Source organism: Lactuca sativa, chromosome 8, assembly GCF_002870075.4.
Source record: "Lactuca sativa cultivar Salinas chromosome 8, Lsat_Salinas_v11, whole genome shotgun sequence".
NCBI classification, from domain to species: domain Eukaryota; kingdom Viridiplantae; phylum Streptophyta; class Magnoliopsida; order Asterales; family Asteraceae; genus Lactuca; species Lactuca sativa.
Window position 1 is genome coordinate 25,459,344 of NC_056630.2, and position 72,089 is coordinate 25,531,432.

At 35.1% G+C, this 72,089-nt stretch overlaps 5 protein-coding genes and 1 non-coding gene across 14 annotated transcripts in view; 1 reads left to right on the forward strand and 5 right to left on the reverse strand.

Annotated features, from left to right (window-relative positions):
• Positions 1–3,572: 3,572 nt before the first annotated feature.
• LOC111877250 (elongator complex protein 6) lies at positions 3,573–5,574 on the reverse strand. Its single transcript, XM_023873777.2, has 5 exons — positions 5,262–5,574; positions 4,578–4,650; positions 4,273–4,463; positions 4,043–4,189; positions 3,573–3,956 (listed from the first exon to the last, which is right to left on the reverse strand). Exons 1-5 carry the CDS (start codon positions 5,505–5,507, stop codon positions 3,834–3,836), a joined length of 780 nt encoding a protein of 259 aa, XP_023729545.1. The 5' UTR covers positions 5,508–5,574; the 3' UTR covers positions 3,573–3,833.
• Positions 5,575–41,296: 35,722 nt separating this feature from the next.
• LOC111877249 (CDP-diacylglycerol--glycerol-3-phosphate 3-phosphatidyltransferase 2) lies at positions 41,297–44,800 on the forward strand. Its single transcript, XM_052766096.1, has 7 exons — positions 41,297–41,957; positions 42,776–42,873; positions 42,962–43,012; positions 43,167–43,280; positions 43,748–43,804; positions 43,888–43,973; positions 44,409–44,800. Exons 1-7 carry the CDS (start codon positions 41,468–41,470, stop codon positions 44,527–44,529), a joined length of 1,017 nt encoding a protein of 338 aa, XP_052622056.1. The 5' UTR covers positions 41,297–41,467; the 3' UTR covers positions 44,530–44,800.
• A 1,352-nt stretch (positions 44,801–46,152) lies between these two features.
• LOC111877247 (protein RDM1) lies at positions 46,153–47,694 on the reverse strand. 2 transcript variants are annotated; one of them, XM_023873774.2, is made up of 3 exons: positions 47,536–47,694; positions 46,697–46,879; positions 46,153–46,614 (listed from the first exon to the last, which is right to left on the reverse strand). In XM_023873774.2, the coding sequence occupies exons 2-3, from the start codon at positions 46,860–46,862 to the stop codon at positions 46,259–46,261; spliced, it is 522 nt and encodes a 173-aa protein (XP_023729542.1). In that variant the 5' UTR covers positions 46,863–46,879; positions 47,536–47,694; the 3' UTR covers positions 46,153–46,258. The 2 variants fall into 2 exon arrangements, with proteins under 2 accessions (XP_023729542.1, XP_023729543.1); XM_023873775.2 differs by having other exon boundaries at positions 47,523–47,680.
• Positions 47,695–50,627: 2,933 nt separating this feature from the next.
• Positions 50,628–51,559, reverse strand: LOC111877210 (pre-mRNA-splicing factor cwc22-like). The gene is made up of 3 exons (XM_023873732.3): positions 51,222–51,559; positions 50,942–51,131; positions 50,628–50,827 (listed from the first exon to the last, which is right to left on the reverse strand). Exons 1-3 carry the CDS (start codon positions 51,504–51,506, stop codon positions 50,628–50,630), a joined length of 675 nt encoding a protein of 224 aa, XP_023729500.1. The 5' UTR covers positions 51,507–51,559.
• An 816-nt stretch (positions 51,560–52,375) lies between these two features.
• LOC111877246 (uncharacterized) lies at positions 52,376–57,017 on the reverse strand. 8 transcript variants are annotated; one of them, XM_052767044.1, is made up of 9 exons: positions 56,566–56,779; positions 56,330–56,480; positions 54,503–55,805; positions 54,207–54,396; positions 53,988–54,091; positions 53,743–53,845; positions 53,350–53,657; positions 52,943–53,248; positions 52,376–52,870 (listed from the first exon to the last, which is right to left on the reverse strand). In XM_052767044.1, the coding sequence occupies exons 3-9, from the start codon at positions 55,790–55,792 to the stop codon at positions 52,508–52,510; spliced, it is 2,664 nt and encodes an 887-aa protein (XP_052623004.1). In that variant the 5' UTR covers positions 55,793–55,805; positions 56,330–56,480; positions 56,566–56,779; the 3' UTR covers positions 52,376–52,507. The 8 variants fall into 8 exon arrangements, with proteins under 8 accessions (XP_052623004.1, XP_052623006.1, XP_052623001.1 ...); XM_052767046.1 differs by having other exon boundaries at positions 54,503–55,811; XM_052767041.1 differs by lacking the exons at positions 56,330–56,480; positions 56,566–56,779 and adding an exon at positions 56,873–57,017.
• Positions 57,018–71,415: 14,398 nt separating this feature from the next.
• Positions 71,416–72,089, reverse strand: part of LOC111877209 (uncharacterized) — a 5,683-nt gene continuing 5,009 nt past the window's right edge. The window contains exons 6-7 of the transcript XR_006185742.2: positions 72,012–72,089; positions 71,416–71,953 (exon numbers count right to left, since the gene is read on the reverse strand). The exon at positions 72,012–72,089 is cut by the window's right edge and continues 205 nt beyond it. This is a non-coding gene — a transcript (uncharacterized LOC111877209). The remainder of the gene's footprint in view (positions 71,954–72,011) is intronic.

Sequence of the window (72,089 nt, forward strand, 5' to 3'; positions counted from 1 at the left end):
TACTCTAAAGGTGGACCAATTTCATACTCAAATCTCATCCAATTAGCAGGTTTGGTGTTTTCCTTCATTAATATAAATAAATCTAATCCATTCTTTATTATTATTTTATTCAAATAATATATATTTTTAAATTTTATAGTAGGGATATACTGTTAGGTCGATCATTTAACCCTAGGATTATTGTTTGAAATTGCCATGGAAAGAAGATTAAGCAATATCAATGAGTGGTTGTATATCTTATTTGCAGGTATACATTAAATCAAGAACAAGAATGTTCTTGTTTTCTTGGCTGGGAATGAAACGAGAGATATCAAAGCAAAACATGATACATATGAAACTTATAACATTCTACTAGAATGGAATCTTGAATTCCGATTCTGTCAGAATAAAATCTTGAAGATGAACATTGTATGAGATGAAGATGAACAATGACCACCAATCTTCCAAAAAAAATGGTTTATTCTAGCAAAATAATGTACAAAATAATGAAAAAAAATATATGTAATAGTATAATCTGGTAGAATAATTTATATATTGTATTTCTTTGTTATTAATAAATGTAACATTTTCATAGAATAATATATAATTTTTTTTCTTTTCTAAGAATATAATGATTTTTTTTGAACTTATATTCAAAGTTTTGTTATTCTTCAAGAAGTTCATTAAATCAAAATATATATTATGTCAGAATGTGTATTCTTGTATGGTTATATCATATTTGTTATTTTTCAATATATTGATAAACATATTTCGTCAGAATGTTACGAATTATGTGAATTATCATCCATATAATCAGATTTTTAAAATTAATAGAATCTATTTTCCCTTAAAATATGCAATTTTCCTTAAAATATGCAAATTTCCGTTATTAAATTTATATTAATTGACTAAAATACCCTTCTAGTTAGAATAGATGGTATTTTTTATTTATATTTAATTCAATAATATGTAATAATCACTTACTTAAAATGAGTAAAATTGATTGGCCCACATTTATGCATACAACAACACAATAATTACTTTTAATAGATATATATATATATATATATATATATATATATATATATATATATATATATATATATATATATATATATATATATATATATATATATATAGGGAAATGTTATATGGAAAATAAAGAATTAGGGCAACACATGTTAGAACCAATAAAAGCATGACAACACATCACTTTGGAATAACTACATAAATAACTTCCATAGTACATTGCTTATGAATAAAGAAATGGACACGTGTCACTTGATCATTGGTTCCAGCATATGTTGCCCTAATTAATCATTTTCCATTGAACCTATCCCTATATATATATATATATATATATATATATATATATATATATATATATATATATATATATATATATATATATATATATATATATATATATATATATTACATAAATGTACAATTGGGGCCTCCGTGGGAGTATGGGACGGAAAATACCGACTCCCGATCCTGGTCCCGAAAATAAACGGGGTTTAAATCTGCCCCCGCTACCGTTCCCACTCCCGGTTTTTTTTTTTAAAATTTAGTCTCGTACGGTATCGGGGTCCCGCGGGAGTGGGGTTTCACGGGGGTTTTTGTCATTCCTTTTCGCTTTGCTGTTACGCCTCAAGCCGGTTGTAAATACCGTTGAATTTGTTGCACCGCTTAGTTATTTGACTCCATTTGCCGCTTAACATGTCATTATACATTTTTTTTCTTCAACATAGCGTGGAATTTTTCGCGCACTGCCCCCCAAATAAACACCTTTCTTCATTCTATTTCCACGGAGTTCGTCTTTTGAAGTAGTACATCATGCCGCCGTCAAAGCATATTCCTCCTCCGGTGTCCACCATTGTGGAACGTCTACATTTTCCGTTTCAACTACTATCGATTTCTCTTTCGTTTTTCATTTCCTTTTCCCTCTCGTATTACCTCTCGCTTCCACTTCAACCGATGGTTGTGTTGGAGGTGGTGGTTGGGTGGTTGTTTGTTGTATCGAAGCAAAAGTAGGGAGAAGATTTTGTTATAAATTTGGGTTTTGACCAAATAGATTTTGTTGATGGCAAGGTGAGTTAGAAAATTATACTGGTAGTGAAGCGGGATTAAAAGCGGCTTCTTGGTATGTGATTTGTGGTGATGCTTGAGACGATAAAAAATTGAAATAATTTTCGTAACCCGCAAATCCAAGAGGTGAGGTTGTGTGTTTGGGTTTGATGATGGAGGGGAGTGTTTGGGCTTTGCTCAATTTTTTTGATTGGGAAGAAAGTACGAAAAAATTTATAAAAAATAAAGAGAAAGAGAGAAAGATGTAAAAAAAAAAAAAAAAGACTATTGATGTTGTATTTATATTAGGGGTGACAATTTATGACACGACACGACAAAAATACATGACACGGAACAAAATTGAGACGAAACTGAAATTTGAATTCGTGTTCGTATCATATTCGTGTTAACTGTAAAAAACATGATGTCGTTTCGTATTCAAATTTTGACACGAAATTAACACAATTTAGCAGTTCTTTATCGTGTTTTTCGTGTTTGTTATGTTATATTTGATAAATTATTCATTAAATAAACTAGTTTTTAGTATATATGATATATTTTTTTTGTTGTGTCGTGTTTGTCGTTTTTTAATTCGTTCGTTTTCGTGTTAATTAAAAAAACACGACATCGTGTCGTTTTCGTGTTCATGTTGCATAAAATCATGTTGTGTCGTGACATACAGAAACACAAAACAATAGCACGATTTGCCACCCCTAATTTATATAAAGGTTAAAAGGTAATATATATATATATATATATATATATATATATATATATATATATATATATATATATATATATATATATATATATATATATATTCAAACATTTTGAACGCTTAACAATGGTCAATTGCAAACAACAGTTGGATTTTTGTGAGTTTCACCCGGTGGTAACGACGACGAGTACCACCATAACGAGAAGCAACGAGCTGGGGGGCGATGTTCCCTTCATTACAACGTCATTGTGGCCTTGCCACGTCGACAATAACGAGCAAATTTGTGTTCATACCGTGTACTCTTATACCTATACTAAAGATTGTGCTAGGAGTTAGACATGCGAACGCCCAGAACTGAAGTAATTAAGATAGTGATGAAATCAGGAGCTCTTTTTATATTCTCCTTTCATTCTTGAAGAAAATCGCATTATATGTTTTCGGGATCATCCAAAGCAAAGTATAAAGTGATGTTTGTTTTTTAAGAGATAAAATGTCTACAATCTGCGGACCATATTAGTTTATTAAAATAAACTAAAATACAATTCATACAACCACAATAAAGAAAATATTACAATAATTTAATCCATATAATTCATACAACCACAATAAAGAAAATATTACAATAATTTAATCCATATAATCCAAAACGACACATTAGGTTGCTTGTATCAAATAAACTCATCGTTCAAACTTTTTTTCCTTATAAAATTATGAAGCGCAAAACATATAATGGTAATATTCCTTTGTGTAATCAACATAAATAATGTCATCCTCTTTAATATAGGGATATGGTTGAATTTCAGAGGACAAAAAAAACACACAACATTTTATAATTAAAAAAAACATGACATTAAAATGTTTCTATTACAATCTTCACTTAATTTTTTACAATCTAATATAGAAAATAGCTACAGTTTTTACAACCACAAAACAAACAAAAGCTAATCCAAAAAACTAAATTCTCCTTTTCTCTGATGCAAAAATCATTGGGAGATATAATATATAGCTATTTAAACAACAAAAAAAAATATGTAAACATAGTGAGAAGATTAATAGTGCACCTTTTTCAAGATCGACTTCCTGGATAGAAATAATCAACACTGTTTTCCTTAACCCTGTAATGAAAATTACGGATCTTGCCCTTCATCCTCCCTAATCCCTCACAGCCTCCCTTGTTCAATACTGTCAACTGCACAATGCCAACACATTTTCTTTTTGGCTTAACCCATTAAGTCAAAAAAAAAAAAAAAAGACTTTATGTATACAAGACTTTACCTGACCATGAATATCTGCTGCCAAACCAGTCACCAAAGGCTCTGCCTTTAGAGTGATGTCAGCAAGGTACTCCATTTGTATAGGAAGGGTAAATTCGTCTCCATTTGAATATATGTCTTCATGAATAACTGTGATTATTGTACAACCCTATTGAAACAAAAACAAATTATTACACAATTCAGATTCAAAAAAGAACATTAGAAGGAAGAAATGTTGAGATAGTGTCTTACAAACTGTGTTGTTAATGTATTGCAGTAATGCATAAAATTTAGAACATCTTTTGTAGAACCATTTGCAGCTACTTCTAGAAGGGAAATGTCATCGATTATAATTGTAATGTTTTTGTTTATTGAATTGGCTTCCACAGCTTTATGAATATTTCCATACAAAGCAATTAATCCACCTTCAACCCCATCATCATCTGCACATTCAAAATGATAAATAAAGTTGAGAAAAAGGTTACACATAAAATTAAATCACGAAAATTTTTAACAGAATAGCATACAAAAAAGGGAATTTTAAGTGATATTCTGACCTGGACACTCCAGCATAAGCATGTCAAAGAATATCAATCTTTTATTCTCCCTTTGCACAGCAAAATTGCAACCCTGTTAAAATATTTAATGATTTGTAGATTAAGATTTTCATAACTTCTAACAGATAACAGATATACAATAAAGTATTGCAAATTTGTTTCAGAAGGATGTAGTCAAATTGATATATACATAATACAATTCTCTAGGTGATAGCAAAATTATACTCTCTTTTCTTAAATTGAAGAAGCTGTTAACTTTGGGTATCAAAACTACTACTGTTTGTTTTCTCACATCCAAATATGATAAAGCTACAAAATGAAACAAGTAACAACAAAGTTATGTTTGTAAGATCTTATCATATATTTCACTGCTGTATCCAATTTTTCATTCAAAATTTTCAATTCATATCCCCATTTCCATTTGACCAGAAAGGTTCAAAATTGATTCAGCATATGGGGAAGAAGGGAGTGATAACTCGAACGACACGTATAGAAAGCCAAATATCAAACTTGTGGTGATTCAAACGTAAATGCATTAGCACCACCCATTAATCACGACAAATGATTGATTGCGTTTTGACGTTTTATCTATCTGTAGAAAGTAGAAACTACAGAACAAAATAGTCACACACCAGGACACCACTTTTTGAGAAAGAGATAGATATAGCGATAGAGGGGATGTACCATCTTACGAAGGATACGGTCGTAGTGAGAAAAAGGTTGAGCGAATGCTACAAAAATGACGACACTGTCGGAGGATGAATGATTAGGAGAGAGAAACCGTTTTATTAGGTGGTGTAGCACGAACGCGCCGCTAGTTTCGACGCAATCCTCCACTAGAACCACGCGTCCGACCCGTCGCTGCCGGCTATTCGATTCTCCGTCGTCGAAACCTAGAGCTTCGTCCAGCAAACTCGCCGGCCGATTCATTTTTTATTTCGATCAGACTTACCGCGACGGGGTTTAATTAGGGTTTGTAAAAGATGACCGGAATCCAATAGGGAAATAGTGATTATAGCTCCATATTAAATGCACGTGCTTTTCATGTGATCTTTCAAATATTTCTAGTTTACCCCCTCAACTATGAAAAAAGGCACTTAATGTGGGGATGGACTTTTAACCGAAAAAAACGAACCAGAACCGATACTAGTATTTGGTCTGATTTCCGGTTCTCCCACTCCATCATTTTGGTTTTTGCTTCATTCGGTTTCAATCCACGATTTGTGTCGGACACCTTATATAACGCACTTCCTAGTAGAACAAAATTTGAACGGATTGGAATTGACTGATGCTTTGATGGTCATGGGTGTTAACACTCCAAATATTACTTGCCCTTTATGTAACAAGGAGAATGAATCAAATGATCTGCTCATTACTTGTGAATATACTCGGGGGATACAAGACTAGATCCTTAAATGGTGTGGAATTCAAAAGAGAAGATTCTTAAATGTTAAGGAATCAATTGATTATGCAACTATTTGGGGAAATTGTCTTACAAAAAAAAAAAATTCTAAACTTGGTGTTTTATTGTCTCATGTGGAATATTTGGTTGGTAAGGAATGACAATTTTTTTAAGAAAATTGTTGCACCACCCACAAAAACCGCAAACAACATTATTTCTTCATCCTATGGGGCTGTTTGGTAGTATCTGGATTATTCATATCTGAATGATGCAGAGGCCTGGATGATACAGAGGATCTATATAAATCTGTATCTGAATGATAAATTGATGTTTGGTCAATGGTTGCCTCTTAATGATGAAAATGACCATTTTAACCCTATAAAGTATTTGTTCCTATTTGTTTAGACATCTAAATATACTGAATTTGTAAATAATTATAACTAAAATACAAAATGTCATAAAAAATCCAAATTAAACATAATGCAAAATCCAAATGATGAAATAAACATTTTAACCCTATGAACTTCGATCTTTCAGCTACATTTTTCCACGAGTTCGGTTTCAAACTATTCCCTTCACGTCCTTAAATTATAATTTGATTTTATTCCTTTAACAACCTTTCTTGTAGATCCAACATCATGTTGATTTCATGCCTCTAGAAAACGAAAATTTGATTTCATTCCTTTATCAGCCTTTCTGTAGATTCAACATCATGTTGATTTCATGACTTTAGAACCCTTTTGACCACCCAGCCTCTCAGATTCTCACGACAGGTGCAACCCAAATAAGAATGTCTACATACTCAAAAAAAATTGTGATCTCCATCAGAACAAGAACATAGCAGAATTTAGAAACAAACTTAACACATATTTTCGAAGTTTAAATCACAGATAGAGCAGCAAAAACACAACTCGGTAAGAACACAATGCAAACAAAAAGATAACATGTTTTAGGGCTTGACAAATTCTGTTTCACACAAATCTAGCAGCAATAACACTGATCAAACTGAATCGGCGCCTCAGAAGGGGCTTGAAAAATCGATCAAAGATGCTTAAAAATCGACTAAAAAGATGCTTAAAAGTCGAAAATAAAGAAACATAGTAGAAAACTTACCGGTGAAGGGGGAGGTGGCGAGAAAGGAGTCGGCGAAGGTGGAAGCGAAGCGATGCTACCGAAGGTCCGATGGGAAGTTGAGATTGGCGCTTGAGAAAGGTTGATTTAAGGAAGATTGATCGATGGGAGAAGATGGGGAAGAAAAAAAGTGGCGGGCGCTCCTTTGTTTTATTTACACCTGCTCCCGAGTTCAACTTAAAAAAGAGAAAAAAAGGAAATGGGAGGAAATGAGAGGAAAGCAAGAGAGAATGGTGCTTCTGAGTTTCATTAAAGGAAGGAAGTGGAATGAAAACTTTCCCTCCTACCTTTCCTTCCGATTTGGGAGGATTTGAAAAGAAAGAACAAAATGTTTAACTTTCCTTCCATTTCTCTCCAACTCGGGAGCACAAATGACAATTTCTTTTCCTTTCTTTTCTCTTCTTTTCTCTCCTTACTTTCTTTTCTCTTCTCTTCTTTTCTTTGCTACAACTCGGGAGCGGGGTGTTAGGGCAAGGGTATCAAACGGGAAACTTTTCATCCAGACTCCTCTGACCGATCCAGACCATTTTCCTTTCATATCTGACCAATTAAGAGGTTAAAAATATCTCAACCAAACGCTCTAAATCTGAGCGATCCAGAGCCAACCTCTTTATGAGATCATTAAGAGTCCAGACAAACAGCCCCTATGTCTTTTCATAGATGCTCTTATCATCCATAATAAAAGCTTTTGGAAAGTCTTTTCAAGAATTATTTTTCATCTTAGAGAACTCATAAAAATTTGAAAAACTATAACATTAGATTTTTCAAATCTAAGTTATTTCAAAGTGTTTTTTAATTAACACACTCTTGCTTTGGTAGGTCACGTGAACTTTTCAAATGCTCCGATGGATCATATAAGTTTTCCATCGGTCATATAAATTGAAGAATCTCTTTTATTGGAGATAAAAAAAAAAAGTTTTTTCGGTAATTACATAATCGTTCCTATTGTTCGAGTAATTTGCATGTTTCGATCATATTTTTTCTTAATTCGGACAATCCCTGAAAGATTAGTTTGTTGCTTATTTGGGTCCTCTTACTGTCATCTTTTGATTTGCAATCTTAACCCTTATGAAAATGACCATTTTGTCATTTGTATATACTTTTTATTTTTTTCTTGTTACAATTTAATGGGGCCATTAATAAACATTATCATTATTACTAACAAATAAACTATATCATAATCCAACCACACATAATCGGGAACATTAACCCTTCTCTTTTTACCATCGGTCATCTGAGATGAATATCCTATCCGTCTCAACTCATCAGCCACTAGAGACACTCTTAGTCACTGTGACTCTCTCTTTCCATTCTTTTTCTAAATTAATCACATTATAACCACGTGCCCCATTAACCAAAAACCTATATGCTAATAGGAGAAAAGAAAGAATACACTAACAAGATGAAATGGATATGATGTAATAATTATGTATGCTATTGGTAACTTGGATTCATCTTAATATGAGTTCAATTAAAGCAAATGAGAAAAAGGTTGTAGGTATGTTCATGAAACACGGATTCATGTGTGCTTTAATAGTCAAATATGGGTTAGTATGCTTCGATATTCATATATACGTCAGTCTGCGATTGGGTTTTTTTTTTTATAAAACGCATGAGATTTATAGATCCTTAAAGGAATCAACTTCTTTTGTTTTATGTTTGATTTTGTTCCAAGTTAGCAAGTGAAGAGAAAACAACTTACAAGTGAAAAATAATAAAGAGATCAAACGTGAGTATTACTCCAAACCATAAGTTATGTAATAAGTTTTTTTGTTAAAATAAAATATATCAAAAAAGTCTCATATTATTGATGCTCTAGTACATTGAAAAAAAAAATCTTATACGGATAATCAGACTAATGATCACATGATTATGAGAAAAATAGGGAGGTGATCAATTTTTTGGGCATTTATCGAAATAACAATCATCTTTTAAATGGTCATTTTCACATTTTAATGATGTATAATTTGTATTTTTTTTTTTGTTTTAACCAAACACATCAAAATTCTTTTTAGGTCTCAAATCTAAAACATCTAATATCACAAGTTTTCAACTAAATAACACATATTATGTCATTGTAGGGCTGCCAAAAATATACCACGGAGAACCAACCAACATGTTACCAATCGAACCAATAAAATCGGTAGCCAATATGTTTGGCCGGTAATACCATGCCAATTAAGTAGTCTTGGTACGGTAACGGTATAAAATTTTGAATACCACGGTTGTACCATACCAACCAATATATATATATATATATATATATATATATATATATATATATATATATATATATATATATATATATATATATATATATATATATATATAGGGAGTCGTTCAAATGAGAACCAAAAAAGGTTAAGAACTGTAAGAACCTCTAACTTTAGATGTTTATAAAGGGTAACCCTAAACCCTAACCCCTAAACCTTAAACCCTTTATAAACACCCTAAACCCTAAACCCCCTAAACTCTTTATAAACATCTAAAATTAGAGGTTCTTACGGTTATTAACCTTTTTTTGTTCTCATTTGAACCTTTATCTCTCTCTCTCTCTCTCTCTCTCTCTCTCTCTCTCTATATATATATATATATATATATATATATATATATATATATATATATATATATATATATGAATCATTACATTTTCAAGTTTTAGTTAGGAGTAACAACTAAAAAGTAATAGTCGGAGTTACTAATATAATTCAGTTGATATTGATTCTTTTTTTGAACAAAACATTATAGTAAAAGAAATTACTAACACAAGGTTAAGGAAGGTACATGACACTAAAAGGATTTACTAAAACAAGCGACGACCACATCTTCAACTCACGTTCATATTTGGAAAACTTTCTAACCATTCAGCGATGATTATAATGTGAAGTCTTATATAGATTATAGTCTTAAACTCTTCAAGTATAGATATTATTTAAATATTTTGGTATATACCAATACCAATATGTACCAACCAAATTTGTTGGTAACCAACTAAGTTGGTACCAAGTGTCATTGGTACGGTATTGGTAGGTAAATTTTATGCCAATTATAATTAGTACGGTACACGGTTTGGAGGAAAAAACTTGGTACCTTACCAATTCCACCCATATGTCATTGTATCATAGTCTACTTCAAATTTTCCATGTTTCTTTTTTTTTCTTTTAGTATAAAATGAAACATTTTCTTGATATTTCTGATTTGTTCATCAAATTTCGGCCATAATCTTGAAAATTCAAAATATATTTTTTAAAAATTTTGCCTGTAATATTTAATCCGAAATCCAAAATGTATTTTTTGTTTTAAAATATATATATTTTTTGATGTTTCATAAAATTGTCTAAATTGATCAATTTCAGACATGATGATCACTTTTGTAAATTCAAAAAAGTTGGGATATTTTCACATACTTTGAAATTTAGTTGCTTTTTTTATTATCTTATCCTTTGTTTAATAGTTGTTGATTAAGTTAGATATGACTGAGATAAAAGTTGATTGAGTCGGAAGCTCTGACTAAGTTTGTCTCTGTCTTTGAATGAGACTTGATTGTTTGATCATGCATCTGTAATCACCAATTTATATTTATGAATTTATAACATTCAACTTATATTTAGATTACTCATGATTTTATACTATTTATTTAGGAATTTATAACATCCAGTTTATATTTAAATGTTTGTTATATTGTAGACAATTAAATCTTGTTTTGATATTAAGTTGGATAATTTTATGAAATAGGGTATAGGGGTGTAACAACCAAGAATCGTGAGCTTGTGGTATATAAAATGTGTGTCGAAACCGATAGATGATAGTGTAAATAGTTGAGAAGTGAATGGGTATTCATACAAATTTGATGCAATAAAAGCTAATGATATTTTATTTCGTATGAAAAATGAGGTGTGTCATACAAAGTATGTATGCTACCTTAAAAGATGATGCTCTTCATTGGTGTCAAATCACTTACGACTCGTGTCTCTTTTTAAAAGTAAATCATTTTCAAATATCACTTTAAGTTTAAATTTATAAAGGATTTATATTTGTTAAGTGCAATAGGTCAAATCAAATAATAATTCTTAAATCTAAATAAAGTGATGGTCATGACATATATATATATATATATATATATATATATATATATATATATATATATATATATATATATATATATATATATATATATATATATGTAAATGATCAAATAAGAACATCTAAAAGGTTGAGAACGCGAAAATAATTGTGAACCAATCATCATATAAGGGCATAAAAGATATTTTACAATATAATTAATTATGGATAATTTATGAGTAGTTAATTAATTCCTAAAATCATGGGATTTAATATGATTAACATATTTTTTTACCAAAATATTAGTAACTTATATAATCTATTTTTAATTAACAAAATCAATAAAATGATTTTAAAAAACGTTTTTAGCATAATTTAAAAATAAAACGTTATTTTTTTTTGCTTTAAGTTTTTTTTACCAACCACATCAAAAATACTGACGCATTAATCATTTTATCCGAATACTAGTAATCATGCATTAATAAATATATATTTGTAGTCATATATGAAGCTGATAATAATCTCCAATGAATAGATGAATTAATTTATATTCATAAATAAATAAAACACAATTAAAGAAACATCACCATAAATGAAAACATCTAAATATGAAGTGCTTCAATCATTAATGAATATACATGGAATCTTATGAATACATTTAAATACACATTTAATCATTGCGTAATACACATTTAGTCATAAATGAATACAAAACATTGTTAAGAGACAAAGAATTTATACTATGGTATCTGTAACACCTGTTTATTTATTAAATAAATAAATGAAATAATGAACGAATAGTAGCCCTAAAATAAATAATTATATATCAAAGGATGGAGCTAATTGTCACAATTTTAGAAGTCTGGGGTTAAAAGTGTAAGTTTTGGACGGGTTCCGTAAAGAATTATGAGGGCGGGGGCTGTTTGGTAATTTATGGGACTTGATTTGAAAAGGATTTTCGAGGTCAAGGTTTAAATGGTAAATTCTGGGATGGCTTTGAAATAATTATGGTGGGGAGGGGCCGATATGGTTAAAATGGGCTGAAGTTTGATGAACGCGGGTTATACCCGCTACCCCCCCCCCCCCCCCCTCATGCAGCCTTAATATATATGGTTAGGTATATTAGAAACCCTAACCCTAAATGATAAACCCAGCCGCCACCTTATAACTTCTAGTCGTCGGCCGCCACCCTCATCTCTAGCCGCCGCTTCCTCCACTGTCGAAACCCTAAACCATCGTCGTGCCCCTGCTGTCGGTGACAACGAAGAGCACTGGTGAAGCCGTGAGGCCGTCGTTGTTGTCTCACTTCCGACGGAGAGTGTTGTGTCGCCGTTGCTGCTGCTTGCCTGTTGCCACACCGTCGCTCGCGTCGCCGCCCCTTCCTCCGTCTTTCTCTTGGTGTGTATCAGGCCACTGCCACCGTGTTTGAGCCATAAAACCATCGAGACCGCCGCCACAAATCGGTGCTTAGGCTATTGCTACGAGTTGTTGCTGCCTCCGTTATACACCACCAAGTGGTGGTTGCATCCGGGAGTCCGAGGAAGGGTGGCTGGCGTCCCAAAGCTGTTGTTGTCGCCGTGAATGTTTCCTTGCCGCCGTCAAGACCGCCGCTGCCACCTCTCCATGGTTCTGTCGTCGCCCAATGCCACCAGGTGGGTGGTTGTGTTGTTGTTCCGGGCATAGGGTGTTGGTGTGTGTTATTTGTGATGTAAGGTCGAGTTTTGTGTGGATGGAAAACCAAGGAAACCACCACCACCGTGAGGTGGTGGCTGGCACCATCTACCACCACCGGCCACCACAAGGGTGGCTATGGGTGTGTTTAATTAGTGTGTGTGTGTGGGTTTAACTGGAATTCAATGTTGTATGTTGTATTTGTTAAAAGAATAATGGAAAGAAATTAGAAACCACCACCCTAGGGTGGTGGCTGCCGCCTCCTGCCGCCACCGGCCGCCGTGTCGGGTGGCGGTGTGCTTGTCTTGTGAGTTGACTCGTTTGGGAATGCTTGAAACCCTAATGGGCCCAAAGAAGCTCAAATGGGCCTAATGAAGCTTAATGGACTCCAATGGACCCTAATAAAACCCTAATGGGCTTAATGGTATTCTAGTGGGCTTAATAGGCCCAATAAAGCCCTAATTGACCTAAAAACCCAACAAATTAATTAATGGACTAGTATTGGGTTGGAAACTTTAATTAGGGTTTGGAAAACCCTAATGCCATGAAACCCTAATTTGGGGGAATTAATCGAGACACACAAGAATTATTTAATAACCTGAGATATTAAATAATAAACTTTGGCAAAGATTAATCTAAGCGATAATGGACTTAATGGATTAAGTCCTTAAAGGACTTAACCCTAATCATCATTTTATGTGAAACCCTAATTTCACTTGGGTTTACTGTTGGGCCTTTCTATTGGGCCTTGATGATTTGGGTTATTAAATGGACTATCCAAGATCAAGCAAAGGGTATAGAGTAATTTAATGGGCCTAGGGTAAGGCCCATGTAAGGGGCTTGGGCCCAATTTGGAAAATTGGGCCATGTGTTGGGATTTGATTCCTAATTGACTTTGGGCCTATGGATTGGGCCTTGGGCTTGAATAAGCCAAGCTATGGGTAATGTAGTAATTACCCAAAGAATGTACTTATGGTTATATATTGGGACCCAATTATTAATTGGGTGTTATTTTGGTGTTGACAGTTCGGGAATCTGTCAGCCGGCAGCTGAGGTCGAGTCTGCGGGACTTCAGCAAGTGTGGGATTGTGTCTTCGGGACTTTAGCAGTGTGAGGTGAGTTACCTTCCAGTAGCGGTGGGTCTACGGCCACAATGTCGGCCCACCATTAGGAGTTGTATGTTAGATGATTGTCTTTGTGATATCATCTAGGTTTGCTACTACCTGATATGTTATATGCTGGCATGATATGTTATATGTGATAGTAGTAGAGTTCGGTTGTTAGGACCGAATGGTAAGTCAGACACCCCAGATATGTCTGACAGTATGTGATGATATGTTTATATGCTGGCATGATATGTTATATGTGATAGTGGTAGTAGGAGGGGAATAGTCCCCAAGTTCGGTTGTTAGGACCGAAGGGTAGTGCGGACACCCCAGGTATGTATGATAGTATGTTTGTGTTATGATATATGTGATAGTAGCTGAGTGTGGGCGAGTCCCGTATCTTAGAGATAGTGGAGTGTGGGCGAGGCCCGTATCTCCCAGCTAGCGGAGTCTGGGCGAGGCCTGTATCTCCATGAGTGTGGGCGAGGCCCGTATCTCCTAGCTGTTCAGTATATGATTGTATATACTTGTATGTTATGGTTTAGTAGTTGAGTGTGGGCGAGGCCCGTATCTCAGAGATAGTGGAGTGTGGGCGAGGCCCGTATCTCCCAGCTAGCGGGGTGTGGGCGAGGCCCGTATCTCCATGAGTGTGGGCGAGGCTCGTATCTCCTAGCTGTTCATTATATGATTGTATGGTATGTGGTATGATGGGGGAACTCACTAAACTTTGTGCTTACGGTTTACAATTTTGGTTTCAAGTACTCGTTTTCAAAGGAAGGAGTCGGCTTGATCACAGCGCATCACACTATGTTTTCCGCACAAGAGATCTTTGGGATTACACTCTGATACGGTTTTACGATAAAATGCTTTGATTATTGACACTTTGGTTTTGACATGAGATATAAATATGAATGTTTTATTACTTATGGTTTTATATTATAACTTAATCAAAACGAAATTTTTGGCCTTGAATTTTGGGATGTTACAGTATCGGCTTTGACTTCCTCGGTTAAAGAGATTGATTCGTTATGGATCTCTGATGGGTCACTAAGGCGTGGTAGTCCGGCGATGATTTTTCTCAGACTGTCTTAATCTTTTGTGTCACCTGACTTCCCTTTTCCATAACATTCTTTCTATGTGTATATTTTTGTGTGATCAAGCAATTGTATCTATATCAACATAAAAATCCAATATTTATAAATGAATAAGACATAAGTGAAAAAAATAATGTAATATAATAAGCCAGACTATGATATTCAGTGTTCATAAATGAATGAGGTGTTAGTTAAAAAAAGAGCTTAATGTCTTAAACCAATTTTACTTATTCATTGATGAATAGATCAATAAACAAATTCATATGTCTTGCCTTTTGACCCAATAAACAAACCTGGTGTTCCTAATCTGGTTGAATAGCAGCAAATGGTGTTCATAATCTGATTGCAGGAAATTATATAAAAAAATTGAACTTTAATGTAGGTGGAGTTATACGGGTCTGTTCTTCATTCGGATCTCGCTTCTGGACTAGCATTCCTCCTGGTCGAGACCTCCCATTCATTATCACCACCGGCAGCAGCGGCGGCCATTGTGATTGTTGTTCATATCTTGAATGAATATACTTTAATCTTGCTTTAGAAGTTTTGCCTAAAGACACATAGTGCACCTGTAACATTCAACAAGTGAAACAACAAACTACTTCAGATGTGATATATATATATATATATATATATATATATATATATATATATATATATATATATATATACTTATATAGGACTTGCCACAAAACTACCCTTCAAATTTCCTCAGAGGAAAAGAAAACAAGATACCATCATTCCAATCCTAAAATGAGTTCATTGTGGCATTTTATCAAACACCAAATGGGCAAAAAAAACTCCTAAAAATAGATTTAAATTAATCAATTATATCCAAGTAAACTGAAATTGATGTATAATGGATGTAAGAACAAAAACATATGAGAGAATACTATGTATGTATATGTACCAGATAGAAGACGGGTTGGCAAAAGCATTTAGAGCTACTCAGGGATGGTATACCAGGGAGTGTTGTGGCGTGACATGATGAGCAGGAGGATGCGATTTTATTGATACAACCCTAGGTAGAAGATGATGCTCAAAGATGGTGGTTGTGTGATGGTCGAAGATGTAGGATGGCGGAATAAGATGAACGCAAACAGTGGTGAAGAAGATGGGGGTGTGCGGCCGGTTTTTCAAAATAATTAGACTAGGGTTTTCTAGTTAAGTAGAGAGAGAGAGAGAGAGAGAGAGAGAGAGATAGATTATAGGAATTTCTATTTAATTAAATTATATGGATTTTCTATTGTACCCTTTTTGCCATTTCAAAGTTACATATTTAGCACATCAGTTTTATAAATGTTCATAAATGGTCCAGTTAATAATAGTCATAGATCTCATTATTTACAAGGTTGTTCTCGCGTTCTCAACCTTTTAGGTGTTCTCATTTGATCCTACTCCTATATATATATATATATATATATATATATATATATATATATATATATATATTAAGCTCGTTATCTTACATCAATTGGTATTCATGGTAAGTGGACCAAATAAAAATCAAGTTTTTATGGATTAATCAGATAGATCAACTTCGGTCTTTTTTTTTAACTGGAACCTAAACCATAAATCATGTTATTCGTTCTTGTGAAATTATTACACTTTTTGATCGATTTAATAAAGTTGTGTTCTACATCTTTTTCTCTCTTTTTCCTATATCACATCAACTTCATTTCATTTCCCCTCAATCTTTCACTCATTTCGTTTAACCTATGAAAGGAAGCTCAACTAACTTCATTTCATTTTCACTCGATCTTTCACTCATTTCTTTTAACATATGAAAGGAAGCTCAACTATCAGCATCGTATTAAACAAGAGACGAGGAACCCACAAAAGATACGTCAAAAAAACCAAATGAATAGAAACAAAACTATCAACCAAGATATTTAAAACTCAGTCACATATTTTTAATGCAAATCTATTTTTTAAGCTAAAAAATAATGTAAAATCTAAATTTGAGGGTAAAATTAGGTCTTTTATTTAATTTAGTAATCGAAAAACGATATATATATATATATATATATATATATATATATATATATATATATATATATATATATTGTAGAATACATTTTTTTGTATATGGAGGTTTGATATAGTTGTCATTAGAGAGCTTATCTTAGTTGTTTTTCATTGATTATCTTTCATTCTTTAGTGTTTAGCTTGTATATAAGTATGGTTGTTGTTTATCAATAAACTACATAACAATAATTTCTTATTATTATACGGTATTAGAGACTAAGATCCACACAGATTTTGCTCTTTCATTTTTCTAGCTTATTCAAGATTTGCATTCTTATCATGTTAAAATAATGATCTGAACTAATTATTGATGGAAAACGTAGGTTATAAAAATTCTATGCACTAAGCGGAAAAACATTTAACAATCAAATGATTAGGGCACATGCAACCTATGAATGATCTATGTCTTTCACGTAAAGGCAACATATTATGAACTATCAAAACTACAAAACTTCTTATCTAAATATGAATTCATAAGATGAAATACATACCTTATTGATCGTGTAAGCAAACAATCAAGAAACCATTTTGTTGATTTTTTGGAAGCAAGCACCACAAGCGGCGTGCCTCTAGTGGTTCACACCCAACACAAGCAAGAAGGATATTAAGGAGAGAAGGGGGAAGAAGATCAGAATTTCGGACTATACTCTCTAAGGTATGAGTGGCCGAAAATCACAGCCATATGGGCTTTTATATAGTGTAGTTAGGAAATCCTAGATAAGCTCAAACTCAATATAATAATATTATCTTGAACCGGATAATTATCCAGCTTCCTAATAATTCACCAAGGATAATTCTAGAAACCCTAATGGCTCCTTAAAACCATACATAGCCTCAAAGTGGGTTCTAGAATGCCTATTGTTCAACTAGTAAACAATTGCACTTCAATCCTTGCACTTTCAATTAATTCTTTTAATCACCAAATTAATTCCAATTAACTTCTGATTAAATATTAATTAAATATTTCTATTTATAATTAATATATAATTTCCATAATATATCAACGAATTATTTACTTCAATTTATTAATCAAATAATAAATCAATATCTCTCTCCAAAAATATCTTGTCCATTGCTAGGTTTGAAGGTAACCCAAAAGGATTGTGCTACTATCAATTCAAGTTTATACCAATTACAGTTATGGGCTTAGACACCTAATCCAACAGTCTTCCACTTTGATAAATCAATAACTATAATTGCCAGTATAACTTCTAAACTGATCAACAAATTGTAGCTTCCAAAAGTCATTATCAAACTCTAACCCAGTCAGTTACATGTCCTAAGATAAGTGATCATATAATCCTACGTTCTGCAAGATATCATTCGTACATGAGACATGGAATATAATCAATCTCATTGTCCAATACTTTCTTTCCTGATTTCTGATTTGTAATGACATAGAACTTCTAATTGAACACATCAATTAAGTCATGGTCGGGCCCGTCACTATAAGTCAACACCAAATCACCGAGAATCCCAAAGATATCGCTCTTCCCGCTAAGACAAAAGGAACGAATAAACTTTGCCTTATATGCTTGCACCGTTTACTCATCAAATCATGCACAACAATATGTTTTATAACATCAAGTTACTGATGCGTTTTTGTATTATCAACGCACAATTGATTTGTAAACTACGACTCATATATATCCGTTTCAAGATTATAAGATATTATCGTTTCAGAATTACTCGTGATAAATTCCATGAAGTAATTCTTTGAGCGTGAGTTAATCCAATACTTCAATCCCCGTTCTAAAGTACACAAGAAAATTACAACAGACCATTGTTATGTCTAAAACTCTCAAGACAATCTACAATTCAATTCATGATAGTCTTAATTCACTACTTACTTCCAAAAGTATGATTGATTGTGGATTTTGAATGATTGCATTATTCGAGAAGTAAAACATGCAAAATGAAACACAATAATAAACAATTGACAAAAGGTAGTAAACAAACTCATAAATAATTCCCTATTATTTAATCACCAAAAGTCAATTACATTTACTTTGTTACAAGTTTCAACTAACTATCTAACTACAAAAACTAATATCATCATTCAGAGCATTGTTGAACGTGTTTGACCCTACTCAAACCCTTTGTGAGGGGATTTGTACGATTCTCTTCTGATGATACCCTCTTCACGAATATGTGATCTTCTTCTACCCTATGTCTGATGAAATGATATTTTTTGTCGATATGTCTTGATATTCATGATCTTTTGGTTCCTTAGTTAAGGCAGCCGCTACTTCATTTAAGGTAAACACCCAGCCAGACTGAAAATGGAAGTTGTCTCTGTCTGTTTGAAAGTTTGCATCACTATACCTAGTTACTCTCAATGTATCACTTCCACCAAGCACAAGGACCTAGTCCTTAGTTCTTCGCAGGTACTTATGAATATTCTTAACTGTTATCCAATGAGCTATACCTGGATTGATAACGACTGAACATGCTCAAAGAAAAAGCCACATCGGGACGAGTACATGTCATAGCATACATGATAGATCCAAAGACATAAGCATATGGAACTCTACTCATTTCTGCTATCTTTACATCAATACTTAGGCTCTAAGTCTTGCTGAGTTTGGTATTACTATGTATAGGCAGTTCTCCCTTCTTGTAATTTTCCATATTAAAACGTTTCAGCACCTTTTCCAAGTATGTACTTTAACTAAGTTCAATTAGTCTTTTACTCCTGTCTCTCAAAATCCTTATCCCCAGAATATAAGCAGCCTCTCTCAGATCCTTCATAGCGAAACGCTTTCCAAGCCAAGATTTAACCTCATGCAAAGTTGGAATGTCGTTTCCTATAAGAAGTATGCCATCAACATACAATACCAGTAAGGTTATTATACTCACACTAGTTTTGACATATACATAAGATTCATCTTCACTTCTAGAGAAGCCAAATTCCTTGACCTTCTCGTCAAAACAAAGATTCCATATGCGAGAAGCTTGTTTCAATCCATAAATTGATTTCTCAATCTTACACACTCGATTTGGATACTTTACATCTACAAAATCCTCTGCTGACTCATGTAAACATCCTAAACCAAGTTCTCATTAAGGAAAGCGGTTTTGACATCCATCTGCCAAATTTCATAGTCATGAAATGCAGTTATGGAGAGCATTATCTTAATAGATTTAATCTTAGCTACTAGTGAGAAGGTCTTGTCATAGTCAACCCCTGGGGTTTGAGTAAAGCCTTTGTAACAAGTCGAGCCTTGAGACTTGATCTCTTTGTCCATTGCCTCTTGCCATTTGGCAGCCTTAGGACCTGCCATTGCTTCCCTGTAGTTAGCCAGTTCATCCAAATTTATCAGTGTACTATCACTGATAAACGTATCACCTTCTGCAGTAATATGGAAACCATATAACTCAAGTTGCATTCTAACTCTAATGGAACACCTAAGACGTAATGACTCGTCAACTGGTTCAACTGGAATTTCTTCCTCTGGTTGAACCCTAGCGTCTTCACAGGTTCCTTCATTCTTTGATTCTTGAATCTCTTCAAGTACTTCCACTGTCCTCTTTTCATATGAGTTCTCTCTCATGAAAGACTCCTCTTCGTGCTACAAAGACCATGTTCTCACTTGGTCGGTAGAACAAATATCCAAAGGACTTATGTGGATAGCCAATGAAAATACATCTCTCACTTCAAGGTTCAAGCTTGTCGTGAGTATCTCGTCTAATGAAAGCTTCACAACCCTAAACCTTGATATGTGCTAATGAGGGAACCTTCCCTGTCTACATCTCGTGAGGTATTTTGGCAACCTTCGTATTTGGGACAAGATTAAGAATGTGGGTGTCACACCCCCAAACCGAGATGGCGGAAACATTTGGGGGCGGAGGATTTCATGTATAGTACCATAACAATGCACAATAGTAAAACAAGCAACAACATCCATTGCATCAATAGAATAGTTAACACATGTGTCGTTCTTTGTATAGTTGTAAGACATAATATATATATATATATAAGACGAGTCTTGAACATGCTCCATCATCTCAAAATTACACAAATGCCATTAGGACTCCGTTGCACACTTTCTTGAACTTGGGACCAAAATGCAATACGTCTCAATTTAAGGATCAACAACGGAGGTACTTTAAGACCAGATGTTATAATTCTCCCATACTCAAATTAGACCTTGTCCTCGAAGTATGCTGCAGTAACTAACTAAGGATAGTGTTTCCACATCTCCTCCTCGGGTCACTCAAACGATCCATTCCCAGGACCCGATTTGAACTAAGATTCGGCTCATTTAGGCGGCTGCCTACCCATACCATCTTTGACTTGCTATCTTTCATTACTGGATAAACCATCACCACCTTCACACAATTTAGACATCCACTACCTCAACTGATTCTTAAGCAAGCATAACCACCTCAGAGCGCAGATGATACAATATCCCTTACAATCCGAACCATACGGAACCCTTTCGATCCTAACTTACCTTGATGAATCCACTGGGGATTCAGGATCCGTAACCATTCTCTGCTATTTAACCCTCCATTCGAAAACAAGGCGACTCCAAACTCAAGCCCCAAATGGACAACCTTTGCAGAAAGGTACAAACAATGCCAACATAATCCTCAAACTCCTGGCCAAGACCGAATGTCTATATAGAAATACACAAAAACTGGGACCTTTCTCAAAGCTATAACACATAATCAATTCTATCAATATGCTTCCCCATGCCGGAAACCCATAACCCAGGTCTGAGATTTATCCAATCATTGAATCTGTCCCTTGCCTGAGAGTATGATCACTACCATCCACTTGGGAAGAAAGCCTAAACACATAAATCACGAGTTTTCAGTTAATCCCCAAATCCATAAAATACACCAAAAGACTTTAATTAACACATGACTCCCTGACAAGCCGTTCCAAACCACTGGACCTACTAGAAAAATGAGAATTCTAAGGACTCCACATTTACCTCCAATCCTTAATAATTCGGGTGTACCCCTGACTGACAAACACCCAAGACAACAATGCAAAAATTTTGATGTGGGACTTCATAACCAGTTCCCAACCTTGATAATCAACCCCTCATAACAGCTTGCGAGCTAATAGGAGTATGATGCAAACATTTCGTAGAGAATTTCTGATATACGGCTGATACTCCCAACAATCTTAAATTGTTTCCTTTATCCAAACGGTTGATTGTGCATCTCCCGACTTCCATCAATGCAACAATACCGAAAGTACCATAATCAGAAAAAAATCAACAATCATGATCACTGGGCCAACAACCTATGCTTGGAACTCACGACCCACACCACAACCAAAAGACCCTCAACATCTTTCCACCGCCATGTAGGGACTTAAACAACGTCCCTCACAATGCTAACCGCACAACAAAGCCATAAATATACGACACCCAATTCCTTTCGCAAAACAAGCTGTTACCGATGCAGATCCCAACGAAATCATGGTCGCCCACGACCCAAGAACCGGACAATGGTTGCACCCTTGATCCAATTCAAAGGCTATCACCTAATTAAACCATGCGCATAATTCGAACCAAGCCACAATTCTATCTTGTGCAGCCTACATACAAACAATGGATTATCACAATGTACATCCTTAGGGAACCCATAACCTCATCCAAAAGATCAGAAAAATCAAAGTTCTATCGAACGGCGAGCCTTAATCATTAACAAAAACATCCTCATGATCGATCGAAACAAGATTCCATTCTTTATTGAGACTGAATAGGTTCCACTAATACACAACCAACTCGAGAAGACTCCTAAAGTGATCCTGAATGCCACCCAACCCAAGCTTGCTATGAACCAAAATTCCACACCACCATTGAGGGTAAGCATACCCAGAGACCAAAGGAACATAAAACATACTAAACTTGATGATAAGTTGACACATCCTTAGAACTTCAATTGCCCCAACTCAAAACCTTCAGAGAACCTTTGTTAAATGACAAACAATGTGACCAATAATTGTGAACGCATTGACATTAAATCGAATGAACCAAAACCCTCGCGGGGCTGGACGCACCAAATTTTGAAACTGATTACTTGATCGATCTCTGCCCAAGCTAGACTATAATTAGAAATCCATATACCCGGCTGACAATTGCCCTCCGCCACCGATACTCGACTTGAGTAATACCCACGACTCCTTATCTATTCATTGGCACCCCCAAAAGGAACCAATAGCTACAACAATCTCCTTGATCACCAACTTCTTGATGAACGACAACCCATGTGTCTCCTGCACACATGCATACGATCATCACCTACTATATACCCCTTCCTTGATCAAACCGTAAACTGATATCCCACATAATCGCACCGTAGATCCCAAAAAAAAACACTCCTTAATACCACGAACCCAAACATATTGATGATTCTCCAAGCAGAATACCCAGTTCTTCCCTACTTAGGGTTTGAACTATCACCCACTGGTGTTAAAACGAAACCATAACTCAAACTGGTTTAACCGAGCACAACCATCCCTGGCCCCAGGAATGAATAATACATGCAGGATGATCTTTCAGATAAGGATCAAACAAATCCCTAGAGAATCCTAAATTTCATCTGAAGATCTTGGAAATTTCCCAATCATGACCACTTAACATTAAGGATTCCTTGGAAGAGCATAATCCAATACCGACTTATGATCCAAAACATTCCCCTCCTAGCTTACAATCCCAACCACCAATCCGGTAGCTGACCTAATTATATCCCAAGAACATGGACCCTTGATAACATTACAACGCATCCATAATACATTGATCCACTTGCGCACTCCTGCTGACATACTGTCGCCAAACCCCGCGACCAACAGACCCCAAGTTGGGCTTATATCCAACCTTCAAGAGTCAGAAGCATGCCTTCTCCTTCCCCAAACTCGAAAAACTAAAAGGAAAAAATCCACACCATGGATAGCGACATACCAAACCATCAATCAACCATTCTACTTTCGACTGGAATCCCCAAACCGAACATAGCGGTCGTTCCATTCTTGAGTCTTGCGACTCGAATGCACGACCTTGAGCAAAACCCTCGATACCTCAAAACTAATAAGCCCATCTAGGTCTGCACCAATCAATCTAAACAAATTTTGTCACACCCCCAAACCAGAATGGCAGAAACGTCCGGGGGCGGATGGAGTGACTTCATGTACAATATCATAACAATTGAATAGTAATGAAACATAGCAACACAAACATTCATACATTAAGATTTCAAGTATTAAATTGTTTACAAAACTCTGTTGTTCAAAAGTTGAATACAAATAACTGAAAAGTAGGAAAACATGAGACGATGACGTCGACTGTCACACCCCAAAACCAGAATGGCGGAAACGTTCTGGGATGGAGGACGTCATGTGTAGCATCACAACCAATGAATAATAGAAATCATAGCAACACAACCATTACAGTGAATAAAAATGTTTACATCAGTTTGAAACTTGTCTGAAACTTTGTTTGAATTACATCCAATAGCTTTGTACAATAAAAACATAAAACTCTTATTGCTCCAGTTCCTCAAAAATCCAGCAAGTACCTGTCTACTGATTTCCTGAGAATACAAGTAGTTTGAAAGAGTATCAACATAAATCTGGTGAGTTCATAAGCGGTGGTTTGTAATGAAAATCGTTGATGAGTTCGTAAAAGCATTTTGCATTATTTCAAGAAAATCCGATATTTTCTTTAATGAAGATGTAGTGTTCTCAATTTTGTATGAAATCGTGAATGTTTGTTACTGAAAACTGTACGATACGTGAAAGTAATACTTCATGTGACTAGCAAATGTTAATCACGATGTATAAGTATTTCATACGTGAGACCATTGTATGTTCAGTTCTATTTGTAAACTCTGAAAGTTTTCCAGTTGTAGTGTGTATTAGTTCTATTTAGTGTAAATAAAACTGCAGAAGAGTGTCAAGTTGTAACTAAAGGTGATTTATACATATTGTGAGTCGTATAACCATGCTTGATATGACTAGAGACCTTTCCAACGTTCTTCAGGTGTCGAGTTAAATGAAATTTGTCACCCTATGCATGCCTGCCCAATTGTAGCTAGCAGTTCGGCTGTGGGATTGTCAGTCCCGAATAGATCTATTAACAAATCTCACGCTCTCCCTCCAAGAGACTCTGGTTATACTATGATAGGATTTATCCCTGTACACCTAAGGGTACAGTAGTGAAGTAGCGCCTCACAATATCGTACAATCTAGTTTACATGTAGTGTAGTAGTGTTCTACCATAGTGAAAATCCGTATGTAGTGATAATTACAGTTATGAAAAACCATGATAAAGTAGTGATCTAACTGTAAACTGTTTCTGTCTTAGCATATATGTTTAGTAGTGAAAGTTTATGTACTTGTTATGCTTAGAAAAATCCCAAACTATACCGATTATAGTTTGCATGTATAGTGAAAAGCGTGTCCGGAAAACTATGCAATTTTAGTGAAAACGTCCCTGATGCTCAACACAGTACAAAAGGGTTAAAGTATGAGATTTGCATAAGTTTTGAAAACATTTATGTTTAGCTTGTATTCCCCCATGAAATCATTAAAAATACGGAAAATGTAGGGGGTATGAACTCACAGTTGTTGCGTGAAAGCGCTGACTGAAATGAAGATCCTCAAGTTTTTGTACGTGACACTTAACGGAATCCTATTATCAAATAAATACATATATATCTAAATCAGTGATTTCGTTAGACAAAGTGTTAGAAGAACACTTGTGTTCGGTTGAAGAATGTTACCGGGACCTGATCGAATCGAGGAAAGTGGGTTTTCAGCCAAAAGCACTACTTAGAAAGGTGTTTACGGCCATGAAAAAGGGTTTACGGTCTTTAAAGGCTTGGTGAGTTTACGGCCGTAAACTCAAGAACAGGGTTTACGGTTTTTGAAGGTGGACCGTAAACTCAAGAACAAGTTTACGATCTTTGAAGGTGGACCGTAAACTCAAGAACAATAGTGCTGGTTTTGAGGAGATAAGTGCTCCAGACGTCCCGAAGAGACTCCAAACAGTGTTTCTCGATGTTTTCCCGAAGTTTGAAGGTGTTTACGGTCAAGGTTTTAGAGAGAGAAAGAGAGAGTTTTCGGACAGAAGTGTTCAAATGAGGGTGAAAGTTTCATATTTATAGGGGTTTTATGGTCGGTGGTGGGGGGTCCACTCTTTGCTGGCCGTAAACGGGTTTACGGTCGTAACTCACTTAGGCGAGAATTGTTTGATTTTTTCAAGATATTCGGGTTTCCGTGCGATTTTTGGTTCCAACTCGTAAATAATTTAATTATTTTCTAAACCAAGAAGTTTGACGGAAAAGTTAATAAATTCGAAATTTTATTAACGGAAACGGAAAAATTTCGGGTTGTCACATCGACCCTCAAGAAGGGTTGAGTACCTGTCTACTGGTTTCCTGAGAATACAAGTGATTTTAAAAAGTGTCAACAATTAAGTTGGTGAGTTCATAAGCATTTTTGCATAAAAAGGATTTGTAACTGTTTCGCGAAAGATGGTTTTGTATATTTCCATAAAATCCGATATTTTCTTTAATATGAGCTGAAATTGTAAGTAATTCCTTTGTATCTTTTCCTTGTAAAGTAATAATGTATATTTCCAGAAAATCTAGTATTTTCTTAAAGTTGAACTGTAGTCTTAAACTCTAAGACCACGATGGAAGTGAATATTGTACAGAAAATAGTATATAGTTTCATTTCTTTTAATAAAACTAATGAAGTATAAGCTTCCTGTAAACCAAATACTTTCGTTAATCTCTATGTGAGTTCTTATAACCATGCTAATATGACTGATATGCCTGAAACGACATTCTTCAGGCGTTGGAGTCGATAAGACATTTGTCACCCTAGACTTGCCGGTATAACTGTAGTGAACAACTGAGGTGTAGGGTTGTCAATCTCGTATAGATCTATACACAAAGGTCTCGCTCTCCCTCCAGGAGACTCTGGTTATAATGCAGAACTTAAAGTGTACGCCAGGTAGGTACGGTGAAGGAAAGTCTCACAAGAGCATTAACAAATTTACGTGAACTATGACTCCCTTTTACTTGCAAAATAAGATAATTATACCCTTAAATAATTACGTGTAACTTCGAAAGGTGTGGTTTGTGGCTTCCAAACTATACCAATTATAGTTTATCTTGTTGGTTTGAAACTGTTTATATAATCTTTTATGTAAATATAAAGGTGTATTCCAGCATGAAAATATGAAATCAAAACATAGTATTTTGGTGTTAAAACCCACTAGATTAGTAAATGACTATAATGTACCATTTTTGCTAGTAAAGCTATTTTTAGTAAAAGTTCCCAAAAGCCATGTAGTTTTACAAATCATAACTTTTCTTATGATTTTATAACATATATTATGTTAGATTTTAACAATATGTATATCACAAATATTTATACCGAAAACCAGTATAAACCATAACTTAGGTAAATAATATTTTATCTTTAACATAAAGATGAAAAACATGAAATTATTTGTGGGATAACAAAGTTTTACTTGTATCCCCCCCCCCCCAAAGCATGGAAAAAGCTTATAAATATGGGGGTATGAAACTCACCTTGAGTTGGTTTACGGATTGATTGGAGTGATGGAGTGAAGATCTCAAGCCTAAATTCTTGGATGAGTTGATGAACTTCTTTGAAAGGAATGTTGTCCTATTATCACATATTAATTGTGTAAAATAATATGAATCTACCATGAAAGTGATATAAAATACTAGATTAATAGGATAACTTACCACAAACTCTAAGGAAGTTTGAAGAGTTAAGCCTTTAGCAAATCCTTACTCTTGTTCTTGAGAGGAAATTTAGAGAGAAGATAAGGGAAGTTGGAGGATAAGAGAAATGGTGGGGGTTTGAAATGGCTTACTGTCGTTGTTAAGGATGAAAGAAAAGATGAGATATGTGCTAGGTAATCTGCAGGTTAAAACATTGTTATTTGGTGGGTCTTACGTGGGTTATTGTGAGTGCATTGGAAATGGATGAAATCACATCCTAAAGTCAAATCATTTTTGTTTGTTTCCTCCTCTAGGCCGAAAACTCCTTGGAAACACTTTAGTGTGACTGAAATCACCCCATCCCTTGGGGATTTCGGTCCTAATGGTTGTAGGATGGTGTTTACGTCCAAACTATGGCCCATTAAGTTAGTTTTCGGTTCATGTATCATCCACTAAGGTGATTTAGGTCCTCATGGTTTAGATATTGGGTGTGTTTTCGGTCCTAGTAGTATTCTTGACTTAGATTTCGGTCCTAGTTTGTCTCCATAAGGTGTTTTCGGCCATAGTGGAGTTTTAGGCCATAATTCCTAAAGGTAATGTTTAATGTGTGCTATATTGTTGACTTTTCAGTGTGCATTCAATCATGGTTCCTCAAAGCTTATTTACACATATTTATATACATATATGCTAGCTTATAAGTCATTGTAATTATGGCTTTCAAATGTTCTAGGGTGGGTGGGATACTAGGATAAATACTAATAAACCATATTTTAAATCCATGATTCCTATTCCAATTTATTTGTCTAGTTTTGCTTTGCTAAACATGTTTACTTTCAAGAGGTTATCTTATATATGATTTCCAAAGTGTATACAACCATATACATGCACTTATGCCTTTTTGGTTTTCAAGGTTTTATTGTAATAGGGTTACAATTGAGACCTTGCTTGATCTAAATCTTTCGAGTTGTCACAAATTTTGCCACTGGGGCTGAACAATTACCAGACCCATCCTCATGCCTAAGCATCCAAAGATCAACAGATACAGAGCTACTGCCATGAATCATGGTATCAACCATGCTATCTCTCCCGACCAATCCTTAGAATCCCCGAAACTTTCCTTGTTTCGAGTATGGATCATGTGCTTCCAGTAGTACGGGCCCAATACTACCTTCCACACATATCCATACTTTCCTTAAGGATCATCTCAGGTCCTCCAATACTTACTCATAATAATACTTCTGATACTTGCTCAACAACGAAAGAATCGCACTAAAATACTTCCTAGGTTCTCCTAGGATTTCTACCCACCTCCCTTGCCATCAACTGCTGAAGAACTCCAATCAATGTCAGCCAACCACTTAATGAATACAATTACATGCAACAAAACTTAAATAATCTTACGACTAAAGGACCCAACCCTACAATGGTTAGACTCAAACGAGAGTTGCGCAATAGGGACGAATCCTTCACTCTAAGTTCATTTAACGCTCATAGCTTGTAACTTAGTGTATTCATTTTATGGTCAACTCACATCAACGTGAGTCCCACAAAGCACAAAAGCAAGCAACATTCGAGCAATGGAGTCGACGAGCACTAAAACACAATAAAATCTGACAGAAATCCATACGAAATTCCTGATCTCTAGATCCCAACATTCTCGGATACACCTTCGGTCTGTCCTCACTCTCTCAAGAGTGGCTAATCATTCCTCGCGCTGACCCGCTATGCACTGCATCCACTCATGAAACTTTCACCAACCCTGCAACACTCGTGTATGCTAGCCATACATAACACTGGAACCTATAGACAATTTAATATTTGATCCTACCCTAAGCCCTTCATCAAACAAGAATAGGAAATAAGGCTAAACCAAACATTCTCAGGCTATAGCATCTTAGTTATGTACAACTATGATTCATAGACTAAGCAACTATAGTAATGATGTTAATTCCATATAAAGAAGAACCCTAGGCTATCGGGCATCATATAACCATGCAATTCTATCATGCAATTTCTGAAGATCCTTAGCCTATCACTAGCATGCTTTTCTAACATATCACGATATCAAATAACAGTGTGGTAATTTGGGGTCTACTTACTGGCTCCGGCTAATCGTACACATCGCATCCTCTTTTGGTTATTTTGAAAGCAACTTTGAAAATTATTTTTAAAACCCATACTTTGAAAATCATTTTTAAAACCCTTTTTCCCTAGTTTGAGACTGGATTCACACGAGTATTCCTCCAATTCACTCAAACCAAGGCTCTGATATCAACTTGTAACATCCCAAAAATTTTAACAAATTTAAACCTTTCAAAAGCGACCCATTTATTAATAAAAGTGTTTACAACTATTATTTCCAAAACATTATTTAAAATCAGAGTCTCCCAAGATCCAATCGGTTGTAAGACCAATGATGTGTATGGTCACACCTTCGCCTTGCCACTGTCCATTGAAGTACCTGAAACCATAACCAAAACTGTAAACACGAAGCTTAGTGAGTTCCCCCAAAATACCACCACACAAACTGATAACATATACCAACAAGCATACTCAAATGCTCATGCCTGACTCAATCACCATCGGGCTGGAATACTAGGCATGTCTACATGGGCACAGTCATCCTCGGGATGGAATACCCTCGTATCATAAGTATGTTGGTCCAATCAACCATCGGGTTGGAATACCAAACATGTCGGGTCCAATCAACCATCAGGTTGGAATACCCTCGACCTGTTGACCGATGCACAAAGCAGTCCGGTCTCACCATATACTATAACACTCATGTCGGGTCCAATCAACCATTGGGTTGGAATACCCGAGGCCCAGTCAACCTCCGGGTCTAGTCATCCCTCATAATGGAACACCTTAGGTTGGAATGCCAGTATAAATAATGGGTCCAGTCATCCTCAGGATAGAATACCCTCGGGCCCACTCAACCATCGAGTTGGAATGCCCCCAGTCTGTTGGCTCATGCACAAAGCAGTAACGCCTCAACCACTAACCACACTTGTGCACATATAACATATAATCATATAACAATCTACAGCCAGTCAGACAGATGTACAGTTCACTAAGCATAGCATCATCCTATATACCAGGATACGGATCTAACATATCACTACAGCACAATAGCGTACATAACAGGATATCAACTCTAAAGGGTCTGCCTTGGTGCCTTTGACCCGCAAGTACATTGAGGAAAACTCACCTCACAAACTGAACAGAAGATGATGAGGTCCCAACTCCGAATCTCAGCTCTCCAACCAACACCTTTTGAGGTTGCCAACAAGCTAGAAATCTCAGATCTACAATACACTCCACTCCAAGGTCTTCACACCACCTTCTTTTTCTTCCAAAACCAATCCAAACTCTCTTGAAAACTCACAAATGGCTTCCTTTGTAACATCCGAAAATCCAGGTATAGTATTTTAATTATTTATTTTGAGTCAAGAAGAGGGACTCGACGAGCCGACGCCCAGACTCGTCGAGTAGGATCGCGAATGCTGACTGGATTTAATGAATGGACTCGACGACTCCGCGCTGTGGACAGAAACCCTAAATCTTTGGGCCTGTGCCCTATTTAAGGGTCCTTATGGCCTTCATTGGCGGCCACCTTCACCCTTGAGAGACCCCTACAAACCAGAGAGCATAGAGAGTGAGAGAAGGGCCATCTTGAGCTTTATTGGTGTGATTTTGCAAAGGAAGAGGAGGGATTCAGCAAGGAGGACCAAATGAGGTTTTCAATCTGAGTGTAAAGCCCCGTTTATTTATTAAGTCAATAAATAAAATAATGAGCGAATAGTAGCCCTAAAATAAATAATTATATATCAATGGATGGTCTCGAGGGGCTAATTGTCATAAATTTAGAAGTGGAGGGCTGAAGGGTAAATTCTGGACCTTAATTGGAAAGAATTTGTCAAGCAAGGGGAGGTTTTGTAAATTTTGGATTAGCTTTGTAAAGATTTTAGAAGATAGGGGCTGTATTGTAAATCTCGGATCTGGTTTGTAAAGTATTTAGTTGGCATGGGTTGAAAGGGAAAATATGGGATTTAATTTAAAGAGAACTTATGGGGAGGGACCAATTTTGCCATTATGGCAATATGTTATGGTGTCAGGTATATAACCCATAAGAGAACCCTAAACCTAGAATCAAATACGGCCGCCACCATCCCTTTTCACTTCTCATTTTCCCGATCAAAAAGGCCGCTACCCTCCTCCTTCATTTCCGATCGCTGCCATCACCATATAAGCCCCCTCAACCGCCGATGGCATCACCGAGTTCGATTGCTCTCGTCTCCGCCTATTGCTTCGTCGACGAAGGCCCCCATTCCACCACCTGTTGTCGTCGGTTAGGTCGTGTATGGCCGGAGATGGCCTGTGACCGCTGCCCGTTTCGAACTAGTCACATTGCTGCCGTTCTCTTCTTTTTCTTTTGCTCCATCCGCCTCCAAGGGCTCACTTCCATTGCTCCGGTCATGGTCACAACCCCAAAGGGCTGTCGAGTTTGTGTGGTTTATCACCTGTCGAGTTGGGGTGCGCTTCCTTGCTCAGCTCATCTCCGTGCGTGTATGCCTGCTTGCTGTTGGCCAGAAAAGCGTGGAAACCACCATGGCAGCCACCATGGTGGCCATTACCTTGTTGTCGCCGGCTTATGCCACAAAGTGAGTGGTTGGCCTCCCTCTCCGAGTAAAGGAATGAAGAGGTGCATGATTCAGTCGATGTGTGTGTGGTTGTTTTTGCCGGAGTCCTCGGAAAAGGCATCACCACCACCATAGGGTGGTGGCTGCCACCATCTGCCACCACCGGCCACCACAAGGTGGCTGTGTGTGTGTGTTTAGTTGTTTAGTGTGTGTTTATTTTGATATTTAGCATTATAAAATGTAAATCACAGCTTGGAATAATAAAAGAACTTGAAAACCACCACCTTAGGGTGGTGGCTGCCGCCACCGGCCGCCGTGTCGGGTGGCGGTGTGCTTTGATGGTGTTTGGACTCGTTTGGATGATTGGACAAGGGACTAAAACCCTAATGGGCCTTGAAACCCTATTGGGCCTAACGAAGCTTAAGGGACTCTAATGGACCCAATAAAACCCTAATGGGCTTAATAATATTTTAGTGGGCTTGATAGGCCCGATAAAGCCCTAATTGACATAAAAGGCCAACAAATTGATAAATGGGCTAATATTTGGATTGGAAAACCCTAATGCCATTAAAACCCTAACTTTAAGAATTATTCGGGTCACACACAAGAATTATTTAATAACTTGAGATATTAAATAATAAGCGTTGGCAAAGATTAATCTAAGCGATAATGGACTTAATAGATTAAGTCCTTAATGGGTTAAGTAGGAAACTTAACCCTAATCATCATTTTATTTGAAACCCTAATTTCACTTGGGTTTATTGTTAGGCCTTTCTATTGGGCCTTGATGATAAGGGTTATGAAATGGACTATCCAAGATCAAGCAAATGGTCTAGAGTAATTTAATGGGCCTAGGGTAAGGCCCATGTAAGGGGCTTGGGCCCAATTTGGAAAATTGGGCCATAGATGGGCCTTAATAAGTATATGATTTTGGGCCTTAGAATGAGACCATGTATAGGCCTAGGCCCAATTTGGAAAATTGGGCCATGTGTTGGGCTTTGATTCCTAGTTGACTTTGGGCCTATGGATTGGGCCTTGGGCTTGAATAAGCCAAGCTTGGGGTAATGTAATTATCCAAAGTAAGTGTTTATGGTTATGTAGTGGGACCCAATTATTAATTGGGTGATGTTTTGATATTGACAGATCGGGAATCTGTCAGCCAGCAGTTGGGGTCGAGTCTGCAGGACTTCAGCTAGTGGGGGATTGTGCCTTCGGGACTTCAGCAATGTAAGGTGAGTTACCTTCCAGTAGAGGTGGGTCTACGGCCACAATGTCGGCCCACCAGTAGGATTGTAAGATAGATGTTTGTCTCTGTGATATTCATCTAGGTTTGCTACTACCTGTGATATGTTATTGTGCTAGTATGATATGATGCTATGTGCTAGTGACAGTAGGGGAGATAGTCCCCCAGAACACCGGTCGATTGGGCAGAAGGGGCGGTTATGCCTAGCCATGCTAGATAGTTTATGAGATTTATGTGTTATGTGGTAGTGGTAGGGGGTGCAATAGTCCCCAGTATCCGGTCGAGAGGACCAAAGGGGAGACCAGCACCCAGATATGCTAGTCAGTATCCGGTCGAGAGGACCAAAGGGGAGGCAAGCTCCCAGATATATTGGTCAGTATCCGGTCGAGAGGATCGAAGGGGAGACCAGCACCCAGATATGCTAGTCAGTGTCCGGTCGAGAGGATCGAAGGGGAGGCAAGCTCCCAGATATACTGGTCAGTTTCCGGTCGAGAGGACCGAAGGGGAGACCAGCACCTAGATATGCTAGTCAGTGTCCGGTCGAGAGGACCGAAGGGGAGGCAATCTCCCAGATATACTGGTCAGTATCAGGTCGAGAGGACCGAAGGGTAGGTCGGGCACCCAGATATGCCTGACAATATTTGTATGTTATGTGATTGTATGGTATGTGGTATGTTGGGGGAACTCACTAAGCTTCGTGCTTACAGTTTTCAGTTTTGCTTTCAGGTACTTCGTGTCTAAAGGAAAGGAGCCGGCTTGATCGCAGCGCATCACACTATGGTTTTCCGCACATGAGATCTTTGGGATTACACTCTGATATTGTTTTATGATAACATGTTTAATTATTTCTACTTTGGTTTTGACACGACATGATATTACAAATGTTTTATTACACTGTTGGTTTTATAATGACTTATTTAAAAATGAAAATTTTGGCCTGTATTTTTGGGATGTTACACTGAGACTTTGGAGCAAGGAGCTTCACTTTGAGGTAACAAATCGGCCCTTTCTTTCTGTATGGTGTAGATTGCATGAATCTAGGGTTTCTTGACCCTTTTCTTCAATGGAATATGGTGTATATGAAGTCCCAATGTGGAATAAGCATTAGATATGGACCTTAAGAGGTCTAGAGGGTCCCAACCTTCCAGCTGTATGCAGTCCCTTTGGAGTTGTGGACCTTGGTTGCCATTTTAGGAGCTATTTCATCAAATAAGGATATATGGGTGTTGCATGAGCTTAAAGATTGGACCTTTACGTGATTATTGAGTGTTAGGAGGTCAGATCTATAAGTTAGAGAAGCAGATCCGACCTCAGAAGATCGTTTGAGTGTTGTTATGGAGGAAACTCGCCGAGTCTATAAGAAGACTCGACGAGTCGAGTCGGGTTGCCCCGCGATTCGTGACCAGTGGTAACCCGTCAAGTGAAAGGCTCACTCGACGAGTTGAGTGAGGCCTTAGGAGGATTCTAAGAACATGCATGGACTCGCCGAGTCACCCGAGTGCACTCGACGAGTCTGGTCAAAGTTTGACCGTTGACTAGAGTTGACTTCAGTTGACTATAAGGTTTTGGTCAAGCTGATTCAAGAGAGGTCAGGGAAGGGTAGAATGGTCTTCTACCCATTCTTTAGAGACGAGGACAATAGAAAGTATTGATTAGAGATGTTATCATTTTGATAAGAGGAGGCTAGGTCGGTTTATCGAGCACGAGAGGTTATCCGACATCATACGAGGTGAGTATTCTCACTATACTTTACCTAGAGTGGTAATTATGTGTGACCGGGAGGTCTTATGTGCTATGATGAGTATGTGATGTATGTTGTTATATGATATGTATGTGTTATGTTATGTTATGAGTAGTATGATATGGACTGGAAGGTCAACCGTGTATGGGCCGGAAGGTCAAGATGATATGGACCAGAAGGTCTACCATAATTATGGGACGGAAGTCCCCTGAGACACATTGACCGGAAGGCCTTGTAGAGTTATAGCCTTCAGTGGCGTATGTGCATATGTGGTATTTTGGGGAACTCACTAAGCATTTATGTTTACCGTGTTGTGTAATATGTGTTTCAGGTACCAACGAGGATCGCGGGAAGGCGCCGACATGATCCGTACACACTGATGAAGATTTATGTGTTTGAGATTCTGGGATATGATTTTCTGAGATAATATTTGATACACATGTGTTTGAGATGATTATGTGAGATATGTTATGTTTGAAAAATGAAAAAAAAATTGTTTTGCGAATTTACGTTGTTACATCCTTTTTGCTATAGGGTTGCTTGGGGGTCGAAAACACTTAAAGAGGTTGGATAAGGATAGGGTTTATGTCCATAAAGGTGTTTAAATATGAGCCAAGTCCTCAAAATTAGGGTTTACTTGCCACCATCATACGCCCTGTTAGAAATAGGGGATGAACAAATTGCTTGGATTCTCTGATGATCCACTATCAAATTGAAGTATTTCGATGGTACAGATCGAACGCTCAATTGGATGAAATTCAGAGATATGAAATCAGAGAATGTCTATGAAAATGTTCTTTAAGATGTACCAGAAAAATGACCAAAAAACGGATTTATGATCTCTGTCTGAAAACTGTCATATGACAATTTCAAAATGTCATAAACCATAAAAACTAACATAAAAACGGGTATTTGGATAAGGGTCAAGCCAATGGTCAATTATCTGAAAAAACTATTTTCTGATGCATGTTTAATATAGTAACATATCCTATATAAAAAATGACCCCAACCAGGGGCTGCCGCCTCTTGGACTCCGCTCCTAGGGGCGTTGCCCCCGGACCCCCATTCGTTTAGGGGATTTGCCCCTAAATAACAGTGTACTTTGAATCTTGAAAAACTTGAACAAGTGTGTACTCCTACACCATCCCAACTTGTTCAATATTCATCACGATCACTTTTGGTCAACAAATTTAATCCTATTACACTTAAATAATATTGATGATATTAAATCACCAACATGCCCAACATACAAAGTGTACGCTTAGCGTACACCACGTACGCATGACGTACTCCAATGCCAAAATTACATAAATGCCATTAGGGCTCCTTTGCACACTTTCTTGAACTTTGGGACCAAAATGTAATACATCTTAATTTAAGGATCAACAATGGAAGTACTTCAAAACCAGATGTTACGGTATGTCCCCTTTGTTACGTTTAGTGTCTGTATAAGTCCGTTAAATACACATGAAAAGACCATTGCTATGGACCAAATGTATAAAATATATAATCTAGATGGATTATATCTTTAAATTGTTCCAAAATTTAAAATAAGAAGAAACAACTCATTTCTTTGCTCCCTCAACGCCCTTTCTCATTTATACTCCCTTGTCTCTTTTCTGTCTCCCCCTGATCAACATCTTTAGTCTCCCCTATACAATGACGTAGGTGTTTCATTCCTCTATTGTGACATCCCCATTTTCTCGACCAAAAAAGACCGATTTTGTTTATGCTTTATAAAAATCAGAGTACCTTTTTTTAATAAAAATGTTGTGGAATTTGTTCCCAGTAAAACATGATAAATACGTTATCAAAGCATTTCCGAAGAAAAGTATTTTTATTCATTTTAAAACATTTGGGATGTCATCGTCAAAACAGAAACATAAGCATAAACATAACTTACATTCATTATCGCTAGTGATTTATATCTCCTTAATCTCTCAGTGTAATATGACTTCATATCAACACCTGTGATATAAATAAACTGAGTGGGTTAGGTTGGGAAACCTGGTGAGTACATAGAGTTTTCAACCCACAATAATATAATTATTATGTTTAATCATCAAACAATAAACCCAATTACCCATCCCCATTATCTTCTTTAATCTTAAGGATCTATCCTAAGAATCAGTTATTTCTCCTTCATTCATTCCTAAGGATTATCCTAAGGAATAGGTACGAAGTCCATCGTTGTCAATGATACACCTGTCAAACACACCTGCTAGTTCTATCACTTAGGCGCGGCTGCCATAATTGTGATATTCTATATGAGGCGCAGCTGCCAGTATTGTCCTTCGAGCACAGCTGCTAGGGTTATATCGTTTATTGACAGTATTGTTTTCGAGAGTCCACTCGCAATACATGTCAATGGGTTTTTAGAGTACACCGGTGAACAAATCGTTCACAACACTGCGAGCCTGCTAGTGTTCCACTGGACTGTCTAGAATAGTCCGTGGTTGTCATCCATACTCTGCTAGATGATGGGGTCAACATTTGGGAACAAGGTTTCTCACATCGTCCACCTCTCACCCTTACCTCATGGTCTATATCACCTCTCAACTCATATTTCATCTACCCATGTTTTACCCAACATATTACGTAGATATAAATACATATACAATTTAAATCATATAAAACTTGTATAAAATTGTTCATCCAGCATAAATAGCAAGTATACATATAATATGCACACATAACACATAGTCTATATAAAATACTTCATATCTATGTGTAAGATGAAAGAGACCATGCACTCACTTGAAAAGGTGGTGATTCTGAACTCAGACAGCGTTTCGCTTCTTAAAAATAATTTCCTTCGACGAAACCTAGTATTATTACCACTAGAGTTTAGTTTATTATTCGTCGAGACTAATTAATAGTCTAGTTATTATTACTATTATATAAGCTTTAAACAATACTTATATAACCCATAATAATAGCCCAAGTACTTATTATAAGTTCCTAATAACGTTACTATAATTAAATAAAAGTTATATTAAAAATAGCGTAGGCGTAGCTCACTTACAGCGGGTTTTATAGAAAACTGGGCTTTGTTTGGAGTAGCGTTCCCGAGCCGAAAAGCTCTTCTTCTCGGAGCCGTCGAGCACTTCGGGACTTCCGCCTCGTGCTAGGGAGGTTCCCTAGGCTTTTCGGGGGTTTTCAGGGCTAGAGAGAGGTTTTAGAGAGAGAGAGAGAGAGAGAGAGAGAGAGAGAGTAAAGAGAAGAAAGAAAGGGAAAGGTGTGAAGAAAATGAGGGTGGAAGGGGTTGTATTTATAGGGTGAAATATGACTGAAATTGGTGCCACATGTCACCATCTAGTGGCAAGCCTTGGGGAGAAAGCAATGGCCAAGATCGTGTCACGTCACCCCTTTTGCAGCAGCACCCTGTCGACTTCTAAACCCCGTAACTTTCACATACGAGCTCTGTTTTCGATGTTCTTTATATCCACGCGTAGGTAAAAATAAGATCTACAACTTTCATTCTGACTCCGTCAGCTAATTCTCGACCGATCTTAAATTTAACAGTACGATGAGATTATACTGTTAAATGTCCGCGTAAAATTCATAACTTCTACATACGAACTCCGTTTTCGGCTGTCTTTTTACCGTTGAGTTCCTATTAATGAGATCTTCAATTCTCATTTAGGTCGCGTAGGCCAGAAATCGCTCGATCTAAAATTCGAGTTTCGGGGCGTGCACTGCTATGCCAAATCTTAGAAATTCATAACTCCTCATACGAAATCAGATTTGGGCGTTCTTCTTTTTTTGTATGTTCTCCGTTTAACGCATACTACAAATTTAGTTTAGATAAATAAGTCTAAAAAGTACTTTATCAAAAATTCACTATTTACGTCTCCCGGTGCCGTGCCGATTTTGCCGTAAAACTTCGACGAGCCATAACTTCTTCGTTATAACTCGGATTCTGGCGTTCTTTATATGTACGGAACCCGTGAGACATATTCTAAAACTTGGTTAAGATTAATCCTTCTAAATAATATTCCATTAAAAACTCATTTTTGACGCTCATTATCTCTAAATTGGTTAGCCCGGATCTGCAGGCGTCACATCTATGGTTACGTCGACCTACCCACAACTCCAGTTTTGGTTACCATCACATTTGATGGGTTTATTAAGATACAAAAAATGCTCAATGTGGAAAATCACTTAACAATTAAGAATAGGGCACACACAACCTAAAAGGATCTATGTCTTTCACTTTGAAGCAACATGCTTTGAATAACAAAATCTAGCATAAACCCTAACAATTTCGAAAACTATAAATTAAGGTTAAGGGTTTACATACCTCAAACTTGTTATAGCAAACAAGTTACTTCAATCCTTCCTTTGAAGAGCTTGGAAAGCTAGCACCAAAATGATGATGCCTCTAATGGCTCACACCTAAACCCTAGAACTAAAAGACAATTAAGGAGATAGGATGAGAGATATAAACTTCGTTCATATGCTCCTTTGATAGAGTAGCCATGAAATTTAATGCTCAAGGAGTCCTATTTTATAGTTTAGGTAACTTGCAAGCAAAACCAGATTTGAGTTAATTAAATAATGGATTTAAATTCTCTTCAAATCTTTTCCTTATTAACATCCAGGAGGCTTTTGGAAACCTAAAAGAGCTCTCAAAACCGTCCACCCTTGGATGGTTCTAGAATTGTCTCTTTTGTTCAACTATTAAACAATTACAATTCACCAATTGCACCTTTAGTTAATTCCAATTAATCTTAAGTTAATTCCAAATGAATTCTGATTAATAATTAACCAACTCTAATTGATGTCATATTAATTTATTAGTCAGATAAACTAACAAATCAATTATTTTAACAACTGATCCCATATTAATTTATTAATCAGATAATAAATTAACAAATCGACTATCTAATTTCAATTAATATATCAATCATATAGTATATTAACAAATTATTTCCTTATAATTTCCAATTAGTTTATTAATCATATAATATTCTAATAAATCATCCTCTCTTTCTACAAATATCATTCTAATCACGTTCTAGTTATGATGACAACACAAAAAGGATTTTGCTTACAATCACAAGAATATACTAATTTAGTTATAAGTTTAGACACGTTAATCCAACAACATCGCCACCTTGCCTCACATTACGATACTTGCTCCACCCTCACTAGATAGATGTATGTCACCCTCATCAGTTCTACATTATGGTGGTAGATCCGCCTACCATTGCCTCTTATACCTTTCCCGATGTTTGCCTCATTAACACCAAATCTCTATCTATCTATCTATCTATCTTTTCTCTCTCGCAATGTTGAAACCTACTAGATCTACTATATCTCTCTTGCCTCTTACTAAGAACTAGGAAGAATTGTGGGTGGTGGTAATGAGGTTGACTAAAAACTGATGGTGGGTGGTGTAGTTGGACGGATATGGTGGAGGGTGGTTAGGTTGGTCGGATATCGTTGTGATAGTGATGATGTCAACTGGAAAAGGAAAGTGGTGGTGGTGGTATAGGGTGGGGCCTATTATTTAATAATAATCAAAATTCTAAAAAAAACAAACAGAAAAAGGAAAAAAAAAAAAAAAAAACAGGTCATTGTAATCATTTCATACGTACTTGTCACAATGGTATATGGTATAGACGACAATGGGGACAAGGATCTAATTAGACAAATTTGTCAACCTTAATGATCACCAGTGTCAAACTTTCAATACTAGGACTAAAACTGCAGATTCGTATATGCCACAGGGACCAAAACTGTTTTTTTTTTGTGTGTTTATTTTAGTAAAATTAAAGTTAAAGCAAAGTAGAAACGAAAATACTTTTTGAGAGTTGTACCTGGTGCTGTGTCGATGGTACATCGTGTAGAGAGAAACGAGATCTTTGAGTGACAGAGATGCTTTGCCGGGGAACGAGTGTTTGCAAATTGCAGACTCGAGACTTCAATCAGGAGGAGAGATATTAGCACCAAACTGCTAACGTAAGCCCCGTGAAAAAATTTCGTGCTAACATAAGCGACGGGTGCGCATCCTATTTAATCTTCCCTCTCACCCACACATCACCATGCCCTTCACCCTCCTCAAACTCACCACCGTATCTTCTATTCCCCTCCACCACCGGCGTCAATACTGGTGGCTAGGTCGCGCAATCGCCACCGGGAGGTCTACGACGCCACCTCCGATGTGCTCGAGCTGGTGGAGGACAACAACCTGTGCGACCCCAGCGCACGATAATAATAGCAACGATAATAACAGTAATAACAGACTAGGGTTTCGTGGTCAGAAAAATTTGAGATATACGTCCAAAGATAAAGGAGGAGGAAACGCATTTAACGGTGGTAGAGTGAGTATGGGATCCGTAAACAATGATAACAGAGATGATAAACGGGCAACGGAGAACGATCGCGGCTCCGGTGTCACGTCTACATTGTCGTCGGACAACCACCGCCACCTAAAATCGGCGCCGTCTAAACAGAATCCGTCGACTAAATTGCTCACGTTGCCTACGATCTTAACAATCGGACGCGTTGCGGCGATTCCTGTTATCGTTTGCAGTACGTCCTCCCTCAATTATCTCTGAATGTTTATGAATTTTAACATTGCAGAACATCACAATTTCTGCTCAAAGATCGATGGATTTTAAGATATTTCATATAATTGTGGACAAGTTGTGAACGTTGTTTGATATATGCAATTAGATAAATTCACGGACTCGGAAAATGTCATAGATGCGAGGAAATGAGGCGAAATGGATGGAGATCTTTTGGTTTCTTTTAAGATTCATACGTTAAGTAATTGATTTGTTTCTACACATTTGTTCTTTTAGGCTCCTTTTGGCTTGATTCAAGCAGGATATGGTGTTAAATTTAATTTCACATGCTGCTAATATTTCATAATGTATGTAGTCTGTACTTGGATTTTTTACTCTAGTTTTATGCCATTTGGATCCAATTTGTGATGTGAACTATATATCTAGAGAACCTATCGTGCTTGCTTAGGGAAGCCACTTTTCTGTTTCTCCCTGTTTTCTACACATAAATGAAAATGCTGTAAAAGCTTAATGTATAAGAAGAAAATGGTTTAAGCTGCAGCATTTGGTAATGGTTTCTTTGAGTTGTTGTTTATTAGACATGCTAATCAATGAAACTTATGAATGTCAGAAGAAGCTACCTTCTGCACCTAATCTTTATATGGATGCATACTGTGAGTTTGTGACTTCCTTTTAGTTGATTTGCCTGATCTTATCATTGAAATTGGCATGAATTCACATCTAGAATTTGGTTCATTATACTGGATGATTCCATTATCCCTGTTGCATGTATTGTACACTCCAGTTTGATGATACTAACACGCCCCTTTTGAATTTCATTAGCTTTTTATATGAATAGTCGGCTGGGGACAACTGCCACCACAGGCATCTTCATTGCTGCAGCAATTACAGATTGGCTTGATGGATATCTTGCACGAAAAGTATGCATTTTTCTTTTTAAATATTAGAGAAAGAAGATACAACAAACTTTTGTCTCTAAATTAATTTATCTCCTTCGATTCATTTTAGATGAACTTAGGAACCGCCTTTGGTGCATTTTTAGACCCTGTGGCTGATAAGGTACTCCCTTTTAACTCAATTAACTTAAAAAATCTATAAACTTTTCTCCACTTTCATTTTCTTTGTTGTTCCCTTTCAATAAAGTAGTATCTTTCTTTCATGGTTTACTTTTTTCTTTCAGTCATCTTATCTTGTTTTTATTATTTGGTGCCAGCTTATGGTGGCTACTACCTTGGTGTTGTTATGTACAAAACCTCCGGAAGCGTCTATGCTTGGAGAATTGCCTTGGCTATTAACTGTGCCATCAATTGCAGTAATTGGTAGAGAGGTATTATTATTATTATTATTATTATTATTTTTGAAATCATATTGTTCCTTTTTCTTCTAGAGGCTTCTAACTTTGAAGTGATATACACTATTAACTTCTCTGACAATTTTAATAATGAAGATGTTGACTAGAAAATGTGATATTTGAACATTATCCGAAAGCTACCAAACATAAAAATGGAAAAGCTGCCAAACTTGAATATGAAGCATATATCTTGCTTCTGTCTTTTCTTTGAATTAATTGATGAGGCTTTTAGCATAATAAAGGAATTACGGGTTAGGCTATTATTCGTATGTCTACTGCCATTTTAGCACATGGCACATGTATTAATATGAGATGCCATTTTTTTAATTCCTTCATTAGGCATATAAATAAATGATTTCCATCATGTAATTCACGTTTATATAAACTTTGGTTGTTTGAGTTTGACTTTCTACATTTGATATTTTATTTATTTACTACTGCAGATAACAATGTCTGCAGTTAGAGAATGGGCTGCTTCTCAGGGTAGTAAACTCTCCGAGGTATATTTAATTAATTTGGTTATTTACTGTTATTATATTATTTATTATTTCTAATATCTTGGAACATAATAAATAATCTTCAGGCTGTTGCTGTAAATAATTTGGGGAAATGGAAAACAGCGACACAGATGACTTCATTAACCATTCTTCTCACAATTAGAGATCCCAGGTTTGTATATATATATATATATATATATATATATATATATATATATATATATATATATATATATATATATATATATATATATATATATATATATATATATATATATATATATATATATATATATATATATATATATATATATATATATATATATATATATATATATATATTAACATATTTAAAATAAAGGGTTAGTGTCATAAATGGGTAACAAACTATTTCTTTATTTAGTTATTTTCCAACAAAAATGAAATAAAAAAAAGTAGTATAAGAAGGTCAACAACTGACATGTTTTGTTTTTTTGTTTCTGTTGCTTTATATTCTGATAGTATTTGTTAAAACAATGGTGTTTTATGGAAAAAGAAATAGCTGATTACCCATTTATGAGATTTACCTTTTAAATAAATTATTTTTTTACAAAAAAAAAAATTGCAGTTTTACGGAGGTAGGGTTTCTGGGAGCAAGTGGTGTTGGTTTACTTTACGTATCGGCTGGGCTAGCTTTATGGTCACTGGTTGTGTATATGAAGAAGATATTGAAAGTATTAATTTCTTAAAAAAAAAAAAAACAAACAGCTGCTTCAGACTACTGGACACCTCTCATGAAAGCTCTGCTGCTGTTTTTTTTTTCCTTCTTATATTGTCTCTTTATGCACTTGTGTTCTATATGGTATGATATGATATGATATGGTCTTATTATTATATACAAGTTTCCTTAGGTAGCAGAGTTGAGATGTCAATTTGTTGTCTGTTCTGTCCTCATGTTGATGTTTTTGTTCTACCGAGGAAAACAACCTAGTATAAAAATCAATAATATTTTTTGTCAAATCCGGGAGATTAACCCTTGGTACTCTACAATATATATATATATATATATATATATTTATATGCCATGATGACTTATGAGACACAATTTTATGTAATGTTGTTACCACTTGTGGATTCATAATATATTAACATTTATAATCACTTGTGTATTCATTAGTGAAAGGCTGTTTACCTTCAGAGACGTGTTTTAATTTTTAGGTTTAATTGTGTAAATGACACAATATTTTGACCAGTTTTTGGATTACACCTAAACCAAAACACTGGTCTAACTTTTCGTTTTAACCGAGTTATAAATTTCCATCTATTGCGTTTTTTTTTTTTTTTTTTAAATGTGAACAACATTTTCTGTTTACATAATAGATGCAACATTTCGACATTTTTTTGACTAAGACTTAAGGGAATCCACAAATGCTTAATTTTTAAGAGGCATTAATTTTTAAGAGGTCTGAGAGGAGCAAGTGAGAAAAAGGTGAGTGTGTGAAATAGAAAGGAAACAGAAAAAAATATTTGTTGGTTTTTTTTTAAGGTACAACTCTTAAAAATTAATAGGAAATAACAAATAGTTCTCTCCCTTAATGTGTTTCTTTTAACAATCTCAACCAAAGCACTGGCCTAAGTTTTTGTTTTTCGAGGTTCTATCTGCTAAAAATGTTTTTTTTTGGCTGGCTGATAAAAGTGATCAAATATCGAAACCAATAACCCAGGTATAAGACGACAAAGATTGTAAAAGAATATTTAAGTCTTATTCAAAAAATGATGAAAACGTTTTTATACAATTAAACACAATTTCTACAATCTACCCTAATAAATAAGAATGATTTTGCCACATGTCATTCTCTCATTCAATTGACCACTTGTCATTTTGTCATTATTTTGAGATATATTTATTTCCACTTGTCATTTACTTCATTTTTTATTTCCAATTTATCATTAATATAACTTCCATAAATTAAACCTACCATAATAACTATTAATTTCAAATTTCAAATTCTAAATTTTAATTTTAATTTCAAATAAATTTACAGTTTAAACCTTTGTGTTTAGCATTTTGTTATAATTACCCGTTAGGATACAAATTTGATAACTAAACACATAATTTTAATTTATTTATTTTTTGCATGTTTTTTTCTCATAATTTTCAGTTATCTTAAATTTCAAATTCAAATAAATTTTCTATTTAATCATTTATATTAACATTTTGTTTTAATCAACCCGTATAATATACGGGTCTCACACCTAGTATGATATGAAATTGCAATTTGCAAACGTTATATATACAAGTCCTGTAACATCTTATAAAAGTTTTTGAAACCAGAATCAACCATCATGTTACTGTAAAACACACACAAAACTGGGCAACCATCAACATATTTCTTAAAAAGCAAAGTCTAACATATTTCTTCTAAAGTAAATCTGCAAACTAAGAAGCTAGAGAGTCTAGAGATGGTAATTAGAGTGTCATAACTGGGGGAAAACAGAATCAATAAAAGTGTAGTACATAGGATCAGCTATCCATAATTTAGCAAGAAACTGATGGGATGATGTCAGCCTATGAACTTCTTCAATGAGCCAGATGTTTGTTTCAGCTTTACAGGGATGAATCATGGTGTCCAATGGCAGAGGATCATCTCTCATTTCATCCCATTCTTTCATTCGAATGTTGGTCAAGTAATGGAGTGGTTGCTGGTACATCTGTTTCATGGAATTGGCTAATCCGGTCCATGACTTGAATGGAATGATTGACCGATGTTGTGCCGGAATCGGAATCTCCTTCATGAATTCTTGATACATTTTTGCACTTTTTCTCAGTAATTCTACATCAATCAAAAACATATACATGATATGAATATGACATGACATAGTTATCGGTATAAGTTTGACAAGACATGAAATTACCTTCGGTTATTACTTCTTTGGCAGGAATTGGATTGATAAGTGTAGTCTCGATTTTTGGGCGCTTGGTAATAGAAAGATTTTTGTTTCCATTGGATGGAGAAGGTTTATCATCATCATCATCATCATCCGATGAAATATCCAAAGCAAATGGCACACTCCTCTTCATTGTCAATCACATGTAAACTGGACAACAGAAAATAATTATAACTTCTTAACTTCCTGGTGTCAGGGCATAAATGAAGAAACAGATGTGGAAACCAATAAATACAGACATAAGGACTCCGATTTAACATCACGAAACCCAAAAATAAACCCTAATTTCACACAAGTCGTTTATGTGAATTGGTGCTTGGACCATTTAACCTCGAAATATGAAATCAGAATCAAAGCTCATTAAAATGCTCGAATTCTGTTTCGAAGCGATAAAATCGAAGTCCCCAAACATGCATCCATCTAGTGAACAGTGAATTACGACTCGTGAAGTACTAATTAGAAAAGAAAAAAAAGGATTCAACTAGAATAAACAAAAAGATTATCATACGTATTTGGATTTCCACAGAAACATCACTCCATCTTTTCAAAGATTACAACCGAGTTTTTGTTTCCGGTGTAATGTATAATAACTGATGTCCTCACAGCGTTCATCGCTCAGAATATATGTGAATTCGTAAGAAAGAAACAGATGTACAGCATAAAACTAGGTTTAAATGAGGTGGAACTAGCGGCCGTATCAAAACAAACATCTTTGAGAAGAAAACACACACCTAAAACAAGCGAAATTCGAGAGACTGAAATGAAATTGAAATGGAGAGAGAAGAGTTCATACACATTTGACTTACAGGGAATCCTTTGTCAGTGAGTTCCGAATCCTGGAGATTTGTCGCTGTAATTTTTATACCGTTACATCCAATTCAAAGCTCCATTGTAGAGAGAGAGAGAGGGAGTGTATGTGTATTGTGTATGTTAATGTGTATGTGTGTGCGTGTCGTGAAGAGAAAAGGGGAAACTTAAATGGTGACCCGATCAAACCTTCTGGATCTTTACTAACCCGGCTTTGAAAAAAAAAATCTTTTATCTAAAAATTCATTGTTTTATTTTTGTTTTTTCATATAAACCATTAAGATTTCTAAAAATTTCAGAAAAAATCATTAGTATCAATTATTTCTCTTCAAAAACCATCATTTATAAAAAAAAATGTTTTTTTTAATACATACACCATATATCATAGTTTGTTAAACGTTAGAATGTTTCAATTTTGACAAAAATCAAAACCAAACTGAAAATTTCAGGTTTATGATTTTGAAAATACTAAACCATCAATTTGTCGGTTTTGTTTCTCGTTTTCATGGAAAAAGTTGTAAGCTTGTAATATCAACAAATTCTCGTTATCATGTTTAAACTTCAATATACATCATGAAACATTAATATTTTTACGGAACTATTATATCATATTTTCATATCAAAGTCATTGGTGGTTAATAGGGTTTGCAAAAAATCCAAAAACTAAAATTGCAAAGAGACCTGAAACCTTAACAACCCCCCCCCCCCCCCCCCCCCCCCCCCCAAAAAAAAAAAAAATGGAATTTGAAACGATCAAACCGTCTTAGAATACCAACGTTTTCGTTTTCGTTTTCGTTTTTTGAAAAATCCGGTTTTATTTTGTTTCATATATCAAGGAATCATCTCTAATAAATGAAGGTATTTTTGCCACTTGTCACACTCTCATTCAATTTGTCAAATGTCATTTTGTGGTTATTTTGAATTAATTTTTTCCACATGTCATTTTATGAGTTTTTATATTTTATTAAATTTCACATAATATTTTAATGTAATAATTGTAATAAATGTTGTAATAAATAGATATTAATTTCACTAATAAATGTATCTTTTAATTTCTAAATTCTCATAATATTTTAATATAATAATTGTAATAAATGTAGTAATAAATAGATATTAATTTCACTAATAAACTTATCTTTTAATTTCTAAATTCCCAAAATTAAAGCTCATTAGTTTCTTTTTTTTTTTATTTAAATTATTTGTTTAAATTTAAAAGATAAAAAACATTTCTATTATAATAAATCATTATTTTTCTTATTATTTTTATAAATTCAAAGTTCTCAAATATTTTGACATTTATATTTAACTTTTTTAAATTAACTCAGGTAATACATGAATCTCACAACTAGTTCACATATATATCTCACACTAGTTTCCTTTTGCAAACTAAGAATAATTCATAAATCATTTTGCAAAATGTTAAATTTCACATTTTTTTCAAGTTATGTTTAAATTATTTAACACAATTTTGTATGGTTTTTGGGTTTTTGCGAAAAACCATAATTCGTTGTTTTTTGTGAGTGTTCATCTTATTTATATGTTTGGTCAATGTGATATTTATTTAAACCCGTAGTCACTTAGTGATAGGACACCATCCATTTTTTACCAAAATTTGCTTTGCAAAAGTTACACATTTCGCAAAATAATTTTTATCTTGAAAGTATAATTTGTAAAAAGTTGAGTACTTGGCACATGTGTAACATGTTATTTTAAACATTTTTTGAAGAAACATTTATGTTAAGTAAAACATTGTCTCTAACTAAGTGTAAAGTTTATGCATCCAAGAGATAAACAAAAAAGAAGAGTGAAATGTACAGTATAAATTAAGCCTATAATATTTTTTATTAATTTTGTAGTGGCATAATTATGTGAATAATCTAAACCTTCGTTAGGTGTTATACGCAATAGTTTCAAAAGATAGTAAGTAGTTTTTACTTTTCTTTATTTGTTTTGCAACGCATCAAACCCCAACATAGATACCTGATATGCTAGTTGAAACACAAGAAGATGAGTTGAAAGAGTAATTGATTGATTAAACACAACCTTCGAAATTGCAGACAATAAGAAAGAAGTCAAATAAGATAGTATTGTTGAAATTAAAGAAAGATACTACATGGGTCTAAGTCAAACTTTGTAGAGGCTGTTAATTCAAATTAGTTTTAAATGATGTGTTGTGAATAGTAGACATGATGTATAGCCCATTTTAGTCAATTTGATCCTCATTGTTTAGCCCTTTTAATTACTTTTTTTTTGTAAAGTGGGTGTTGTAAACAACGTGGTTGGTAATATCACCAAAATAATGTGATCCAACTTGTGTTATGCAATTAAGTGTTTATAGGTTTATGTACTTTTATATTTCTACACATAACAGAATCAATTGTTTATATTTCTTTAGAATAGACTCAAGAAAAGTACAAATGTCACTTAACCCAATAAAACAGGTTGAATATATTAAGTTAAAAAGAAACATCACCGCATATGTACCCGTATTAAGTCATGTATCCATTAAGTCAAAAAGAAACAACACTTTACACTTGCAAAAAGAAAATTGTAATGTTACAATCAAACAGAAGAATCCTAAAAAACAACTCCTACTTATAAACATCTTCATGTAACAAGGTATCAAAATCATGATGTGTTAAGATCCTAACATCCTCTTTCCGCGCTTGTTATTCCCCTCATTATCACTACAAGAATCAGAATCAGAATCATGTGTTGACTTCTTCAAATACACTCTCAAATTGTCTGTTAATCCAGCAAGTCCAATTGAAGTGAAGAAATTTATTGAAAACCATGTGTTCTTCGGGTAATCTCGTGGAAAAATTGACTCAAAATCCTCTTGCATTATTGGCTCACTCAACCTCTCCTTCAACACCCGAATCCCAAGATGTTCACACAACTTCTACAACACATAACATGACAACCAACTTTATCACTTTGAAACAAGGGTAAATAACTAAATATACAACTAAGGGTAAAAATAAAGTTACCTGGAAGAGAAACTTGATGAAGATTCTGGAAGAAGAAGTGGTGTGTTCTTGAGTGAGACGAATGTAAGCTAACACATGCCAAGGTAAAGCATTGGTCCCAATTAGATGTGTAAATTCTCTGGATCGATTTCATCTAGAAGAGATACTTTATGTGTCAATTGATCTTCCACCTCAACAAGATCCAACTCTGGACGAATGGCTGGATGGAATCTTCTTAATGCAAAAAGACCTTCAATCAAGAACTGAACCCTTTTGTCTATCTCTCCCTCATGAAGAATCCCACAAAAACGCTCAAGAATACCTGGATAACAACAGAATAGCATTAGATGAAAAGAAGGAATTGAATAAATGGACAATGTGGTTGTGGTCTTTGAAGATAGGAAAGGTAAAACAAAACGACAATAAATTAACTCACCATGGAAGGCTTTTGGAGATAGATCTCGAAGAATTGATCCAAATTCTGTAACAAAACCAACAGCAACCTCAACGCTATCATCAGTTGGATTTTCAAGTAGAATTGTGAGTAGTTCAAGAGCAATAAGTTCATGAACTACATGTTGATTGACCAAATGAGCTATAAACTTGACCGAAGCAAGCAATTGAGGCTGTGAAAACACATAGTGTCAGTATAATCGTAAAATAAACTACCACTCGATCTCAAATAAAACCAAGAAAAAGAAGAAGATGATTCGTACCTTGTCATTTCGCTTATATGCCCTTTGAAGCTGCAAAAGAATCCTCTTCAGAAGAAGGTCTCCGACTTCTGAGAATTTGGTGTTTATAACAGCAACAAGTGCTGCAAAAACGTCTGTAAATACAGGAGATGCCAATTGGGACTTCATACATGATCGACAAAACAGTCCTCTTCCTCTGATTGAATTTTCAGCGAACAACTCAGGGATGATATACTTGATATTTGTTGCATTCACCTTGTTCATTAATCCGTTTATACTCTTTCTCAACGCATCCACCTTGTTCATAAATTTTAAATACGATGATCAACAAAAATTAAATTAAAAAATATACAAATATAATGTACAATAATTATATATAAAAAAAAAAAAAAAAAAACTTATACCCTGGATACTAATAATATAAATAGTATGATACCTAATAATACTATAATTTAAATAGTAAATTATAAAACAAAATGAAGTGTTTAAAATAAAATTGTGATTTAAGTCTATTGTTGTTTATTATTTTTTATTTATATATCTTTGTATTTATCAAAAAAAATGATACTACTAATTTTTGTTTTATTTTACTTTTATAAAAATAGAGTTTCCATCAGTTTTCTTATTAAAGGAATGAATGAACATTAAATCCTCATGCAAATATATCAAGAACATAAACATTAACATAGCAATAACAATAATTTCATTTTACCTTTTTTTTTCAATCTAATTCAACTCCTCGCTAAATAGTATATTTATTTATTTTAATTAAATCAGTTTTAGCATTATTGCCCACAAAACAACATAGGCCCTGGAATATTAAGAAAAAATCTAAAATACCAATGCACTTTTAGCAAACTTGCTACCACAAAATTAGTTGATACAAATAACACAAATTAAATGACATGATACAACTTATAATCTTTTTACATTGCATGTTCCAATATTTTATTGATTGCATAAATATTTTGTCGATGGATAGCATCAGCCATCAGGAACTTTAACTTCAACATGATGTCACCAAGTTGTGTGTTGTGTTGATCCATGTATAAACCTCAACAAATTTTCCATGTTCTTTTAAGCTTTCTGAAAATTGATTTCTCAAATATTCCATAAAAAAATTCTTTAAAACAAAAATCACAAAACCATTACAGATTTTACACATTGAGATCCAGTTTTGCTGAAAATCATATAACGTTACAATCAAATAGAACAATCCTCCAAAAACAACTAGTCATTAACATCTTACAAGATACCAAAAACCAGATATTCAATTTCTTCTCAACATAACAATACATGTAAACATGCTAACGTTTCTTTCGGCGCTTGCTGCTCTTATGATCACTCTCACTCTCGCTCTCCGACTCAGACCCCGAACTAGAATCGGAACTGGAATCGGAATCAGAATCGGAACTGGAATCGGAATCAGAATCGGAACCGGAATCCGATTCCGACGCAGGCTTTTGTTGCATGATAAGTCGCGGCATGTTCTTGAGATACTCCCTCAAATTCTCGGTAATCCCACCAAGCCCAATCGAAGTAAAAAAATTGATGGAAAAACGCGTGTTCTTGGGGTTATCTCTCGGGAAAATCGACTCAAAATCCTCTTGCATCACCGGCTCACTCAACCGCTCGTTCAACAGCCGAATCCCAAGATGCTCAGACAGCTCCTGTCGTACAATAAAAGAAAAAGGGTAAAAAGGTAATTTTAATAATAATTAAAAAGTAAAAGTAAAAGTTACCTGGAAGAGGATCTTGATGAAGATTCTAGAAGAGGAAGTGGTGTCTTCTTCAGTGAGACGGATGTAAGCCAAGACATGCCAAGGCAAGGCGTCAGTCCCGAGGAGATGCGCGAAGAATTTCGCGACATTCCGGAGTTTGTTGGTCTCGAGGCGGTGGATCATGGAGTATTGCTGAACAAAACATTTTTCAAAATTTTCTTGATAGACTTTGTTGATCATGCAAAACCTTTGACCTAAAAGACCATAGTAACGAAGATATGTTCTCTCCTGACTACAGCATTCCAGTAGCATTATGCATAGCTCCATCTGTTCAACCAAAACTTAGACTTTTAGTTTACTTGTATCGAATTTGGAATGGAATGAATGATTCCGTTCCATCGTACAAACAAAACATTTGTTTTTCTTACCTCCTGTCCGGGTTCGAGTTTGATTTTGAGGAGCTTGTGACCGGCTTCTTCAAAGTCAACACTTGACATGATTGTTAGGTAGATTGTTCTTCGGAGATTGACAAGATTTGTTTCTGTTTCATCTCTGATTCTCATTTGCTCTTCATCTTCTTCTTCTTCTTCTTCTGAAGATTCATCTTCATCATCTGAATCCTCCCCACCACCTTCTTCTTCTTCTTCTTCTTCAGATTCGTCGCCAAGAATTGTTTTCTTCAGGTCTTCATACTTCTTTTCATTCTCAATGAAATCAGGATCCATCTTGAAAATATCTACAAACAACAAATACTGTTTTTACACTTGAAAATATCTACATAATGGAAAATTCATTTATAAATAAATAAATAAATTATGTACCTAGGGCAATCTCTGGATCGATTTTATCTAGAAGGGATACTTCATGTGTCAACTGATCTTCCAGCTCAACAAGATCCAACTCTGGACGTACAGCTGGATGCCCCTGTGTGTAGTAAAGTAAACATAACATGGTTGGAGATTAAAAATATATATATATATATATATATATATATATATATATATATATATATATATTTTAGTTGTAGATAGTAATGAAGATATGACAAGATTTTAAGATTTTAAACCTGAAACTTGGCTTTTCTTAATGCAAAGAGACCTTCAATCAAGAACTGCACCCTTTTGTCTATCTCTCCCTCATGAAGAATCCCACGAAATCGCTCAAAGATTCCTGAATAATAAATTTAGCACACAGAGTGTTGAAGAAACATGGTAACTTGGTTGATGCAATGACAAATGAAAAGAACGTACAATAAGATTTAAAAAAATACATTAAATTTACTCACCATGCAAACCTCGGGGAGATAGATCCTGAAGAATTGATCCACATTCTGTAACAAAACCAACAGCAACCTCCACACTGTCATCAGTGGGATTCTCCAATAGAGTTGTGAGTAGTTCAAGAGCAATAAGCTCATGAACTACCTGTTGGTTCACCAAATGAGCTATAAACTTAACAGCAGCAAGTAATTGAGGCTGTGAAAACACTTGGTGTCTGTCAGTATTAACTTAAAATAAATATATACTACTACTACTATATATCTCATAAAAGATATGTCAGATAGATGAAATAAGTGGGCACCTTGTCATTTCTCTTATATGCCCTTTGAAGCTGCAAGATAATCCTTCTGAGCAGAAGGTCACCAACTTCAGGGAATTTGGTGTTTACAACAGCAACCAGAGCTGCAAAAACGTCTGTAAAACCAGGAGATGCCATTTGAGACTTCATGCATGATCGACAAAACAGTCCTCTTCCTCTTATCAGATTTTCAGCAAACAACTCTGGGATGATGTTTTTGATGTTTGTGGCGTTGACCTTGTTGACCAATCCGTTTATACTCTTCCTTAATGCATCCCATGTCATTCTTTGATATTCCATACTGCTTTTATCTTGAAATTCACTCATCATACGAGCCAACTTAAATGGTGGAATATACACCCCTCCACTCTTTCCTAAATTAGTCATGCTTTCTTGCAAATCAGCCAGCTTTTGGAATCTTGGGCCTTCATCCGGTTTTTCTTTATCCCCATTTTGATCGCTTTTACGCTTTGACACATCATCATCATCATCATCAGTTCTTCTTCTATCTTCATGATCACCATTCCTCTTTCTGTCCCTTTTATAATCTTCATCTTTGTTCCTATTCCTTCTCCTTTTGTATTTATCATCTTCATCATCACTCCTTTTATCCTTACCCTTTCTCCCTCTCTTCCTGATTTCACCAATTTCCCTATCACTCGTATCCTCATACTTCCCTTTTCTACCACTTTTCCTGATCTCACCATCTTCTTCATCACTTATGTCCTCATTCTTTTTCCTGATTTCACCAACTTCTTCATCACTTTGATCATGTTCATCAATTCTTTTATTGTTTCTGTTGTTCTTATCATTTCCATCTTCATCATCACTCCTTATGTCCTTGCTCCTACCTCTTTTCCTCCTATCTTCATTCCTTTCCTTGTTCCTCCTATCATTACCATCTTCATCATCATCTCTTCTCCTGTCATTATCATCTTCCTCATCCCTACCTTTATCTTTCTTTTTGTCTCTCCTTTTATCATTTTTATCTTCATTGTCACTCCATCCATCTCTTCTCCTCCTCCTCCTATCATTAGCATAATCATCACCACGCCTCCTATCTCTTCTCCTCCTATCATTTGCATCTTCATCATCACTCCTATTCCTGTTCCTATCATTAACAATTTCCTTGTTCCTATCTCGTCCCCTCCTACCATCTGCATCTTCTTCATCACTCTTATTGTTGAGGAGCCTCCTCCTATCTTGACTGTCTCTTTCACTCCTGTATCTATCATCATCTCTTCTTCTCTTATATTTATCATCTTCATCTCTGTCCCTTTGTCGCTCCATCATTTAATCAGCTTACCTGTTACTTAAACAATGCCAGAAAGTCATTCAGTGCACATTAAGTAAGGACTGCAATGTATAAGAATTTATTGTTACCACTTTAATTATTTTTAAAAGTATTAAGTGATTAACAATTTAGCATTAAGATACATGTATCATGTATGAATACTAAACCAAAACAACACATTCAAATAATATGTAGCTAATAACATATAAATCTTTATATGGCTAAGGATCTGAATTTTTAAGATCTGAATTTCTAAGAGGGTCTGAATTTTTAACATGCTGTTTTGTTTGGTTGGGACATCTGAATTGTTGTGCTGAATTATTAAAATGGCCATTTTACCCTTCTGTTTTATTTTTTATTGAATTCAACTGTTTATTTAGAAAATAACTTAATGAATTTCTTAAATATGTATTTAAAAAAAATATAAGCACCATATAAAATCCAAATTTAGCATATATCAAAATTAACTTCCTGGTGTCAGGGCATAAATGAAGAAACAGATGTGGGAACCAATAAATACAGAAATAAGGACTCACCCAAAAATAAACCCTAATTTCACACAAGTCGTTTATGAGAATTGGTGTTTGGAGCATTTAACTTCGAAATATGAAATCAAGATCAAAGCTCATTAAAATGCTCGAATTCTGTTTCGAAGCGATAAAATCGAGTCCCCAAACATTCATCCATCTAGTGAACAGTGAATTACGACTCGCGAAGTCAGAAAAGAAAAAGGAAAAGGATTCAACAAGAATAAACGAAAAGATTATCATACGTATTTGGATTTCCACAGCAAAATCACCCCATCTTTTCAACGATTACAACCGAGTTTTTGTTTCCGGTGTAATGTATAATAACTGATGTCCTCGCAGCGTTCATCGCTCAGAATATATGTGAATTCGTAAGAAGAAGTATAAAGAGACATATGTATAGCATAAAACTAGGTTTAAATTAGGTGGAACTAGCGGCCGTATCAAAACGAACATCTTTGAGAAGAAAACACACACCTAAAACAAGCGAAATTCGAGAGACTGAAATGAAATTGAAATGGAGAGAGAAGAGTTCATACACATTTGACTTACAGGGAATCCTTTGTTAGTGAGCTCCGAATCCTGGAGATTTGTCGCTGTAATTTCTAGGGTGTGTATGTGTATGTGTATGTGTGTGCGCGCGTGTCGTGAAGAGAAAAGGGGAAACTTAAATGGTGACCCGATCAAACCTTCTGGATCTTTTACTAACCCGGCTTTTGAAAGAAAAAAAATCATTGAATTTTCAAGCTTTTATCTAAAAATTCATTGTTTTATTTTTCTTTTTTCAAATAAACCATTAAGATTTCTAATAAATTTCAAAAAAATCATTCGTAATTATTTTTCTTCAAAAACCATCATTAAAAAAACATGTTTTTTAATACAACATAATTTCTGACCATAGATCATAATTTGTTAACTAGCAAAAAATGAAAATGTTTCAATTTTGATTAAAATCAAAAACAAACTCCATAGATCATAGTTTGTTAACTACCAGGGAATGAAAATGTTTCAATTTTGATTAAAATCAAAAACAAACCGAAAATTTCGGTTTTATAATTTTGAAAATACTAAACCATCAATTTGTTGGTTTTGTTTCTTGTTTTCATGGAAAAAATTGTTGAGTTGTAAGGTTCTATCATTAACTCTCAATGTCATGTTTAATGTTTAAACTTTAATATACAACATAAATATCTTTACGGAACCATTATAACATACTTTCATATCAAACTTATTAAAAGTTAACAGAATTTGCGAGAAAGCCAAAAACTAAAATTGCAAAAAAGACCCGAAACATGACCAAAAAAACTAAACATAAATTTTGAATTTGAAAAGACCAAACCATTTTACAAAACCAACATTTTCTTTTTTGTTTTTATTGAAAAATTCAGTTTTATTTTGTTTCATATATCAAGGAATTCACACACACACACACACATATATATATATATATATATATATATATATATATATATATATATATATATATATATATATATATATATATATATATATATATATATATATATATATATATATATATATATAGTTTCATTTTGCAAAATAAGCATAATTCATAAATCATTTTGCAAAATGTTAAATTTCACAATTTTTTTCATGTTTAAATTATTTAACATAGTGCTATATGGTTTGTGGGTTTTTGCAAAAAAATCATATTTTTTTGTTTTTACCGAGTGTTCATCTTAATTATATGCATGGGGGCTTAGAGGGGGGTAAAGTGGACAACTGCATAGGGCCCAATTTTTTTCATTATATATTTTTATTTAAAAATACAAAATTATAATAAAGATAAGGACCATTTTTTTCTTGTTCGTCCTGAGCCTTTAAGAATATTTCATTTTTCAGGACCGGCCCTGATTATATGCTTAGTCAATGTGATAGTTACATAAACCGGCAGTCATTTGGTGATAGAACACCATCCTTTTTTTTGTAGAAATTTGATTTGCAAAAATTACATGTTTCGCAAAATAACTTTTATCTTGAAAGTATAATTTGTAAAAAGTTGAGTACTTTGCACATGTGTAATATGTTATTTTAAACATTTTTTGAAGAAACATTTATGTTAAGTAAAATAACTAAGTATAAAGTTTATGCATTCAAGAGATAAACAAAAAAGGAGAGAGAAAGGTCTTTATAAATTAAGCCTATAATATTTTTTATTAACTTTGTAGTAGCATAATTATGTGAATAATCTAAAACCTTTGTTCGGTGTTATACGCAAGAGTTTCAAAAGATAGTAAGTAGTTTTTATTAACTATAAGTCACCCAAAGTTGAAGATTGTAGGATTCTAATCTGAGATCCACTCATTTGTAAGTGTTTAACCCCAAGTGATCACCACTAGGTTGTCTATTGGGGTTAAAACTTTGGAAATTTTGTTTCGGTTTCATTATATGTTTTCTTTATTTGTTTTACAGTGCATCAAACCCCAACATGGATACCCAAATAAGCTAGTTGAAACACAAGAAGATGAGTTGAAAGAGTAATTTATTGATTGATTAAACACAACCTTCGAAATTGCAGACAAGAAGAAAGAAGTCGAATAAGATGGTATTGTTGAAATTAAAGAAATATGTTACATGGGTCTAAGTCAAACCTTGTAAAGGTTGATAATTCAAATTAGTGTATAGCCCATTTAGTCAATTTGATCCCCGTTGTTTGGCCCTTTTAGTTGTACTATATATATATATATATATATATATATATATATATATATATATATATATATATATATATATATATATATATATATATATATATATAGGTAAAGGTTCAAATGAGAACCAAAAAATGTTAAGAACCGTAAGAACCTCTAATTTTAGATGTTTATAAAGGGTTTAGGATTTAGGGTTTAGGGTTTGGGATGTTTATAAAGGGTTTAGGGTTTAGGGGTTAGGGTTAAGGGTTAAGGGTTTAGGGTGTTTATAAAGGGTTTAGGGTTTAAGGTTTAGGGTTTAGGGGTTAGGGTTTAGGGTTTAAGGTTTAGGGTTTAGGGTTTAGGGTTACCCTAAACCCTTTATAAACATCTAAAGTTAGAGGTTTTCTTACGGTTCTTAACATTTTTTTGATCTCATTTGAACCACTCCCTATATATATATATATATATATATATATATATATATATATATATATATATATATATATATATATATATATATATATATATATATATAGGGTTAGGATTAAATATGAATTGTAAAAACTATATGATTGTATGACCGATTCTTGTCCATTAGATTAAAAAAAATGGTGGTTAAGATGACAATGACATGATGGTAATAAGAAAGAAATTAATTATTTTATATTTTAAAATAATTGATATGGGTAAATATGACAATTTGCTCAACAACAATTTAATAAATTACTAATAGTAAAGGATTTCATTTCATAACCTCCATTCTTATTAAATCATTTTTGTCGTTACCACAATTACTAATGATTTTTCATAAACGAAAAGTTTGAGTAATTGTAGAAACATAACAAAAAATGGTTTGTTAATTTGTATTCTTTATGAATGCGACAATTATTATTTAAGAACGAAAAGGTTAAAAATATTTCTCTAGTTTATATTCTTAAAGAATTATGTATTCATGATCAACGTTTTGGTTATCAGTGACCATAATTAATCGTCACATAAAAAATGGTTTTTGTTTATATTCTTTAAGAGTATAACGAATGTCTTGTTAGTAGCCATATTATTTAAGAATGTAATAGTTAAAAATAGGTTTTTAATATGTGTTCTTAAAGAATTACATATGAATTTTGCAATTAATTGAAAGAATTTTAAGAGAATGACTATTAATTGAAAGAATTTTAAGAGAATGACTAACTATAAATAGTTGAAAATGAGAATAGGATGATCATGTTTTACTTTGAATTCTTTAAGAATGACTAAGATTTATATGTAAGCATGTTCTTCAAAATAAAATGGTTGAAAATGATGCATTCTTAAAGAATTGGGTTATATAGAACCTTATTTAACGGATGAACTGATGAAGTAAATTATACATTATATACTTGGTCCAGAATGATTAACCCAATCATATATAACCGTATTCTTCAAAATTAATTATATATGAATTTAAAATATATAATAATTAATTTACTTAACTAAATTACTTTAACACCCTTATCATATATATATATATATATATATATATATATATACTAATAATATAAATAGAATAATATAAATAGTATGATACCTAATAAAACTATAATTTAAATAGTAAATGATAAAACAAAATGAAGGCTTTAAAATAAAACTGTGATTTAAGTATATTGTTGTTTATATTTTTTATTTATACATTTTTGTATTTATTTGTCACACCCCGAAACCGATGGCGAAAACGTTCCGGGACGGAGGACGTCATGAAGTATCGCAACCAATGTACATAGTAAGCATAGTAGGCACAAAACATTACATTACATATGAATATTTACATTTGTTTGAAAGCAAAATGTTACAAAAGTTATACATATATATATCATATGAACAAAAGTTAAGACGAGTCTTCTGTATGCTCCGTCTTCTCCAAAAGATAGTTGTGTACCTGTCTAATGTGGATATGAGAATACCAGCAATTTGAAAATCAGCATAAAGCTGGTGAGTTCATAAGCGGTTTATTTTTGTAAAAGAATAGGTTTCCTTTGGTTTTTCTGAAAAAGTCATTATCCAAGAAAATCTCATATTTTCTTATATGTGAGTTAGTTATTCGTTATTCTACAATTTGATTAGGAACAGCTCGTTATCTCAGGAAACCCCTATTTTTGTTGGAATAGTGTCTAAGGTTGCAACTATATTTGGCAAGTATTTGACCCGGTTGTGCATGGTCCTTTTGGGTTGCCTTCACCATAGCAACTTGACAGGATGATTTATAATGAGAGAAGAAATATTATTAATATATTATGAGAATAATATAGGGAATAATTATATTGTTATTTGATTAATATAAGTCATAAATTAATTAGGAATTAATTTGGTGACTTAAAGAGATTAATTGAATAAAGGGGCATAAACTGTCAATTGTATGATAGTTGTACTTTGGGCTATTATCCTTAATAGATAAGGGGTGTACGATTTTAAGGTTAGGATAGACCTAGAAATCGTCCAAGGCTTATCATAAGGAAATTGGATTGCTTAGGGCCTAAGTTATCCAATTAGGGTTTAAGGGTGAAACACTAGGAGCCTCACTAGGATAAATAGACCCTTGGGGTCAAGGAAATCGGCACTCTTGCCTTTGAAGAAACCCTGGCCGATTTCTTGCCCTCCTCCCTCTCTCTGTAATAATCCTCTTGCTAAGTTGGTGTTTGTAAGCCATTAGAGGAGTGACACTTGTGACTCTAAAGCTCCAAGGACAAGAAGATTCAAGCAAGTGATTCAAGGTAATCTTCCAAATCTGATTTCTTATGTTATTATACTAGAATTATCATTAGAAGTCTTGGATGCAATGCATGTTCAATTAGAGAAACCTAGATCCAAGCATTAGGGTTTGTATGTGCACATAGGAATGTTCTTATGGCTCAAACCCATCAGTGGTATCAGAGCCTTGATTGGTTTCTATTGAATTGTTGCATTAGTTGCTTGATTGTTATTTGCAAAATTTGATTTTTGTGTTTCTGCCTGATGAACTCGGCGAGTCCCATGGTGGTACTCGGCGAGTCCATTGTGGTACTCGGCGAGTTCGAGCGTCAGAAAGAGCTAAGTTCGGGATTTCTTGCTGTTTATCTTATGGAAACTTGCCTTTATCTTAATGGGTCAATATAAATCCGATTTTAATATATATTTGAGTATATCCTTGACCTAATTAAAGATATTTACCAATAAATTGAATAATAATTTCCTTATGTGATAATTGATTGATTATTTTATTAAATTGGTAAATTGTTTTGCAAGAAATAATTAAATAAATCAAATATGGATAATTATGTGATTAAATGTTAATTTGGATTATTTGTTATTTGATCCCTTATGTTTTGAAAAGTTTAAAACTTGTCCTCAAGTTTTGAAATTTATGTTTTGTGATTAAAAGTTTAATTTAGACAATTTAAATTTCAAACCCTAGAATTTTACAAGTTTAAAATTCAACCCTATACTAATATAATATTACAAGATTAATATATATATATATATATATATATATATATATATATATATATATATATATATATATATATATATATATATATAATTAAAATGCTAGTCTTACCATTAGTAGGCCTCATTCACGAAGCCGGTCTAGAAGGTGGGTATAAGGTTGCTGCCTATAAAATGGCGCTTAATGGGTGTACACTCTCACCCACCGCTTGCTTGACTGGTGGAGGGTCGTTAGCCGAACGGGTAGGATAGGGCAACTCTATCTCCTCATTAATAAGTATAATGAACCTATAAAGTAACTACATGTTTTTCAAATTCCCAATCCTAGTTACTTTAGGAAAAGTGAATTGATTCAATCCCATGAAATTACACTTTGCACCCTTGCTAAGAAGTTAGTGGAGCGTGTGTGGTTTACCGGCACTTCGAATAGGCGATTGTTACAATGAAGGCACCATGTACATTTGCATGGTTATTCACACCCACTTTGTGATCCTCGGTATCCCAGTCACAAACGAGAGGGACATATCGAGATTTAAACATGCCATTGAAAAGTTCAATGAATCTCATCGAAACCTAGGAATTCTCAATACACTTAGAACTTAAGGTTAGGTTTTCATGGTGGAGAATTAGTGAATCGTCATTCACTTACCTTCAAATTGTTTGCATGTTAGATTACGACATCCCTTTTCTAATATGTAAATAATGTTGTTGGATCCTAGCCCTAAATTTTCTTATTGGGTGATTATTAGGGATTCAAATTCTAATCAATATTTGTCCTTTCTATTTGTAGATGTCGAACGCGAACAACGTTGCTGCTAGTTCATTCACATTGATGAGCCTTTGCCAAAAGCTGACTTTTGATGGAACGAACTTTAGCGAATGGATAAGATACATTTGCACGATTGCTCGCTACGAGGACAAGGAGTATGTCCTCAACGAAAAGCTCGAGAAGATCAATCCAGAAATCGCTACTCCAGCTGAAATGGCTGCTTTTGAAACTCATGAGCGTGATGCAACGAAGGTTCATTGCATCATGATAGCCACAATGAACGCCGAATTCCAAAAGTCCTATGAGGACATGTACCTGTACGATATGCATCAAGACTTATTGGAGAGATACCATCAAAACGCGAGGCAGGAGCGTTACGAGATTTTCACTAACATGATCTCCGCTAAAATGGGACATGGAGAATCTCTAACCGTACACTTGCAAAAGATGCAAAGGTATGTCGATCGTCTTCGCAAGTTGAATGTTGACTTTGGGGAAGACTTGGTTATCGACATGGTCCTTCACTCCTTGCCTCCGTGTTACAACCAATTTAGGATGACCTACCACATGAACAAGGAAGAGGTCACCCTAAGTAAGCTCCAAGGTCTCCTTAGGGTTGTTAAGAGCAACCTCAAGGGCAAGTCTGTTGCACCCACTCCCAATCCACCCGTTACTCCTGTTTTGGCCATTGGGCAGGGAAGAGGCAAGAAGAGGAAGGCTTCGTCTAAGAGCCACCGCAAGGGAAAGTCCCGAGATGGTTCCTCTTCTAGTGGGACCAAAGTTGATCCTGCTAAGCCCAACCCAAACCCAAAGGAGGCAGAGTGATACCTGCAAGCTATCAGGGAAGGAAAGATCAAGTCATCTTTCGCAGGTATTTATACAATTAAATCTAATGATTCATCTCATGCTATTTCTTGGGTCCTCGATATCGGTTGTGGTTACCATATTTGTTCTGAATTGAGGGACTAAGAAGAAATAGGGATGTGGAGCGTGGAAGAATAAATCTAATCATGGGGAACAGAAGATCGTCGCCTGTGACCAAGATTGGAGTGTATTCTCTAGTGCTTAGGAATGGATTATGTTTAGATTTGAGCAATTGTTGCTATTCGCCAGAAATGGCAAGAAACATCATTTCATTTCATGGTTTTTTTAGACAAGGATTTAGATTTTCTTTTAATAATGAGAATGGTTCTATTTATGCTTATCTAAATGGTGTCTTATATTTTGAGGTAATGCCATGTAATGGAATTTATGAAACTGTTATGATTGTAGATAACCTAGGAAATGATGTTTTATACATGGATTCTTCCAATAGTATGGATAAAGCATCCTTGTGGCATTGTCGTCTTGGACATGTCAACAAGAAGCACATAGCCCAACTCCAAAAGGATGGAGTGTTGGAGTCATTCGACCTTAGGGAAGATGACACATGCGAATCTTGTTTACTTGGAAAGATGACCAAGTCACCCTTCACTAGCACATGTGAAAGGGGTGAGGGTTTATTGGACCTCATACATACCGATGTATGTGGACCCTTTAGATCAACCACCAAGGATGGGAACCGCTTCTATGTGACTTTTACCGATGACTATAGTAGATATGGGTATATTTACTTAATCAAGCAAAAGTCAGAAACGTTTGTAAAGTTCAAAGAGTTCAAAAATGAAGTGGAGAATCAATTGGGCAGGAAAATCAAGATGCTTCGATCTGATCGAGGAGGAGAGTACCTAAGTCTTGAACTCCACGACTATCTAAAGAGTGTGGAATAGTTTCACAATTGACACCGCCTAGGACACCGCAGTTGAATGGTGTGGCAGAAAGGCGTAATCGAACCTTGTTAGACATGTTCCGCTCTATGATGATTCGTGCTTCACTATCTATCCTATTCTAGGGGTATGCCTTAGAGACTGCCGCCCATATCCTTAACCGAGTCCCTACTAAGAAGGTTGCCAAAACACCTCACGAGATGTGGACAGGGAAAGCTCCCTCGTTAGCACATATCAAGGTTTGGGATTGCGAGGCTTTCGTAAGACGAGATACTCACGACAAGCTCGAACCTCGTAGTGAGCGATGTATTTTCATCGTTTACCCGCAGAAATCCTTTGGATATCTCTTCTATAGACCGAGTGACAATGTAGTCTTCGTTGCGAGGATAGGAGTTTTCCGAGAGCAAATATGAAGAAAGATTTGTCTTTGAGTCAAACTAAGAATAAATAGGCATTTGAAAGAAGAAACAATTTAGAACTCATAAGCCAAGGAGACAATGGGAGGCAAATCAAGCTTGAAGAGATTCAAGAATCGATAGATGAAGGAACCTCTACCGCTGGCACTCAACCCGAGGAGGAAACTCCGGTTGAACCTATTAACCAATCCTTACCTCTTAGACGTTCCGAAAGAGTTAGAGTTCAACCCCAGTTTTATGGTTTTCATATTACTACCGAAGGGGACACGTATATTAGTGATGGTACACTAGTAAATCTAGATGAACCTAATAGCTTTAAGGAAGCCATGGCAGGCCCGGAGTCTGAAAAATGGAAAGAGGCAATGGACAGCGAGATCCAGTCCATGTATGACAACCAAGTTTGGAATTTGGTTGATAATGTGCCCGGACGTAAGACCGTTGGGTGCAAATGGATCTTCAAGAAGAAGACCGACGTGGATGGAAATGTACACACATATAAGGCGCGATTGGTTGCGAAGGGCTTTACTCAAACTCCCGGAGTTGACTATGATGAGACCTTCTCACCAGTTGCGAAGATAAAATCTATTAGAGTGATGCTAGCTATTGTTGCATTTCATGATTATGAGATTTGGAAAATGGATGTCAAGACCGCTTTCCTTAACGGGAAATTGGCTGAGGATGTTTACATGGCTCAGCCATAGGGTTTTGTTGATTCGAAGCATCCAAATAGAGTGTGTAAGCTTGAGAAGTCCATTTATGGACTTAAGCAAGCGTCTCGCAGATGGAATCTTTGCTTCGATGAGAAAGTCAAAGAGTTTGGATTTGTACGGAGCGAAGATGAATCGTGTGTATATGTCAAAGCCAGTGGGAGCATAGTTAGATTTCTCGTTCTTTATGTCGATGACATACTACTCATAGGAAACGACGTCCTGACTCTGCAGGAAGTTAAGTCCTGGCTCGGGAAGTGCTTCGCTATGAAGGACCTCGGAGAAGCTTCCTATATCTTGGGAATAAGGATAGTGAGAGAACGAAGTAAGAGACTAATAGGACTTAGTCAGAATACTTACTTAGATAAAGTACTAAAACGTTTTAGTATGGAAAATTCGAAGAAGGAAGAATTACCGATACAAAGTAATGCCAAGTTAAGTAAGACTCAAAGTCCGAGTACCGAAGCCGAAATAGCATAAATGAGTCGAGTACCATACGCTTCCGCAGTTGGCTCAATCATGTATGCTATGACCTGTACTCTCCCTGATGTAGCCTTTGCTTTGAGCATGGTTAGTAGATATCAAGGGAACCCTGGCAGAGCCCATTTGATTGCGGTCAAGAATATCCTTAAGTACCTTCGGAGGACCAAGGAATGGTTTTTGGTCCTTGGGGGAAGTGATGACTTGAAGGTGCGAGGGTATAGTGACGCCAGCTTTCAAACCGACAGGGACAACTACCGTTCGCAGTCGGGCTGGGTCTTTACCCTTAATGGAGGAGCGGTAACTTGGAAGAGTTCCAAGCAGGAAACCGTAGCTGATTCAACGTGCGAATCAGAGTACATTGCAGCGAGCGAAGCGTCAAAGGAGGCAATATGGTTAAAGAACTTCATTGGTGATCTTGGAGTTGTGCCTACCATCAAAGAGCCTATGGAGATTTTCTGTGATAATGAAGGAGCGGTTGCCTTGACCAAGGAACCGAGGGATCATGGTAGATCTTGTCATATCGACAGAAAATATCATTTCATTAGACATCGAGTAGAAGAAGGACACCTCGTGGTGAGGAGGATATCATCAGAAGATAACCTAGCAGATCCACTTACGAAGGGACTGAGTAGGGTTAAGCATTTACAGCATGCTAGGAGTATTGGGCTGAGAGATGATATTAGATTAGATTAGATGCATTTTAGAAACTTGTAATAGATAAATGTAATTTAACATTTGATGAATAAATAAATGAGTATTATTTATAAGTAAAGTTACTGTCTCATGTTAAATGTATAACTATTGTTTCACTTTGCATGTTTTGACTTCCAGAATAATTGAGTTTATTTAGAATAATCAAATTATTCAAACAATCCACAATCGTTCATATGTTGGAAGTAGATATGAATGAAGATTGTCATGAATTGGTATGTAGATTGTCTATATGGTATTAGACATAGCAAAAGTTTGCTGCAACGTTCATGAGTGCTTATGAACTAGTTTTGAGCATTGGAACAAACCCGCGCTTGCTGGAATCACCTTATGGAATTTGATGAAAGGTTGATCGCAAGACGATAATATCATATGGTCTTAAAACCTAGATATATGGTTTGTTATTTGTTAATTGGTTGTACATTGATAATGCGAAACCGCATCAGTAAATTGATGTTATAAAACGCATTGTTGTGTATGATTGATTAATGAATAAGTAAATGCATATAAGTCGAAGTTTATCTGTTACTTTTGATTTGACTTATGTGTCGGGCCCGGTCAGAACTAAATTGATGTGTTCGATTAAGTTATATGTCGAATAAATCTGAGATCGAGAAACCAAATGCTAGACAATTGGTTCCATATAAATGTCTGCATGATATCTAAATAGAGGAATGTACCATCCCTTATCTAAAGGACAAGATTGATAAGATCAGAGTTTGACAGCGTCTTTGAGACCTACGATTGCAAATCGGATTATACTTGTATATATAGTTACTAGACTTATCCAAGTGGGAGACTGTTGGAATAGTGTCTAAGGCTGCAACTATATTTGGCAAGTATTTGACCCGGTTGTGCATGGTCCTTTTGGGTTGCCTTCACCATAGCAACTTGACAGGATGATTTATAATGAGAGAAGAAATATTATTAATATATTATGAGAATAATATAGGGAATAATTATATTGTTATTTGATTAATATAAGTCATAAATTAATTAGGAATTAATTTGGTGACTTAAAGAGATTAATTGAATAAAGGGGCATAAACTGTCAATTGTATGATAGTTGTACTTTAGGCTATTATCCTTAATAGATAAGGGGTGTACGATTTTAAGGTTAGGATAGACCTAGAAATCGTCCAAGGCTTATCATAAGGAGATTGGATTGCTTAGGGCCTAAGTTATCCAATTAGGGTTTAAGGGTGAAACACTAGGAGCCTCACTAGTATAAATAGACCCTTGGGGTCAAGGAAATCGGCACTCTTGCCTTTGAAGAAACCTTGGACGATTTCTTGCCCTCCTCCCTCTCTCTCTAATAATCCTCTTGCTAAGTTGGTGTTTGTAAGCCATTAGAGGAGTGACACTTGTGACTCTAAAGCTCCAAGGACAAGAAGATTCAAGCAAGTGATTCAAGGTAATCTTCCAAATTTGATTTCTTATGTTATTATACTAGAATTATCATTAGAAGTCTTGGATGCAATGCATGTTCAATTAGAGAAACCTAGATCCAAGCATTAGGGTTTGTATGTGCACATATGAATGTTCTTATGGCTCAAACCCATCAATTTTCCTATAAGAGAATTCGTTATTCGTTTATTCTACAATTTCGTTAGGAACAATTCGTTATCCCAGGAAAAACCCTTATTTTCCTAAAGTCATGGTTAGTTCTTGGTTCAGAATGCTATGCCCTAGTATCTATCATACTTGTTATATTAATTAGGTATTTTGTTATCCTAGTTATCCTACACTCGAATGTCGAATATCTACTTTAATTAGCAGTATTTTCGAAACTCTGTCGATATCCAAAGGCGTACTTTCGTATTCCTTTTATTCGTATTCGTATTATTCGTATTCGTTTTATTCCTAGTTGTACTTTCATCATTCTATTACTATCCGAGGGCGTATCTTATTAGTAATATTCCTAATTAATGATTAGTATGAATTCTTCGTAGATTATGAGATATAACATAGATTATAACACTTTATCAAGAAATCTATGATTAATCTGAACGCTAACTCTGCAATTCGAATTATTGGTTAATACGGTTTTCGATATTAAAAACATACAGAATATAAACATTTGAACTGAAATAATAAGTTTGAGTACAAGATTTCCTTGTAATTTTGCTTGTATTCCCCTTGAAAACATTTGAAAAACACGGAAAAAGAGTAGGGGTATGAACTCACCAGTCGAGGAACGTGTCGGTTCGGATGCTAAACGTCAGTTCGGGGCTTGCAAACGCACAAGATTCCTATGTAATATGAAGAGATACATAAAATGTATCTAATTATACCTTGATCTACTATTTAAAATGAATAAACAATTTGAGGCGCGAAAACATTTCAAATCAAGTGTTCGGAGTGACCCAGGTGGCATCTAAGGGTGTGTAAGGCCTAATTATGGAGTTTACTCTTCAAGAATAAGCCCTTAGGGGATTTTATGGTCCAATGATCATATCCCCATGAGTTTACGGCCGTAAACTCATGGGTGGTGTGTTCTTGGATGCCAAATGGTCTTAGAATGCACACGGGAAGGTTCTAGGGTTGATTCCATGGCTTAGGAAGTGATCGGGACTTGAAATGACCTTGGATAAGGAGTTTATGGTTTATGAAGATGTTATTGGGGAGTTTACTACCTTAAACACATGAGTTTACAACCGTAAACTCATGTTTTCCATGATTCATGGGTTTTAGTGGTTGTAGGTTAAGCATACAAAGTTCTAGGCCCAATTCCAAGCCATATAAGGTGTTAAAGGCACTTTAACACCCTTTGGGGGTGTTTATGGTCTAAGGAGGGGTGTTTACGGTCCAATAGTGTTCTTGGGCCATAAACTCAAGTTTGATTCATTTGTGTATGTTTTGGTGCATCTCATGAAGGAATATAAGGTTCTATGCACTCATGGAAGCTCATGGAAGCCTTTGGAGGTGTTTAAGGGTAATTTAACACCTTAAAAAGGTGTTTATGGTCCATGAATGAGGGTTTAAGGTCCAAGAATGTTCTTGGGCCGTAAACTCATGTCCATACCTCAATTGGTGAGATTTTGGGGTCCTAAGCTCATGCATGCAAGTTTCTAAGCCATATCTAAGCACTAGGAGTGATTTGGAAGGGTTTTAGGGCTTCAAAACCCTCTTTAGGGGTGTTCATGGTTTTGGAAGGGTTCTTAAACCATAAACACATGTTCTTGAGTGTTTTGGGTGATTCAAACATAGATTTCCATGATAAGAAAGCTTAACAACAAGCTAGGATAGATTACTTACCAAATTGAAGCTTGAAATGGGGTTTTTGGATCAAACTCGAGTTTTTAGAGAGAGAGTAGTGAGAGAAAGTGTTTTAAGAGAGAGAAAAAGCTTCAAAATGATGTCACTCAATCCCTTATATAGGGGTTGAGTTTATGGCCCGGATAAATTCTACCCGATACCGACGTTAAACGGAGCTTTTGGTCGTACCCGATTAATTTGCCGTAACTCAACGTTGTCGTAACTAATAATTTTCTAAATAATAATTTGGGATGTTTTCATGAGTTTCTAACGTGTTTGGATACCAATTAATTCATAATAGAAGCCTCAAAAATAATGACTTAATTTAAAAGCTTAAACGGAAACAATTCGAAAAATATTAATTTTATGGACGGAAACGAGTTACGGCGATGGAGCAAACTTTGGGTTGTCACATTATCAAAAAAAATGATACTAATTTTTATTTTATTTTATTATTATAAAAATAAAGTCTCTATCAGTTTTCTTATTAAACGAATGAATGAAGGTTAAATCCTCATACATAATATATCAACGACATAAACATAAACGTAATAATAATGAGAATTTCATTTTACCTTTTTGCAATCCTATTCAACTCCCCGCTAAATAGTTAATTTATTTTTTTTAATTAAATCAGTTTTAGCATTATTGCCCACAAGACAACATAGGCTAAAATTCCTGAAATATTAAGAAAAAATCTAAAATTCCAATATTTATTGATTGCATAAATACTTTGTTGATGGATAGCATCAGGAACTTTAGTTTTAACATGTCATTGGGTTGTGAGTTGTGTTGATCCATGTATGAACCTCAACAAATTGATCTCTCAAACATCCCATAAAAAATTTCTTTAAAAACAAAATCACAAAACCATTACAGATTTTACACATTGAGATCCAGTTTGTTGAAAATCATATAACGTTACAATCAAATAAAACAAACCTCCAAAAACAACTAGTCATTAACATCTTACAAGATACCAAAAACCAGATATTCATTTTCTTCTCAACATAACAATACATGTAAAGCATCTAACGTTTCTTTCGGCGCTTGCTGCTCTTATGATTAGTCTCACTCTCACTCTCCGACTCAGACCCCGAACTAGAATCGGAACCGGAATCAGAATCAGAACTGAAATCGGAACCAGAACCGGAACCGGATCCGATTCCGACGCAGGCTTTTGTTGCATAATAAGACGAGGCATGTTCTTGAGATACTCCCTCAAATTCTCAGTAATCCCACCAAGCCCAATGGAAGTAAAAAAAATTGATTGAAAACAACGTGTTCTTGGGATTATCTCTCGGGAAAATCGACTCAAAATCCTCTTGCATCACCGACTCACTCAACCGCTCGTTCAACAGCCGAATCCCAAGATGCCCAGACAGCTCCTGTCGTACAATAAAAGAAAAGGGGTAAAAAGGTATTTTTAATAATTATTATAATAATAATTAAAAAGTAAAAATGAAGTTACCTGGAAGAGGAAGTGGTGTCTTCTTCAGTGAGACGAATGTAAGCCAAGACATGCCAAGGCAAGGCATCCGTCCCG

What these genes read in the sequence shown, in the direction of transcription:
- LOC111877246 (XM_052767041.1), bottom strand. Translation starts at nt 55,792, where the DNA reads ATGATGGAGCGACAAAGGGACAGAGATGAAGATGATAAATATAAGAGA. An exon ending in ATCTCCCCGAGGTTTGCATG is followed by an intron (nt 54,092 to 54,206) that starts GTGAGTAAATTT and finishes TTTATTATTCAG; the next exon opens with GAATCTTTGAGCGATTTCGT. An exon ending in TCATCAAGATCCTCTTCCAG is followed by an intron (nt 52,871 to 52,942) that starts GTAACTTTTACT and finishes ATTGTACGACAG; the next exon opens with GAGCTGTCTGAGCATCTTGG.
- LOC111877247 (XM_023873774.2), bottom strand. Translation starts at nt 46,862, where the DNA reads ATGAAGAGGAGTGTGCCATTTGCTTTGGATATTTCATCGGATGATGAT. An exon ending in CAAAGAAGTAATAACCGAAG is followed by an intron (nt 46,615 to 46,696) that starts GTAATTTCATGT and finishes TGATTGATGTAG; the next exon opens with AATTACTGAGAAAAAGTGCA.
- LOC111877250 (XM_023873777.2), bottom strand. Translation starts at nt 5,507, where the DNA reads ATGAATCGGCCGGCGAGTTTGCTGGACGAAGCTCTAGGTTTCGACGAC. An exon ending in ATACATTAACAACACAGTTT is followed by an intron (nt 4,190 to 4,272) that starts GTAAGACACTAT and finishes TTGTTTCAATAG; the next exon opens with GGTTGTACAATAATCACAGT. An exon ending in CAGCAGATATTCATGGTCAG is followed by an intron (nt 3,957 to 4,042) that starts GTAAAGTCTTGT and finishes GGCATTGTGCAG; the next exon opens with TTGACAGTATTGAACAAGGG.
- LOC111877210 (XM_023873732.3), bottom strand. Translation starts at nt 51,506, where the DNA reads ATGAACAAGGTGGATGCGTTGAGAAAGAGTATAAACGGATTAATGAAC. An exon ending in CATATAAGCGAAATGACAAG is followed by an intron (nt 51,132 to 51,221) that starts GTACGAATCATC and finishes GTGTTTTCACAG; the next exon opens with CCTCAATTGCTTGCTTCGGT. An exon ending in ATCTCCAAAAGCCTTCCATG is followed by an intron (nt 50,828 to 50,941) that starts GTGAGTTAATTT and finishes GTTGTTATCCAG; the next exon opens with GTATTCTTGAGCGTTTTTGT.
- LOC111877249 (XM_052766096.1), top strand. Translation starts at nt 41,468, where the DNA reads ATGCCCTTCACCCTCCTCAAACTCACCACCGTATCTTCTATTCCCCTC. An exon ending in TAGACCCTGTGGCTGATAAG is followed by an intron (nt 43,013 to 43,166) that starts GTACTCCCTTTT and finishes ATTTGGTGCCAG; the next exon opens with CTTATGGTGGCTACTACCTT. An exon ending in AGGGTAGTAAACTCTCCGAG is followed by an intron (nt 43,805 to 43,887) that starts GTATATTTAATT and finishes AATAATCTTCAG; the next exon opens with GCTGTTGCTGTAAATAATTT.